Genomic DNA, 72089 nt, shown 5'->3' on the forward strand with positions numbered 1-72089 from the left:
CTTCATTTTCCACAATAAATTTTTGTAGTTTGTGACCTTGTATTACACTCCAACTTACTGTTTCCAGAGAAGAAAATTGTTATCATCCAATTTGATTGACAAATAGTGTGCAAATACACCCAGAACAAATTTCTCCATGGAAAGAGAGCTCTCCAATGAAGAAGAAAATGAATTTTCTCCAATCATTTAGAATGGATTTGATACAATATCAAAATTGATAAAATGGGTATTTCTTATTGATGAAAAAATAAAGTTCATAACTTAAATAACCTTTTCCATATCTAACTACTTCTAACAATGTGTAACCAATTCCATAATAGTCACTAACAAGTAACAGTGTGTAACTAATTCTATAACCAAATACCAAAACTTGTTATCTCTTCACAATTTCAATATCCTTAGCTACTTCAATGAACCTTATAGGTCTACCCACTCACCCTTCATGTTGATGACACCTAAAGATGGTATCAAAATCACAATACCCATCTACCTTTCTTGAAGCAAAGTGAAAAGACTTTCACTCACCCTTCCTGCGACCCTTTTCTTTATTATTTTAATAGCAACATCCATTCTCCACCATTTTCCATGATAGGTAGTTCCAAATATGCCAGAATCCATGTTGTTGCTTTCATTAGCACCAAAATGATCAACCTCACTATTGGCAAAGTCATCACCATCAGCATTGATAGTAGAGTTCTAAAAAGCCCTCCTCCATTGCAAACCAGAAGTAGAGAAATACAAAATGAAGGAAAAATAGAGACAAAGCAAGAATAAATATGACCAAAAAAAATTAGATATAGTTCCATCTAATGGGCAATCAATGAGCTTAAAAAACTGTGTGGGATGAACAAAATGGATTTTTAAAATGAACCGAAGACATAGTGGCAAGCATCTTATAAAGAAATCAATAAACAGCCAAGCTAACCCCAACAAAACCAAATAAAAATAAAAGTCACAGTAGAACACAATCAAAGCAATTTAGAGATCAATCGGAACAAACTGCAACCCATAATGTCCACTCCTAGTCAATAGGATAATGCCCAAAAATCAAAAAAAAAAAAAAAAAAAAAAAGTAAAATAGTGAAAAGAATGAGAAACAAGAAAATCATAGTGTCCACACCTGGTAGGTCTCCCCTCGAGTAAGATGTGCCCAGTTTCAAACTCTCTTTCTATTGCTCTACTCCTCATTCCTGTACTATTTTCTTTTCTTGTAGCTTAAGCCTCTAACTAACCCCTTAACCAAAAAGAAAATCTTCCTTCTCAAATAGCCCACTCGTAGAAGCTTTTTCTTTTTGCCACTTGTCTCCCTCAAACAAAAAAAAAAAAAGGCTTCCCAAAAAGTTTCCTTAAAAGTGGGGAAAAAAACCCTACAAAAGCCCAAAAAAAAAAAACGGCGTTAAAGACACCAAAAGCTCTAAAATCCTAAAAATACAAACTCAAAAAAACTAATCCTAAAAGGCCTCCAATAATCATGCTCAAATCGAAATAATCCTCCAATGATATACAAAAATATAGCTCAAAAATCAATAATGAGTCGAGTAAACATGAACCAATAAGGAATGATGAAAAATTAAATAAAAGAAAGTCATAAACACGCACTTAAAAAAAAATATATAGGGTGAAAAGAAAAAAATAATAAAAATATGTGTGTTAGGAACAAAATAGAGGGTCTACGTAATATCATTTTTACTTTTTTAAAAATTATTGAACATTGAAATATGATATGCTTTTCATTTCTCTTTCTTTTATTTAATTTTTATATATACATATTTTATTTGATATCTATGATATGTATATCACATTTACGGACCCCTTATTTTTCATGTGTGTCCCCACTTGACGACGATACTCGCTTTTTATTTGGTAAAAATTTGATTTTCTGAAAAATACTTGAAGTCGCCACTTATTTTAGTTTTTTTTTTTAAAAGGGAAAATAAAATAAGAAAGAAAACCTTGTGTGACTCCTTATTTGGAAAAGACGTGTCTGTAAAAACAGAATCTGGATCCAAGGGTCAGGTTACCTATTCAGAAGGTACGGTGGTGAGTCGTAACACCCTTCTAAGCTCGTATATGTATGGTCTCTACTAAACAAATTAAGGAAATTATGATAATTAATTAATTAATCATGGATACCAAGATTAAAGAAACGAAATAATATACACAAAGATAATGACAAAATAAAATTACAAGAATGTACAAAATGAATGACAATAAAATTATACAAATTGATTTATTGAACTAATTAGAAAAAAAAATTGAAAGAATTAGTTTTTGAGAAATTTCAAATGATTTTATTAAAAATAATTTTGAATTAGTGATTTCAATTTATTTATTTACAAAAAAGAAGTTTCAATTTATTTTCATTTAATGATTTGATTCAATTTCATTTGTATTTAATTTTCAAAAAACTTATTTACAGTTTACTTGCTTTTACGATAAAGGAATGAATCTTTACAATATTTTATTTTATCCTATCAATTAAACATAGCCTAAGAAATATTCAATTGGTAGGATATAACGTGAAATATGATAAGAAATAAGATAATATGTCATCTTTTTTATTTGATTAATGATGACATAAGATATAAGATGCATTATCCAATTTCCTTTCTATATTGCTTAATATGAGACATGTTAATCTTAAGTTGAGATATAAGATAAATATACCCTATAATTATAAACTTAATTTTCTCATTAATTTTATTTATTGTTTTCAATTTTTTTTTATTACTCATATTGTAAAACAAAAAAAATATTAAAAAAATAAAATTATAGTTTAAAAAGGAAAAGAGATAAAAAAAAATTACAATATAACAAATAATATTAATATATATTATTTAATATTTATATAATGGTCTATGTACTTACCATAATTTTCTTGTTTATAAATTTTAAATCCTTTAATCATAAATATTATTAATAATTAAATAAAAAAATTATTTATAAGTGTCAAATTAAATATATTTAAAATAATAATAAAATGAAAATAAATTTAATATAAAAAATAGAACTACTTGTATAAAAGGTGTTGGTAGATTGGAGAGTTGGTCGCATTCATCAACTCCCCTTGTGTTCGTCGTGAGCGCTCGGGTGAATGCACTATAAGGTTAGGGTATGCGCCTTTCCTAATAGCAATTGCTTTTAGGAGAGTTGGTAATGTATAAGGTTCTACAAGTGTTATCCGAGCCGAGGTCACGGGTTCGAAGGTGTCGCTGGGGGGGGGGGAGATTGTTGGCAGATTGGAGGGTTGGTTGCGTCCATCAACCCCTTGTGTTCGTCGTGAGCGCTTGGGTGATGCACTATAAGGTTAGGGTATGCGCCTTTCCTAATAGTAATTGCTTTTAGGAGAGTTGGTAGCGCCTGAGGTCCTAGAAAATGAATGAATTTACCATATGTGGCATCAAGCATGGTCAAAGTTGAAGGTCAAATTTGAGAATTGCAAGGCTAGGTTGGAATAGGTTCTATCATGGGATTTTTTTTATTAAAATATAATGTTTTAACAAAATGTTCTTTTAGAAAAATGCACTTTCAAAAATATTGATAGAAATACTATAATTTTTTCCACATAGGTCCCACATGGATACCACATAAGCACCATAAAATTCTAAAAACCCTATACTTTTTTTCTAAAAATCCCATTTTTCCAACACTCTCATTTTCTTTGTTCTCCATAGAAAGGAAACTCAACTCACCTTCATTTCAAACACTCCACCGTCGATCTTTCTAAAAAATTTCACCATTGCTAATTGTTGACAAAGTAAGCTTGAAAATTTTGTTTTTGAATTTTTCCTCATTTTTTTTTCTAGCTAGTTCTGTATTTATCTCTGAAAATTTTCAAATTTAGGGTTTTAAGCATGGTATGTATCTCAACCTTCGTGATTTAAGTTTTCCCCTTATATGCAAGTGGAGGGTTCTAGAAATGTGCAAATGAGAGTGGGGTGGCAAGACAATCTCATCCATTATTAGGTAAAGACTTGGTGAAGGTCTGTCTTCCATGCTTAGTCAACTTTATAATTTTTTTTTTCCATTAAAACCCTTGCATTTCTTTAATTCATTGAATGTTGTGTATTTGTGATGTTTCAATTCTAGGTTTCTTCAAATTTTAAATTTCTTTTCATTTTATCAAATTTATTGAAGCTTGGTATTGGGTGTTGAAAATTAAAAAAATAATTGCCTTCATATTAGCTTAATGAAATTTAAAGATTGTGAAGTAGCAAATATTTTGGATGATTCTAGCCTAGTTGGGTTTTTGGGTAGACATGTTTTGGAAGGAAAAATTTTGGTTTGAAGATGAGATAGCCAATTTGTTGAGTTGAAATTTTGTTTTTCGTTCCAAAAGGGGGGTTTTTGGTTTTGGTTTGAGTAATTATTTGATAGTCAGTTTATCAAGCTTCTACATTTAAAGTTGAATTCACATCATTATTAGTCAAAAATTGAAAGCTTGATTGAGTTAGATGAACTATAGAATCATTGATTTAAAATTCACTAAATTTGGATTAGAATTTGTACAAAAAAATTTGAAAGTTTAAAGATTTTAACTCAAATGTCAAATTCAACTTAATGAAGTTTATTTTTGTTATTTAGTTGAAAAATTGATGAATTCTTTACAAATTTGGTTGAAGGGTAGTGGTGAAATTTATTGGAATGACTGGAAAAAAAAAAGGGGGGAGGAGGGGTTTACAAATGGTACATGGTTTGTAATGTGAACTAATTTGATTGTTAAACCAAGATAGTCGTTTCTATGGAACAACATCAAACTATGTGACAAATACCATTTTCAGATTTCATTTATGATGAAAGAATTACTTTTCTTACTCGTTTTAATCCAAATAGTCCATCAATTTTCCTATTATACTTATGAACACAATACACATGTTTTTTGAAAATTTATTAAGGAATATTTTCATGAAGGATAGCTTTTCTAATTTTTAAATTTGATATGGTATTTTGTAATAATGGGGTTTTGAAAGGTTTGTGTATGTTTTCTTGTCTCAGTATTTACATATCTAATTCCACTAATTTGACATAAAGTTGTGATGGGATTATCTAGTTATGTACTCAACAACATTGGATTTTTTTATTAAAATATAATATTTTTAAAAGAATGCACATTGAAAAATATTGATAGAAATATGGCACATTTTTCCACATGGGTGCTACATAAGCATCATCAAGGTTTTAGAAAATCCTTATTTCTCTTTTGAAAAAACCCCATTTGCATCATTTTGTTCTCTTCTTCCCTTATCCCCTTTCAGAAAATACATATGCACCAACAAGTTTAATTGTTTAGTTTAATTTTTTACTAGAAGTGGACTATTTCTTTGGTTAATTGATGGTTTTTTCATACTCTATTTCCTTATTGAGATGGTAGTTGCTAATATCATTTTGTCTTTATAGGAGATCATAAGAGGTTGATTACATCTCTGTCATTTGTCGTCTAAAGATTACTCACCTAAGGAAACATCCTTTGTCAGGTAAAAACGTTTTCTTTTGTGATTCATTATTATAGGTTTTCTTTAATACTTTACTAGAAATGTTTATTTTATGTTCTTGTTAATAGTAGTAGGTAGAGCCTATCTAAGGCTTCTTATGGCTTATGATAGGTTGAGATACATTTATTGTTTAAGGTTATGCTTGTGTCATTTGAAATGGAATTCTCCTTGGGTTTAAAAGCAATTATTTTTCTACCCATATTTTATTAGCTTTCTAAATTATTGCAAACATCATTGTAAAACCATGATTATGAGTTATGCCTGTGTTGCTAATGTTAAATACTAATTAAAAATAATACCAAGAAGAGAACTAATTGAACCATATTGAATCCAAATAAAATATTGAATTGACAGAGCAAAATTTAATTAAATTCAATCATTTAAATATTCCTCCAAAATAAAAGTTTGATAAATTGGAATTTTAGAAGTTTGTAAATGTTAGAATGAAGGCCAATACATGGACAGACTAAGATTAAGGACAAGAAATCCATGCTTGGACATTGGGGACATACAGGTTGATTACTTCCAACAATTGCTAAAACTTGTTACATAGTTTACTATTACAAAGCTCTGGGATATTAAGGATGTACATGCTGAGTATTTCTAACAATTACTAAAACTTGTTACGTAGTTTATTGTTACAAAGCTTTGGGATATTGGGGACATGTTGCCTTGTTGTTGTTTATACTTGAAATGGTAACAACAAAAATTAAAAATCTAGTTCTAGTACTATTTTTTGGGTTAGACAATTGTTTATTCCATTAAGATTATTAAGGTCGTATTAAAGATTTTCCTTAATTCCTAAGATTTATTTCAATCTAGTATTGCAATGGTTCTCTAATGAATATCCAAAAGTGAATAATATTTGGGATTAAATAATGTTCTAGCCTCAAATGTTCCTATTGATTGTGTATCAGTTGACTGATATTGTTATTGGGAACTATTGTAGGGTTAGTGTGTATTGGATTATTGGTGACATGAGCATGGAATTCTTGTGTTGGTGTTCACTCAACATTGCTCTGAGATGGTTCTAAATTTTATCTTCTAATAATTGGTATTGATATTATGGAAATGAGTTGTAAGGTTTACTGTTGTTTTGTTGGTATTGACATTGTGTTGGAATTCTAAGTTCTATCAAATTTGAATAGGTTGTGTTTTTTGTTTTCAATCGATCACCTATTACTAGCAGCCTTGCTGGAGCTATGACATTTAAAAGTATGGTTATGTTGTGAGTTTCTTTCTTCTCATTTACTTTGTAACTCAACCATTCCAATTTGTTATTTTTTTCTCTTTTGTTTTTCTAATCTGTTTTGAAGTAGCTTTTGCATATTTATATATGTGTAGTTTTTGTATATTTGTTGTGGCCATAATGCTTAGCTGAAAATCCTATTTTTCCACCAGGACAAAGACTTGGGAAGCTCATTGTTCCTCCTTGCAAAAAAATATTATAGTCATTGATCTTGGGAAAGCAAAGAGCTTTGATCATAAGAGGCTATTCAGAAAATTTTGGAAGGTAGCTAGGAATATGGATTCTTTAATGTTTAACTTTTCTGTTTAATTGTCTATTATGTATAATTTTTTTCAAGATATATATATATATATATATATATATATATATATATATATATATATATATATATATATATATATATATATATATATATATATACATACACATAAAGAATGGTTTTATTCAAATATTGTAAACAGGTGATCAACCATAGGGTTTCAGATAATCTAATAGATGATAGCATGTGCATATTCAAGGAGCATTTTTTTGTTAACATTAGCTACTAGTTACAAGTCTAATCTCCCATCTCTTGCCGATATTCCATGATAGCACGAACACTTAAATGAGTTTGGATGAGTCAATTTTAATATTTGGATTGAATTCAAGTTAAGTATTTTCAATTCAAACTCAATTTGGATTGGACTTCAACTAAGATTCAAAAACAAACTTAATTGCATAAATTCCGAAAACAAACTCACGTAACTGTAACACAATATGAACCATATGAAGGCCACATTCTCTATAACTTACAATGAAATCGTCTTTCCAATAGACAAGTTCTAAATTTTACACTAAACTTGTCCGTTAAAAAGACGAGTTCTAATTTTACGTTGAACTTGTCTTTTTAATAGACAAGTTCTAAATTTTACATTGAACTTGTCCGTTGAAAAGACGAGTTCTCATTTTACACTGAACTCTCTTTTCAATAGATGAATTTTGAATTTTAAATTGAACTCGTTTGTTGAAAACAATGTTTTTGGAACTGAATCAATCATTGAATCGAAAAAGTTACTCAAATAATACGATTCAGTGGTTGAACCGATGATCAAATCGCTATCGAACCGGTGATGTCATAAATATATAATTTATATATTATTAAAATTAAAAATAATAACAAAAATTAAAATATATATAAATAATTAAAAATCAATAATATAAATTTTTTATCTTTGATATTATCAAAAATAAGTATAAATATATTAATATTTTTGAATTTTATTAAATAAAATATGTATAATATTTAAATGTCAATATATTCAAAATAAAAATAAAAATAATTATTTAATTTTAACTACATTTTTTTATTTGTCATTCTAAACAACAAAGTGCACATAGCCTAAGTGGTCTTCCATGTGTTTTGCTTAGCTACTCTAGAGTTCAAATCCTCCAAGTGAGTTTTCCTTCTTTTTTTTTTTTTTTTTTCCTTATACTTAAAATCATGAATCCCACATTGGATGTGGATAAGAAAAAAAGGTCTTATATTGATAACTTGGCAAGCCATGTCTACAACATGTGAATTGAGGCATGGCGCATTAAGTGGTGCTTGGGTTGCATTTTTATTAAATGCCAATAAATGGAAGGTTGAGCTTTGTTTAGGCCTCTTTTGAATCAAGAAAAAAAGGAGAGGTTGGGTTTTAAATTGGGCCCATTTAATGAAAAGAAGAGCAAGGGAATTGAACCGTTCGATTCAATAGGAACCGCCAGGTTCAGTGGTTCATCGATCCAACCATCAGTTGGAGTGGCTTGGGGCCAATTCAAATGTCCATTAATTTAATAGAGAGGACTGAATCAAAAAGTCTACTATTGACGGTCAAACCGGTCAAACAAGACAATTAAGTCTGACTTTCAAAATAGTGGTTGAAAAGACAAATTCTCATTTTGCATTGAACTCATCTTTTCAACATACGAGATCTACATGGAATCCCACTTAGAGCAAATTGTCGTAGTTTTACAAATAGTTTGGGACAACGATATTTTAATAAATACTTTTAAAAAATGATGTACTTTTGTAGAAACCCCTCAACAAAAACATACTTCCATTCACTTGGGCAACCATGCCCTCATTACATGTATTAGCCTACATATTATATATATACACTACATTTTCTCCTAAATTGTTATGTATATATAAAAAATAAAACTTTAAAATAAAATTTTAATGAATTAACTAATTTTAATTATTTTATTCTTAAATTCTATTTAATTTTTATTGAAAATAAAAATATAATGGGTTAAATACAAAAATATATATGAATTTATAAATGAAATTACAAATATTTTTTAACAAGAAAATAATCATATATCCCAAATATAATTTTATATTAAATGTATTTTTAAACTTTACATATGAATGTAATAAATTATATCATTTATATATTAATTTTTTCGATAAAATAACTTTACTATATGTATTATTATTTCTTTTATCAGATTTTAATTCCAACATTGTTTATATGAAAGTCGAATTCTTTCATTCAATAGTGTTATGAAATCACATTGCTCTTCATTTTGATATAAAATATAATATGTATAAATTATTGACATGACAATTGATGAAATCAAATACTTGATATAAATTAATATTGAGTGTAACTCTCAAAAAATTTACGTGTCTTATCAAACCATCACAAATTATATAATACATATACAAATTTCTTTAATAAACAATTTTAACATTTGTATTATTATTATTATTATTATTTTGAGAAATTTTCTATTATTTCTATTAGTTTTGATTAATTTCTATCTTATTGATATTTTTGTTAATATTTTAATCAATATTTCTGAAGATATATATATATCAATATATTTATAAATTTTAACTATAGATATATCTATGAAAATCAATCATCATCATCACTTATGTCTTTAAAAATTCTTTATTTTTTATATGAATAGTATAATATAATATATTTTATTGGATATACCATCCAGGGATGTAATTTAGCATATCCATATCAAATGTAGCCTTAAATCTTTGAAAATATTGCACTCTTAGAAGGATTTACAAAATAGAATGACCACATTTAAATATCAAAATTTTGCTAAACCATTATACCAATTACCTCCATGTCACATCTTATACCATTTTTTGAAGGGATATTTGATCACAAAAATTAAAATTTTTCAAAACTAAAAAAATGATTTTTTTTTTCTTCCTGTTAAAAATACTTTTCATTAAATTTTTATATCCATCCATGTTAAAAATATTGTTTTTATAAATAATATAAGGGATATTTTGCTTTCTTTATATTTACCATTTCCAACTTACTTTCTTTTTGTTTTTTTTTTTTTTTTGAGTGAAAAGTATTTTAATTTTTTGGCACAAATATTATTTTTTTATATGAATTGAAGTCCCATCATTAAACTAAAAAGGAAACCTATACTACTAATAAAAGTGTGAGCTGCTTTTCTATTTTTTCAATCCAAAAATGTCTGATAACTTATTTTTTTTCTAATTCCAAAAATACCTTTCATCAATTTATTTATTATAGCCTTTGCATGTTCTAAAACTTACCTTTTAATTCCAAAAATACCCCCCATCAATTTATTTATTACAACCTATTAATATTTAACATTACAAAATTTATTATATTTTCATAACCTATTAATATCTATTAATATTATACATGTTAATCTCTTTAAAACCCATAATACTCTTTGACTCTTGAGGATGGGCCTAAGCCCCATTTTTTCAATGTCCACATAACCTTTTTACTATTATTATTATTATTATTATTATTATTATTATTATTATTATTATTATTATTTTGTTTCTCTTTGTGATTTGGTCTTTTCGTTTTGATAGTTGATAAATTTGTAGGGAGACTTGGTCTTTTCGTTTTGATAGTTGATAAATTGTAGGGAGACAAACAAAATGTTTGACTACAATGGCTTATCCTATGTTATTTGAGTAATTTCTCACATTTATGGTATCTATACATATCAATTGTTTGTGTTCTAATTTATCAGGGTTACGTCTCTTGTGTTACTTATCATTTGCTTTATTAGATTTTAGCATTTCCCATGATCCTAATTCATTGCATTTTTATTTATTGTATATGTTGTTTTTCCTTTTTTCATTTTTCATTTTGAGATAACTAGAAATTTCTCATAATCTTTGTTTATTTTAATGTAAATTACAATTGAAAAAGGAATTTTGTTTACAACCTATTTATATTTAATGTTATAAAATTTATTCTATTACCACAATCTATTAATTTCAATTACATTAAAATTTTATTTTATTTTTAAATCACCCTTTAACATTATAAAATATCTATAATTAATATATCATCTAATTAACAATTAAAAACAACACTTTCACTTTTCAAATTTCTTTCGAGGACTATTTTACTTTTCATCTCTAAAAGTTTGAAAACTTTTCAAAATTCCCATAACTTTTTTCTCTTTGAAGAGAATTAAGAGATTTTTATAAATTGATGCTCCCAATTTTAGTGAAGTATTATTTGATGAGTTATTGTTTAGCGTTCGTCATGATTTTGCTTAAATATTTGTGTTACTTATACATTGAGTATAATATGATTACTTTATTAAATTCTATTTCTATGATTTTGACCTTTTTAGAACAATAGTCAAATTGTCCGAGGACTTTGGTGAACGTGAGTTGGGAGAAGATTGAAATTTAAGGTAGTCGATAAATTTGAGAGGTAGCTAAGTTTAGTATTCAAGTATACATTTATTTTTAATGAATTCTAATTCTTTATTTTACAATCCAATGCTTATTGGAATTGAAGTTTGCTATTTATTTTATAAATTTAGTATATTTGTAAATACTTTTAATTTGTCTAATTATGCTTGTAATTTTTATTATTTTTAGAAAAGTATTCACAACTTAAATCTTTTAATAAAAAAAAAAATGAAGCTGGTTGTTTCAATTGAAAATTGGGTAAGTGTTTTTTGAATATGTTTTTTCTTAATTTTTAGTTTAACCAAATATTAATTTTAGAATGATTGGAATTCTTTAAGGAATAAAATCTTCTATATTTTTTTTAAATATTAGAGTTTGTTTGAACGTGTAATTTAAAAACAATTTTCTATTTTAAAAAACACAAAATTGTTTTTAAAAAATTCTAATATTGTTTGGTCATTGTTCTTTATAAAAAAAAAATTAAAAACAAAATAAAATAGAAAACAAGGAAAAGTTGTTTTCACTAATTTTTAAAAACAAAAGGAAAATATAAACCTATTTGACCATGTTTTCTAAAACTTGTTTTTAAAAATGGATTTTAAATTAAAGAATAAAAAACAGTTTTTAAGAACAAGTTTAAAAAAATATGACAAACCACCCTAAATTAGTATTCTAAAATGAAATGCATTTTCTTTATTTTATAGTCCAATGTTCATAGGAATTGGAGATTACAGTTCTTTATTTTATAATCAAATATTTATAATAATTGGAGACTACACTTTTTTATTTTATCATGCAATGACTATAGGAATCAAAGATTCTTACTTATGACATAAATTTAGTATTTCTACACATGCTTTTAATTTGTCTTATTTTGTTTCTTTTAAATTTTATTTTTGATCGATATTCACAACTTTAAATTTTATAATAAGAAAAATAAAGATATTATTTTAATTGAAATTGGGGCAAGTGTTTTTTGGGGTTTTTTTTTTTTGTTTACTTTTAGTTTAGCTGAATCCTCGTTTTGGGATTAGTAGAATTTTCTCACAATCTTTGTTTATTTTATTTTTTTAAATACCAACCAATATTCTTAAAGAAATTTTAATCGACTATATTTAACAATTTGAAAATGGAATACCAAGCATTTTTGGGAGATCAAAAAATAATTTTTGATTCTTAATAAGATATTTCTCTTTTTATTTGCCCATGATTTCTTTGTATTATGGCTTGATATTATATTCCAAAAGGACAGTTTTTTCTTGTGTAAGTATATTGATAAAAATAAAGAAAATTGACAAGGAAAGTGTGGAAGTATTGATGACAATGTGATTTTTTTTTAGTACCCACCTCGTTTCACCTTTAATAGAAATGGTTTTGGATAAAGATAAATAAGTTCAAATGAGTTTGGAAAGTTTTTAAAAACTTCAGACATATTTAAGATGTGTTCGAGTATGACTTTGTCTACCCCGTCCCTGTATATAATTTAAATAAAAAAACGTTTTAGTTGACTTTTTTTCTTTTTCAACTTCTTTTCATAAAAATAAATTATAAATATTTATAATATTTTTATTTATAAATTATATTTATTTTTAATAATTTTTTTTTAAAAAAAAAACTTATCCTCACCTCATCCTATTTAATTTTTTTTTCTATGTGGATGAATATATATATAAATAAACGGGATAAAGTTGGGATGCGAAGGTGATCCATCCTAACTTGTTCAATTGTCATTTCTATATATGCAAATGAAAAGTATGTTTGGATAAGTAATCTAGTTTGTATTGATTTTTTTTTTTTTTAAATTCATCTACTTTTCATAAAATTGGTAAAGTGAAAGTTATATCATGTTGCAATGAATTTGAATCAAACCCATACTTAAGAATGAGTGTCAACAAGTTGATTATGTTAATTGTTGACTTGACAAGAGAATTTCGAAGATAATAATAAAGAATTCCTAAGTATTATAGATGTTAAGAAAAAAATTATTTAAATTATATATAGAATGATTAACTCAAAAATTATCATAAATTTAATGTGAAAGAAACCGATAATGTGTTTAAATAAAATTTGGTACATACCTTTAAGATAATATTTATTTTATTTTATTTAGAAAAATTGGTTTTAAAAAGAATTTTACTATCTAAAATTTTGGTATGGAAAAGTGTAACCTTATTTATTTTCCATCATAACCATTTTTTTTTTTGTTCTAATTCAATTATTCGATTCTATATCTCTTCTTAATTTTATAGAAGGATTTAAAATAAATAAATTTATATATTGATTTTTTTATTAGACTTTTCTTTCATATTACCTCACGTGCATTGCACGTGAACACTTGCTACTATATAAAAGTAAACAAGCCAAGCGAGGGGAGGGTTTAGTTTGTGGCTAAACTAGTCTTGTGAGACCCTAGGAGGCTAGTCTTGTAAGAACTTGCGACTCTCCCACCAAAACCTCCTTTTTGGAACCACTCCAGTCTCCACGCTCTCTCTCACTCTTCCAAAACCCTAAAAACCCCCAAAACCCCAAAACCCTAGCCAGTTCCACCCCAACACCACCCAAATCCAAGAAAGATGTCGATGTCTAAAAGTTCAAAGATGCTTCAATACATCAACTACAGAATGCGAGTGACCATCCAGGATGGCCGTCAACTCGTCGGAAAGTTCATGGCATTCGACCGCCACATGAACCTCGTCCTGGGCGACTGCGAAGAGTTCAGAAAATTGCCTCCAGCTAAGGGTAAAAAGAACGAAGAACGCGAAGAACGACGAACCCTAGGCCTTGTTCTCCTCAGAGGAGAAGAGGTCATTTCCATGACCGTAGAGGGTCCGCCCCCTCCCGAAGAGTCCCGCGCCAAAGCCGTCGGCGCCGCTGCCATGGCCGGTCCTGGCATCGGCCGTGCTGCCGGTCGTGGAATCCCCACCGCTCCCCTCATTCAGGCTCAGCCTGGCCTCGCTGGACCCGTTCGCGGAGTTGGTGGCCCTGCGCCAGGCATGATGCAGCCTCAGATCTCGCGCCCGCCGGTGCCCCAGCTATCTGCACCGCCCATGACTTACCCGGCCGCGCCGGTAATTCGGCCTCCCGGACAGATGCCTGGATACCCCGGGCAGGCACCTCCCCAGATTGCACGTGGCCCACCGCCTCCCGTGCCTGCTCAGTTCGCTGCTAGGCCCGGAGGAGCACCGCAGCCTCCCTTCCAGGTTCCCCCACCGCAGTATGGGGGCCGGCCAATGGTGCCGCCCCCTCAGATGATGAGAGGTCCGCCACCTCCACCTCGGCCTGGAATGCAGGCCCCACCACCGCCTCGTCCTGGAATGCCACCTCCACCAGGCAGTGGTGTCCCTGTTTTTGGACCACCTCGTCCCGGCATGCCACCTCCGCCAAATCCTCCGCAACAGCAGTAGAAGTTTAGGTATGTGGTTTATTTGTTTATTGTCTGGTTAATGTATTGATCACCTGATTTCTGTGTTTAGTGTTCACTTTTCTACTGTGATACTTGCAATATGAATTGTTTGCTTATTGATAAGTTTTTGGTTACATATTTGGTTTTTCTTTAGGAGACCTAGTAATTTAGATGTTACATCCAATAGGCATGATGATAATTTTACCTGACATCTTAGAGATGTTCCATCAGTTATACATGAGCCAATGCTTGCTTGCCACTTGCAACCTCCAAGCTATTAGATGCAAAATGTGTACTTCATTTGCCTAGAAAAGATACTCTGATAAAAGGATGTATCTAGTATGGTTCCTTTCTCCTTTCTCCTTTCTCCTTTCTCAGCTCCGTGGTGGTGAACTAACTAGTGTTCCCTTGTTGTTTTTGGGTGAAACACTTTGTTCTTTTCTGATTGTTTATTTGTTTGTTGGGCCTAGAACCCACAGATAATAAACTCTACATCATGAATGGGTTTCCTTTTAGTTCCCTGAAGTATGCTTCAGCATTGTTATTATTTCTTCTAAGATCTTTGGACAAGTGGATTCTAGACCTTTATTGTTTGTTATTATTATTATAAGCCTTTATTATTATTATTGATGATGATAGCCAGCTTATTAGATACAAAAAAGATGCCCCCAAGTACAAGTAAGGTATACAGAGATTGACTTTCTCAATATTCGGAGCTCATAATGCTAATACATATTCCCAGTTTGGGTGGCCACTGTATACTCCCTGTATACTTCGGGATGCTGTTTGGGTGTTTCCTTTTAATACATACTCCTTTGTTGTATCTATCAAAAAAAAAAAAAAAAAAATGAATAATGCTAATACACTTGCTTTGGGGAAAAATAGAAAACGCCTACTAACTCTTTAGCTCCAAAGCCCAAAATGAATATCATACTTTTGGATGTTAACTTTCAAAATAGGTGTGGCATATCATCAAGAACTTGTTGTGGGCTATCATTGAAATCCTATCCTCTATCTTACCTTGGTTTCTAATATATAATCTCCATCCGGGTAGGGGGTAGATAAAAGGGGAAGATGGGAGGGGCATTCCGTGATTAGTCTCATTATTAAATGAGAAAATTAATTTGATGAAAAAATTGTAAATAGATTTTTAAAAACATGTTCTAATATTGAAAATTAATTTGATGAAAAAATTATAGATAAATTTTTAAAAACATTTTCTAATAAAAATATTTGATGTAAAATCTTATTAAAATTATAATAAAATTAATAATTTCTTTCAAAGGTTTTTAGATTTTTTTTCAAATAAATGAATGTAAGTATATTGAGAGAAATTTAAGATAGTTTTAGTGGAAAGTTACATGAATATTAGGTGATCGTTTTTATAGGAAAAAATCAAATATATTAAAAATATCTAACCAAAGGGCATGCAAAAGCATATATGGCATGTACAAAGGTGCTAAAAGGCTAAAAAAAACAAGGAGGGACACAAAAAACAACTCCCTCACCCTACTTAGAGCTTAGTCAATCAATGAAGTCCAGTATTGTATAATCTTTTATATACACTCTAAGCAACTCCAAAATCATATATTTCTTGATCCATTTTATTTCAGTATTTTCAATCATTCTCTCATTCCTCTCTTTTCAAATGGCCTGAATTAAGTACAAGGAGTTGCCTTCCAAACTTTTTTCCTCTTCTTCCTAACAAAGGATTCATGCCAACTCACAAGGACATTTCTTATTGACCAATGTCTTCAATTTTATTGTACATATATTATTTTCTTATAAAAGAAAAAGACTTATTTAGTATGTACATTATTAATTGTTTTATGATCTCTAGAGTTCCATCCAAAATTTCATTTTTTTTTAATTTTTATAATTTTATCGAAATTTACATTTGTATTGATATGTCCATTGAGATTTTTATACATTTGGTCCACAAATATGTCCATGGATATCAATATTTTTTACCTTGGTAATGAGGTAATAGGATGCTTTGAGGCTATTTGGCAAGATAGGAGAGTGGGGTGATTGGGCATCCTTAATAAAGCTCTTTTGGGAAAATAGTCCTAGAGATTTGTGTGTGAAAGGAAACTCTCTTTGGAAACGGGTTATTGTAGGAAAGTAAAAGTAGGAAGAAGGGGGGTGATGCACTAAAGAAGTGAGAGAAGGGTATGACGTGGGGGTGTGGAAAACAATTTGAGGTGGATGAGAGGTACTTACGAATAAAACAAGTCTCAGTGTTGGCTTCAACAACAAGATGAAGTTCTGGATAGACAAGTGGTGTGGAGATACACCTTTGAGGGAATCATTTCTAGATCTTTATTCTATAGCCTCTTTAAAAGATGCTTAAGTGGTTGATGTCAGGGTGGTGGTAGCTAGGGGCCCTAGGTTTGTTAGATAGTTACATGGTTGGGAGCTCGAGGAGATGTATTTTTTGGGAGATTGTATGACCACTCCACTAGTTTGGGCTTTGAGGTTATTATAGTGTGGTTGGGCTCAAAGAATGGAAGCTTCTTAGTTAAGTCTTTCTACTTCTCCTTGGCAAATAGGAGAGGGGAACCATTCTCTTATGACATAATATGGAACTCTTGGGTCTCAACTTGGGTCAGGATTTTGAATATGGATCAACTCAGAAGGAAGGGTTGGGGGATTCCTAATAGATGCTACATGTGCAAAGAAGAAGAAGGAACAGGTGATCATATTCTCTTTCATTGCACGAACGAACACAATTTGTGGTAGTTGATTTTTGCTTTGTTTGATGTACAATGAGTGATGTGTTCTTCAGTTAGGGGGTTTCTCTTGAGTTGATATGGTTCTTTTATTGGAAAAAAGAGAATAAAGGTGTTTAGAAAGTTGCTTGATTTTGCGTTTTTTGGACCATCTAAAGAGAGAGAAATAGGAGAACCTCCATAATTGTGAAAGCTTGGGCCAAACAATTAAAAATTTCTTTCTTGAACCTTTTTTGGGATTGAGTTATTCTATATATTGGGAATGGTTCTTTGTCATTGTTAGAATTTGTGGACTGGTTAAGCTCTTTGTAGGGCATTGTTGCTGGTTTTTGTGTCTTCGTGTCTCACTTTTTGGTCTTTTGGTTGCAAACACTAGGAGGTGTGGTCCCAATAAGGGGCACATGGTCCTAGTTCGAATCCTACCATTGATGATACCTTGAATTTACCTGGTGCTGGTTGTTGTAGGGCGGTCAACACCTTGAGGTTTGGGTCCCTATGGAGAGTCCTAAGAGCTTCACCATAACTTTTTGGTCTTTTGGTTGCTTTGTATGCATTATATATACTTTCTTTTGTCCTAATAAGTGGTACATGGTCCTGGTTCGAATCCTACCACTGATAATACCTTGAATTTACCTGGTGTTGGTTGTTGCGGGGCGATCAGCACCCTAAGGTTTGGGTCCCCTATGGAGAGTCCTAAGAGCTTGACCATGGAAGGTTCCTCAGTTATAAAAATAATAAAAAAAACTTTTTGGTCTTTTGGTTGCTTTGTATGCATTATATATACTTTCTTTTGTCTTTAATACATGGTTCACTTATCTATCAACAAACAAACAAACAAACAAACAAAAAAGAAAAGAAAAGAAAAGAATAAATTCTGAGAACTTTCTTTCATGTTTTTGGTTTCCTAGGTTTGAGGTTTTGAGAATAGTTCTTTATTATTTTTCAGTTCTTAGAAAATTATTACCTTCAGATTATTTTTTAGACTTTGATTTAAGATATCCTTGGAAGTAAACTCTATGATGTTTAGTAAGATCTTCATTTTTCTCTCAGTGCCTCTATAAGAAATTACTAGATGACTTATTATCCTTTGGCCAAAAGTTTACTAGAAATGTCCTTCCCTCGGGGGTTGAGAAAGAATGTGTCCAAAATTCCTTGGATGGCTATTGGCCAACCATCAAGCACTCAACATGTATTAAAGGTTGTTCAAGTCTAATATTGGATGTGTTGCAATTTGATTTGTTCGTGGATTTACCTCAAATTAGACTAAAAGATTAAAAATTGAACTTAAAAAGGAGAAATAGGTAAAATAATCTTACATGAAAAGTTGTATTCTTGTTGTTAGATTCTATAATAGAGGTCAAGGAAGTTTATTTTTACAATGAATATTGAAGAATTTTCATTTGAATGGTTTGAATCTTGATAATGAAAATTATGGTAATTATTGAATATTTTTTTTTGCTTAATATATTAGTTTTTTTTTTATTTCATTTTTGGTGGTAAGGGAATGATGATGAACCTAAAAATTTGGAACTTTGAAGATGACATATAAAGACATGCACAGGAACTTAAAAAGAAGTTTTGGTGGTAAGGGAAGGACAATACGATCAGATTTTGGACAGATGTGTGGTGTTCTGATTCAGCGCTGTCCCACTGTTTTCCTCATCTCTTTGGCATGGCTGCTCAAAGGAACTTAACGGTTGAGGAAATGTGGGATCAAAGTTTGGGTCAAGGAAATTGGAACTTAAATTTTTTGAGGGATTTCAATGATTGGGAGTTGGATACGGTTGGGGAATTTCTCTATATGCTGAGGGGTCATAAGCCCTCTTTGGAGGAAGATTCAGTCCTGTGGAGGCAAGGAAGAAGTGGTCAGTTTAGGGTCAAGGAAGCTTATAGATTGTTGACTAAGTCTAATGACACAGATTTTCCTTCAAGAAGCATTTGGGTGGCAAGGGTGCCAACTAAAGTTGCATTCTTCGCGTGGGAGGCGACGTGGGGGAAGGTGCTTACGTTGGATAGACTTCAAAGAAGAGGGGTGCAACTTCCAAATTGTTGCTTCCTGTGTGGATGTGAAGAAGAAAGTGTAAATCATATCCTTATACATTGTACAGTGGTTAGAGCTTTGTGGGATATTGTTTTTGGTTTAGTTGATGTGAAATGGGTTTTTCCAGAAACTGTAAAGGAGGTCTTAGCTAGCTGGAGGGGCTTGTTTGTGGGGAAGAAAAGGAAAAAGATTTGAGACGCCATTCCGTTGTGTATTTTTTGGACGGTATGGAAGGAAAGAAATAGATTAGCCTTTAGGGGGGGTGTGTTGAACATTCAGAAGTTAAAGAATTTTTTTGTCTGTAATTTGTGGAGTTGGGCCAAATTGTATGTAGGTGAGGAGGCGTTCTCCCTTATAGGCTTCCTGGAGTGGATAACATCCACCTAAAGGGAGGTGATTCTTTTTGTCTTTGTTTTTTGAGGCCTTAGCCGCCTTGTATACTCCCTGTATGCTTTGTGGCGTTTTGCCTTTTTAATGCATATCCTTTACTTATCAAAAAAAAAAAAACTAAGCAAGAAGTATCTTTGCTTATGTTGTAATATTTATGATTGCCTAAAAAGAGTAGTTTTGCACTTTGTTTCTCCTCTCCCTCTTAGCCACTAGATGTAGGATGGATATTTTTTTTTTAGTAGGTAAATTAAAAATAAATAGTTTATAGACATATATGCACTCTATTTGTTTCCTCTCCTTCTTAGCAACAAAATTCCTCTCTATCTTTAAGAAATCTCAAGAATTGTAGGATCTATTGATGAAGAACGTGTTGAAACAGCTTGACAGTTGGAAGGAAACCATTTTTTTTTTTGTATGGGAGTTGGATCACTCTTAATCTTGTCTACCTTATTTTGTTTCTCATTCAAAAACTAAAAGAAAGAAAATTGTCTATCCTACATCTTTGTTGTTTTTTTTTCTATCTTTTTAAGTATTAATCATAGCATGACTTTTAGGGTTCAGAAGTTGTGGAGGAGCTTCCTTTGGTACATTGTGTGTGAGCCCAATATTAAGGCAACCATGGAAAGATCTGCCTTTTATTGGTACATTATGTGTAAGCCTAAGATCATGGGGTATAGGTTTTGTTGGGTTTATATATGAATTAAAGCTCCTATAGTAATTGTCTTTGGGGTTCTTCAGGAGAAAGTTCTCTATGGTGCTATGATGTAAATATGTTTTGTTGTGAGGGCTTCTCATCCGTACTTGAAAAGTCATGTCTTAATGCTAGCTTCACTTTTCTCCCCTAGTTAGGTTCATTACATGACTAAAAAATTTGTTCTTAGGAGGATCTTTGGTGTGGAAGCAACCTCTTGGTATGTCTTTTCTTTAATTTTATAAATTTCAATTAGGCGATTTCACTCTTTTCTTATCCTTTTCATCTCCTTTGATCAACCTCACCATAAATATCAAAAACAAAAAAAAATTAAGGAATCTATCTTCTCTTGCTCATTCGTTGGAGAATGTCCACTATCTCTAATTTCCAATAGATGTTGTTAGACTCTAGAGAAGGTTTTTCTTTTGTTTTCCCCTCTTCTTCTAATTCCTTTCTTTGAGTTTGCTTGAAACAATAACATTACCATTTTCCATCTAACTAAATTTATTAGAAAGAAAGGCCCTTAAAAAGTCAAAACTTTAGCATGGGCAATTGCATAAAGGAAGGTTGTTGCCAACTGTATGCTTCAAGTTTGAAGAACTTACATAGTCATCAAGCAATGTGTCCTATGCATGGCCAGTGAACAACTAGTTTTTTTTTTATGAGTAAAGCAATTGTATTAAAAGTGCCTAAAGTATACACAATATATACAAGGCCAAAAAAAAGGAGGGATAGTAAAAAAACAACACCCTCACTTCACTTACAACCCAACCAATCTATGAAATGTAAAAGGGACAAAGAAGTAAACTCTACATGTACCCTAACCCACTCTAAAAACATGTACATGAAGGAGCGTAAAATCACGTGGTCTTTTAGTTTAGAATCTTCAAAAGCTCTTCAATTTCTCTCCTTCCATAAGGTCTAAAATAGACACAAAGGCTTAGCTTTCCAAGCCTTCTTCCTCTTCTTCCCCATAAAGGCACCACACCAACTAATGAGGGTACCCTTGATCGAGAACGACATCACCTACTGAACATTAAATATAGCCAAAATAAGGTGCTACAACATGCTTGCCTTAGGACAATGAAGGAGAATATGGTTTGCTGACTTCTCTTTACCCTTACACAAATAACATCTATTTGGAAGACTCCAACCCCTCCTTTTTAGTTGATCCAGAGTTAGAATTTTTTCCCAAATTGCTTCCCAAGCAAAGAAGTTGACTTTCATTGACACCCAAGGATTTCACACCAAGCTAGTGGGGAAACTTTTCGGATAACAACCTGCTAAGGAGGAGTAGAAAGATTTGACAGAAAAGGTGCCCCCCTTCGACAACCACCAAACTGTAACATCCTCCACTCCATTGATCACATGCCCTTTCAATCTTCTAAGTAACCCTTCCACCTCACCTAACTCCCAATCTTTTGTCTATAGTGAACAATAGTTGATATCTTTTCCTCTACTTGCCTCAAAAAGAAAAAAAAAAAAAAGATCTTTCCTCCATTGCCCATTACTTGTGAGTTGTGGTAGGGCCTTTTTTTGTTTTGGTTTTTCCCCCTTGGTTGAAATCCTTAGTCTGGCTAAAGACATTAGTTTAAAAACTAGAATTTTTTGTTAGTACAATGTTTTGGCCAAGGAAGGTGCTAAATTCTAGAATTTTTATTAGTTCATACAATGTTTTAGAAACATATTGAGTTTCATGTTGTGAGGCTCACCTCATTGAGGATGTTATAAATTAACATTAAGGCTAGGGCCTTAGTATAAGGTAACTAATGGTAAACTACACTCTATTGAGGCATACAACCTCAAGGTTGTTGAGGCTTAAGCCTCATGTATTCAATGGCTTCTAATGGAGTTTGGGCCTTTCTAGATTTTTGGCATATATTTATAAAAGGCTTAAACCTCAATCTTAAATGTGTTTTGATGGGTTCTATGCTTTTGATGTGTATGTGTTGTATAAGTCTTGGGTCTTAGGTTAGTGTTTGGGTGGAACCTTTTATAATGTAAGAACCTAGTTCATTTTTATATAGGATACAATGCAAGAAAGGATGGGGTGGGTGGGATGAGTTGGTTGTTTAGGAGGATGATAGAGCGATTATACATGATAATGACAGAGAGGGGGAGGGGAGAGCGGGAGAAGTTGTTGGCTATTGTAGGAGGATGATAGAGCAATTAGATATGATGACGATTCCTTAGTGGTGAGCCTTGCCAAGTGAAGGGGTCGACCTTGTAAGGGCTCTTTGTTTGAGAGGGCTTAATGCCCTTGTGGAGCTATCCGTCCCCCCTCAACACCCCTTCAGGTGTTTTAGTCTTTGATGGGTGCTCAGTTCTTTCTCTTGTGCAGTGTGAGTGGGTTGTCTTCTCGCTGGACAATTAAGCTTTGGTGGTAGAAGTGGCTCGTTTCTCAGGTACAACAAACCTCCCTTCTTCCTTCTTGGGATGTAGACCTCTTTCTTTTCTTTCTTCTCCTTTCGTGGGTTCAAGCCATGATGAAAGACTAATTAAGGGTTTGATCTGTTGAGGTAATGAGGAGGAGAGTGTCAGAGAGCCTTTATTCATGGAAGAGGATGTTAGGGGCAGGCCTCTTAGAATGATTTTGAAGGATGGCTCAATGGATGTTTTGGCAAATTGCAAGAATAATGAAAGTGGAGATAGTGCAAGGTGGGGTGATGAGAGGCTTGATTCGGTTGAAGGGTGTGCTTCATAGAGTGTAATATAGGATTTCATTCTTTTTAGGGGTTGCTTCAACTAGTTGGCCTCTTTCAATTAATATGTTAGGTTACCAATGGATGGTTTTGAAGAGGAAATTTTGGTGCTTTTGAATGACTGGAGCTCAAAAAGAAAGGAAAGACTCCAAGTCCAACTTAAAAGGAGGTTTAGAGTATTTTGAATAGGTGCTAAATGTAAAAAGGACAAGGAGTCAACTAATCATTTGCTCCTTCATTGCCTTATAGCTAGTATGCTATGACAATTGGTTTTTTCTAGTTTGGTGTGGTTTAGGTAATGCATTCCTTGGTGAGGGGAACTTTCTTAAGCTAATATGGCTCTTCGTGGGCAAGAAGCAAAAAAAAGATTGGAGGGCAGGTCTAATGTGCGTGTGTTGGATGGAAAGAAATAAAAGGGCCTTTGAAGACTAAAAAAAAATAGAACAAGCAATTAAACTATTATTTATGAATACTGTTGCGGAATGGGTTAAGTTGTATGTTGATGTTAGTTCTTGATAGACTTTGTAGATTGGATTTGTTTTGAGTAAGGAGTGGGGGTGGGGTTTTTGTTTCTTCCTCTATTTTCTTCTTGTTTGTCCTTCAGTGCCATTTTTGTGTGTACTTTCTTGTGCCTCTAGTGTAGGTGTTGTACTTATTTTTTTTATATATATTTTAGTCTTTCTTATTGCTTGTAAAAACCAAAAAAAAAAAAAAAGAAAGAAAGAAAAAGAAAGAAAGAAAACTTCTATTGAGTCCAAGTTTGAGAGGGAACTTTGTAAGCTGGGTTGTTCTGTTAATTACAAGTTTGACTTTGTCATTGGGAAGAGAGGTGGGAAAAGTAAGTGGGAATTTACTAAAGTGTGTTAATGAAGCTTTGCATCCTATTGTGGAATGTTAAGGGGATTAATGAGTGTGATAAGTGTAAAGTTATTAAGTCCCTGATTAGATTGCATTTGGTGAACCCGTTTGCCTTCAAGAAACGAAGGTTCAGCATATATCAATCCAATTGATGAGGAATTTAGGTGTGGGTAGGTGCTTGGAATAGGAAGCAGTGGAAGCTAGGGGTGAAGCAGGGGGGATGTTGGTTTTTTGGGATAATTGGGTGCTAAAGCTTATTGAAATGGAAGTAAGAGCTTATTTGATTTCTTGTCGGTTTAAAAACTGGGAGGATAACTTTGTTTGAATGTTTTCAAGGTCTACGGTCTAGTCCTAAATGAGTAGAGGAGAAATTTTAGATAGAATTTAGTGATATTGGAGGCCTTTGGAATGACCCTTGGTTTGTAGGAGGGGATTTTAGTGTTGTGAGATTCCTGGGGGAAGGAGTAATTGCCAAAGAAGATCGACAACAATGAGGCACTTTCAAAGGTTATATAAGACTTGGAGGTAAAAGATCTCCCTTTAACTAGTGGTTTTGTTATGTGACATGGTGGTTTAAATAGTAGGCTAGCCTCTAGGTTGGATCATTATCTTGTTTTTGAAGATTGGAAAAATCATTTCAGTGGCTTGTTGCAAAGCATTTTGCCAAAACCAGTTTTAGGCCATGCGCCTATCTTGTTAAATGATGGAGGGGTAAGGAAGAGAAAAACACCTTTCAAATTTGAAAACGTGTGGTTGAAAGTAGAAGTTTTCAAAGAGTTGATTAGAAATTAGTGGGAGGGATATAGTGTCTGGGGTTTGTTTAATTGCATTTTGGCTATTAAGCTTAAAGCTTGGAAGCAGGATCTCAAAGTTTGGAATAAGGAGGTCTTTGGAAATGTCCCTACTAAGAAGTTATCTAACTTGTTTTTGGGATGCCAAAGAGGGGAGATATTCTCCTATTAGAGGAAAGAGAGGTTAGAAGGGGGGTGGTGAAGGATTCCAAAAATTAGGCAGTCTCCAAAAGATAAAAATGTTGGTTTTTACAAAAATATCACTACAATTGCTACTACAATCTAGTCTATCATGTGAACAATGAGTTTCTAACCAACTGGGCAACTTGGCCCCTTAAGACATATATGAACATATTATACTCCTAAGCTTTAGCTTTAATATATATATCTTGATTGAATGTTAAGAATATAAAACTACAGATCATAATAATTTTTTAACAAATCTTTTTTTATATCTTCTGAATATCAATTAAATATAAAAGAATACAAATAAATTGAATATAAATAAATTAAATAGCTCACTATTTTAGTATTAAATGTATTTTCAAATTCAACATATTATTGTTGAATGTTACAAATTTTATCATATATATATATATATATATATATATTATTTTCTTCAATAAAATAATTTTAATATTTATATTATTGCTTATTTTATCATTTCTTAAATTTTTTTCAACATTTCTATAAATTTTAATTAATTTTCATCCAATTGAAATTTTTTATCAAAATTTTTATTAATATTTTCCAATATACCTTGAGTCATCGGTAAAATCCTACTAGGATGCATGGTGGGCAATCTCCCAACTACCTATGTGGGTCTTCCTTCATGAGCCCCTTTTAGGTCATCTAGGGTTTGGGACGGGTGGAGGAAAGATTCTAGAAAAGGTTTGCTTTGTGTAAAAGACAATACTTATCAAAAGGATGAAAACAAACTCTGATAAGAAACACTTTTTCCAGCTTACCTATTTGTTTCATGTATTTTTTTGTCATCCCGAAGAGGGTAGTTGTTAAACTGGAAAAGATTCAGAGAGACTTTCTTTCAGGAAAAGGGGCTTTAGAGCATAAGTCGCATCTAGTGAATTGGTCTATTATTTGTATGGACAAGTCGGAAGTGGGTTTGGGCATTAGAAATTTATCATTCCTTAATAAGGCTCTTCTTGGAAAATGGTGTTAGAGACATGTAAGTAAAAGGAATTCTCTTTGGAAATGGTTGGGAGGTTTTTAAGGGTAGAACGGGTTTTAAGGTAGGTTTTAAGAGTAGCATAAAGTTTTGGAAGGACAGATGGCGTGGGGATACTCCTTGAGGAGGTATTGTTTGCACTTATTGAGAAGGATGGGGACAAAGCGCGCCATTGTTAGATGGTTTCTTTATGATCAACCTTTAGTAAAATTTGTTGGCCTATACTGGGTAGGGAGGTGATGCCCTTTTTTTGAAGATTTTCATGTGAAAGGGGTTTTTAGGTGTAGTCTTAATGCACTTTCTTAGCTCTTATTCCTAAGAAGGGAGGGGTGGATGCCATTAAGGATTTTAGGCCAATCAACCTAGTGAGTAGTATCTAGAGATGTCAAATGGGTTGTGTTGGGCCGACATGACCTAATTTTTAGCAAGCCTTTATAGGCCAATGTGTCGAGCTAACATGGCCTAGTTAAAAATCATGTCTTGCCATGTTGGCCAATGCAAGCCAAATGGGTGGCCCAACACGACGGGCCAATCGTGCCAATGGACCATGCTAGTGGGCACTCCCTTTGTTAATATTTAATTTAATTTTTCCAGTAATTTTGTCTTAGAATTATTATTTTATAATTATTAAGTGAAATTTCTTTTTGTTACTTCAACCATCTTAAATAATTATACTTTTTATTTTTTTATATCTATCAAGTTTGTAATTGTAATTTGTAGAAATTTAAAATTTTTGTTTTTAAAAATAAGAAAAAAAAATCATATTTGAATTTATTTATTTTTTATCAAAATAACAATAAATTTAAAATATTAGAATATAAAAGAAAATGAAATATAGAAAATACAATTCTTTTATTCAATATTTCAATAGATTACATGAGAAAAAAAGGAGGAAAAAAAAGATGAGAAATAGAAAGGAAAAAAGCAAAAAGTAATATTTGAACAGGCTACGTGGGTTAGCATGATGGCATGACAGGCCATCTCCTTAAGCCTAGCATGACCCAAAGGACTCGGTTGTGTCATCATAGTCAGTTACAATAATTGGGCCATGTCGGCCCGACCTTTTGGTGTGCTGGGCCATTGGCCAAATTGGGCAACCCAACACATTTGATGCCTCTTGTAGTATCTATAAGCTTCTTGTTAAAGTGCTGCCAAATAGGCTGAAGTTGGTGGTTGGGAAGGTGGTTCTAGTTTTCTAAATGCCTTTATGGGAGGCATATAGATCCTCGAGGTAGCTTTGATTGCTAATAAGGCAATTGATTTGAGGAAGAGAAGCTCTAGGGCTAGGTTAGTGTGTAAATTGGATATAGAAAATGCCCTTATGGCCATGTGGATTGAAATTTCTCCTTGTTGATGGAAAAAAATGGCTTTTGGTGGTACAAGGAGAAATTGGATTAAGTTGTGTCTTTTCTATAAGGATGGTAGTTTTAGTTAATGGCTCCCTTTTAGAGTTCTTCCATGCAAGAGGTTTGTGATAGGGTGACCTCCTCTCACCTTATCTTTTTGTGTTAGTTATGAAAGCTCTGAGTTGTCTAATCTTGAGGGCTAAGCAAGGAGGTTATACATCACTTCAAGGTTGGGGCTAGATGGGGAGAGAGTTTCTAAATCTCCCATCTCTTGCTTACGAATGATACTATTCTTTTTTGTGAGACACGTGTAGACCGATTAAGATGTTGGAGGTGGATTGTTATTGGCTTTGACATTGTGTCAAGCTTGAAAATTAATCTTCAGAAGAGTGAGCTCATTTAATGGGGGATGTGGAGGAAGTGGATGGTTTGGCGTCTTTGCTAGGATGCAAGGTCGGGCGGTTTCCTACTTATCATCTCAATCTCCCTTTGGGAGCTCCTTACAAGTCTTCCATTGTTTGGGATGTTGTTGAGGAAAGGCACAATAGAAGATTGGCCTCTTGGAAGAAGTAGCATTTGTGTAAGGTGGTAAATTAGTTCTTATTAGAAGGGCCTTATCAAGCTTTCCAATTTACTTTATGTCCTTTGCTATTCCTAAGAAGGTGGAAACAAATTAGAAAAGATTCGAAGGAATTTAGGGAGTTGTCTAAGGTTTGTAAGGAGAAAAATCTAGTTTTGCTTAGCAAATGGTTGTGGAGGTTTTCTCTTGAGTGAGAAAGCTTATGGAGGAAGATAATTAATGGGAAATTCAAGGAAATGGAAAAAAGAGGCGAGGGGCGGGATTTCTTGTGAGGTGAGGGAGTCTTTTGGTATGAGTATGTGAAAAGTCATTAGAAAAGGTTGGGAGGATTTCACCTAAAGGATGGTCAGACGGGTTAAAAATGGCAGAAGAACAAAATTTTGTAGGGTCAATTGGGTGGGGGAAATCTGTCTGAAAAGCTTTTCTCTGTTGTTTAGTTCAGCTTCTCATAAGAATGCCACAATTGGAGACCTGTTGGAAGGGGGAGGTAATGGAGGTCAGTTGTTGGTGCAGTTTAGAAAGCCCTTCCAGGATTAGGAAGTGGAGGGGTTTCCTGATTTATGGAGGTTATTTATACAGCAAAAGTGCAAAACATAGGAGACGAGTAGAGGCAATTTGGGATTTATTTTATTCTCTCTTCTGTAGGCTTTGACTATTGAAGCCTTTATTGGGACTCTTTTGATGCTTCTTTCGCTTGATTGGAACCTGGTTTGCGGGTCTGAGAGTATGATAGACGAAATATTTCCTGTTAGGTTACCACCTCATGACACTTGCATACAGCTAAATTTTGATGGATGTGGTTAGGGCAACATAGGGCAGTTGGGGATTGGTGGGCTGTAATCAATCATCATGGTACAATGCTAAAATCTCTCTAATCTTGCAGAAGAAGGTTTTTCTATGTAGGCTTTTAGATTTTGGCTACTCTTGAGGGCTTAATACTGGACAAACTGGTCTTTCCAAACTTGTAATGGAGGGATATTAAGCTGCTGTCATTTCATGGGCGACTAGGAAGGGAGTTGTACATTTTCTTGGGGGGGTGTCTAATCAAGTGATGAATTTTTTATCCAAATGAAGGGCAAGGGTTTTAGTGTCTTTTGTGGGAGATTTTGTGTCCTTGCTTTGTGATTCTTTTAGGTGGTTTTTTATTTTTTATTTTTTGTGCAGATTGGTTGGTTCTCTTCTTAGGAGGTGTTCATCTTGGGCGGCGTGTACATTGCTGAAGGATGTCTTATCCTTGCCTTTTCCTTTAATAGAAATGAAATAGTTGTTCCTGATCCTCCTGCTATGTACAAGATATAGGAGGTTTGATTTTCTCGTTAGGAAGTGTTCTTCTTGGATGGATGGTACATAGTGGGAGTTTGTCTTATCTGTCTTGCTTTTTCCTTTTAATAGTAAGTAAATAGTTGTTTGTGATCCAAAAAGGGAAAAAAGCTGACTACTACTGACCATAGTGGCCAACCGAGCTTCATATTGATTGTAATTGTAAATTTAATTAAAAGAGTTAGGTAATCTCTGCATCCTGATTCTGAATGCTTGAAGTATGTAAATCTTCATGAAATCCAAAAGTCAAATGTAAGATAAGGAAAATAGAAGCATAAATGGAGCAGTTTTGAAGCAAGCTTTGTAGAAGCTTCAGAAATTGACTGGCTTTCTATTTCAGAAGAGCACACCCCAAACATATAGGAGCTCCTGGTTGATAACATAAATGCTAAGAGGCCTCCTTTGGGTTCAACTTTTGGAATGCCTCTAATAGGTTTTCTTATTTTTAAAGAAATTTACTGCATTTGTGTTGCATTTGAAAGTGCTCTAAAATTTAAGAGGTTTAAAGGTTGTTCTTTGATAGGCAAGCAATGAAATATATTAAAAACACACCAAAAGGCAAAAAAAAAACAAGAAGGGGAAACAAAAAACCACTCCTCCCCTCAAACCTGGTCCAAAAGATTGCACATTGAAGAGGTTTAAGGTTTTAAGAAATGCATTAGCAGAAGAACCAAACAGGAAGAGTTTCAAAATTTAAAATTTTTTCCAGAAAAGAACACTTTACTGGAAACTACATGCTGTCCCAAATGACTAACTTAGGCATGTTTGGATGGGGATTTCTTCATGACTCAAAAGATGTAGAGAATTTGTATGTCTTCGATTCTCTTTTCCTTTGGCATCATTTCTCTGTTACTCACAAACCAAAGAAAGGAGCTGAGAGGGCCAGAGATAGAGAAAGAGGGAGAGGGAGAGACAATGAGTGATTGAGGGAGAGTGTCTGTTGTTGGGTTCAATGGAGTTTCGGGAGTAGTCTCTCTTTTCTTCACATTTGAAGATTGGTGTTCTGGCGAGAGGAGATGGGCAAAAGGGGGATTTTTCCGGAATTTTGAGTTGTGGGATTGAGATCTAGGAAGGAACTTTTGTGGATCCTCGATTTAATTGGATTATAATCAGAGCTCCTCCTTACCCTTGTGCAGTAAACAAAAGAGCCCTGTCTAAAAAAAAATGCAGTCTGTGATAAAGACCCACCAATCCCTATGCATTGACCCATTACTAGGAAGTTTGCTGCACAAATGGCCGAAACAAGAAGCAGCAAGCACCTATACCTGAGGATCAAAGAAATCGGTACTGCAGTCCTCTGGACCAATTGAATCAGAGGATTGTGCCATCATTGGTGTGGAAGCCTACAAGACAAACAGTGACTTACCTGTGCCAGTGTTTGTCTAACACACCAAAGCAATGCTGGAGGAATAGATCAGATGGAGGAGATTGAGATGGAAGATTTGGTGGACAAGCAAGTTGCAGACATAAATAGCTCTGATAAAAAGGAATCCACTTGCAGTTGTCAAGTACATTGGCTGAACATATGCATACTGCAGGAAGACAGTTCTAGCTGTGTCTCACCAAATTATGTGTCACAGCAATTTCGCAGGATGAGAGGCATCCTCATTGGCTGGCTGATTGAGGTGTGCTACAAGTTTGAACCGATGGATGAGACATTATATCTTATGGTCAATCTTATTGATAGATTTCTAGCGCTCAAACCAGTGGTGAGAAAGAAACTCTAGCTGGTTGGTGTTAGGTCATGCTGTGGAGGATATCTCATCTTGGTCTCAAAGTGCTTGAAATGGAGAAATTAATGGTCAATGCATTACACGTTGATGTCTGGCATCATTCCGTATGTGTTTATGAAGAGGTTTCTCAAAGCTGCTCAATCTGACAAGAAGCTTGAGCTTCTGTCATTCTTCATAGTTGAGCTTTGCCTTTTTGAAAACGTTAGTAGGCTGGTTATCCAGATCGTTGAGTACTGAAAATCTGAATGGTGCTTTACATGTAACTCTTGTCAGTTCCTAACAAGGGTCCATACTAAATGTTACTTTGATATTTAGCTTTTTTATTGGTGGGTCTGGGTGATGGGTAGGATTTGCTTGTGTTTTAAAGATTACAGCATGGTGATTAAGGTTTGTAATTAAAGAGAAATGCACTATTTTTGTTTATTTTGCTTTGTGTATTTGCCATGAGGAATTTTAATGTTGGATTGTTTGTTTGAATGGCAGGGTTTTTGTGAAGAGTTTTAGTGGGCAGTGATGAAGGTCTTCATAGGAGCATCTTGGAATTTGCTTCGGCATGTGTTGAATTTGGTAGTGGTTTGGACTAAAACAAAGTGTAGCCTATCTGTTATTTTAGCAACAATATGACTGATCAATTGAAATAGTTTTTATGGAAGACAGTTTTAACTGTGAGCTTTACTTTGTTAGGGCTTCGGTGCACCAATCTTGTATGCTACAAAATTCACCAGGGTATGAGCTATTTATTGAGATTCAATGACTGAGTCAAATATAATTAAAAATAATTAGAATTTTATATGTTTTCAAATTATTTAATCCTCATATGGAAAAAGGAAAATGAGTGAAATAAGTATGAAAAATATGCAAAAATGATTTATTAACTTTAAATTGCTATAACATATAAGATTCTGTCTAGTGAAAACTTGTAGATGATGCATAAAAGGGAGACATGTTAATAAAATAATGACACAATTTTAAGCCTGAGGGATAACTCAATTGGTCCGACCTTAGGTTTGTTCCCCAATGGTTATCAGTTTGAGTCCCCTCAGGGCCATTGAAGGTTTATCCGGTCTTTAACTTCAAGGTCTTGTGGGATTAGTTGAGGTGCGCGTAAGCTTGTCCGGACATCCACGGTTATCAAAAAATAAAATAATGACACAATTTTCTCATGAGCATTCCAATTTCTTCTTCCTTTAATAATCTATAACAATGTTATGCAAGGATTAAAGCCCACCAAAGACGTTTGAAACATCATTCATTTATTTTGAAGGCTTTGACATCAATCTTTATGATAAAGTACATCACAACATAATTTTTGTTTTAAGTTTTTTTTTGTACATGTTGCAATTGTTGATTGTTTTATGTTAGTAGATGATATTGCCTTGTGTATATGATGTGTGATAATACTAGTGGCAATTGTATTGTTTTATGCAACCCATATTTATGTGCTTTTGCATTTTGTCATGCATTTATTTATTTAATTCTTATTTCTAGAAAGAAAGTGCCTCAGTCCAAGAACTTGGGATGCTAGTAAGGTTTTGACTTGCTTGTTTGAGTTAAACTTCAGCTTGTTATTTTTGTAAAATAACCTATGGAGTGCGTGGAACCATGCTCATAGAATTGATGAAGGGAAACAAAGATAGTATTAATTCGGAAAGAGAATAATCTCAATTGGATTGTGTTGTTTTTAAACTTTGTTATATTACCACCTTATGATTCAATTTTAACACTTTGTTTGATCGATTGGATAGGATGTGATATGATATGTATATCTCATTGGATAGAATATATATATTTTAGGATATTATTTCTTATGGATATGATATTCTTAAGTATTATATTTCATGTGATATGTTATGTTGTATTTATATTTAGTTTATCCATAAAAAATAAAAAATATTATATTTTAATATTTAACGTTTGTTTAAAAATTATGTTACATTCTAACATTTGATATTAAAAAAAAAAAATCTAAACCTCTTTTGTATTATTTATTTACTTGTTATTAATATTCATGATTAAAATATTTATTTTTTAAAATTTTATATTATTTTATTCAATATATAAAAATAATTTGTATATATTAAGTAATACATATATATATATATATATATATATATATATATTATAATACATTAAACATATGTTTAGTTCTTTTTCTTTTGAACTACAAATTTATAATCATTTTAATCATTTTTTTTTTTTTTTTTGCAAAATAAGAAAATAAACAAATGAAAAAAAAATGAAAAGAATAATTTATGATACATGAGATATATAAATCCCATATTTTAATTTAGGATTAATATATTTTATGTATAAGGGATATTAAAAAGAAATTGGATAATATATGTCACCACTTTGTCGTATTATCAAATATAAGATAAGATAAAATGCATCACTTGCTATATACATTTTTTTGTATATTATGTTTGGTTGAACATAAAATATGATAAGTAATTGGATAACATATCTTATCCTATTTCAATATGGAATGAGATGAGTGATGGGGTAACATATTCCATTTCATGGACAATATAATGTATCTTTCCCATTATTAGGATCACTTATCTCATTCCATTGCCAACTAAATATGAGATATGATATATCATCTTAAGTTTTTATCTTATCCCATGTATAATTTGCTAACCAAATATGATCCTATATAATATTTTCATGTCTATTATTTGTAAATAATAGAAGATTAGTAGTCCATGGAAGGAGAATTGAATATGATAAAAATTATTTAAAAACTTATTGATCTTCAAATTCTTTATTAATAAGCATATATGGAGCGAAAGATTTTCTTCAAATATTATCAACATATTATAAATCAAATATATCATGAGATGATTATTTTAAGTAATTGTAAATTTTAATTATGTTGTTATTATGCTAGAAACTTCAAGCATGATTGAGGCTTTTATTGAGAAAGTGGTATTCCACTCTTGTAGAACCAATAGAATGTAACCCCTAAAATTGAGTACTCTTGATCTTAGGTAATAACCTTGTGTTCATTACACTATGTGCGATCTGTTCACTTTTGTAAAGTAATGTTTGTTAGGTCTCATGAGGCTATTTCTAATAGTGAGACTGAAAAAAAGAATGAGCATTGACTTTGATCAATGGAAAACTGATCAATTCCTTTATAACTTCTCCATTAAATAGCATGGAAGTATTATCTTTCTTCATGTCTGTTTCAAAAAAGAGAAAAATTAAATTAAAAAAATTGGTATCATTATCTTTTCTGATAACAACATACTTTGGCATCATTAAGTATTACTTCTTTAGATTTCCCAACTTCTCTATCTTTATTTCCATTGTTTGTCACATATGTTAGTGTAGTAGAACAATTGGCCATTTGTGTAGGAGTCCTTGGTGTAAAATCTGTTTCTGTCATGGTCATTGTCCCTTCTTGCACATAAGACCTTAAATAATTTTGAGCAAAAAGAAAAAAAAAAATTGTCGTAGATGTAATTATTTGCTAATGAGATGAGGTTTATACATCTCATTAATAATAGTATTTTCTTTCCTTGCAAATCATCCATATAGTCGAGGATATGACCTTCGATAAAACTCATTCTCATATATATATATATATATATATAATTTTAATGAAAATGCATTTTTTTTAAATCAAAAAATTGTATGTATATATGTATGTATGTATGTATGCAATGGTTGTAATATCATTAATTCTAAATATTATCGACATTCTTGTTTAACAAACTACAATAAGACATTGATTCTATATTTACATTGCTATATATGTTAAAATATAATAATGATGTGAAATAATTTTTATGGAAAGTCTTTAAAATGTAGATTTTCATAGCTTGTCATATACACATAAAAGAAATGGATACAATTTGGATTTGCATTGAATTTGGCATGTGGCAAAAACTCATTTTCTCATGTTAGTTTTATAAGCTTCGAGTTTTGGTGTAATATGAATTGTGAAAGGTGTTTGAATTTTTACACATGTATTAGATATTTTAATATGCATTGAACACATTATATACTATATAAGAGAAATCGTGGATTGCTTATATTCCATCCCATGTGTATTCTAGAGCAATTTTGTATGTGCATTATGCTTTGGGAACATTAAAGCCAAAGCAAGATTAGTTCTTTTATGGTAGGAAAATTTTGGCATTTGTACAAGGGTTTTTTTTACTAGTTTCATGAAAGGGTATAGAAAGGCCAATCCATGCATCTCCCTTATCGTAGATTGTTTTCTTTCACAAATACTATGCACTACATTAATATGTTAGTGCATTAGGTTGATTCGTTTAAGTAGGTAATTTTCTTCCATTCATCTTAATTGAATTTTTTTTATATTTTTCTTGTGAAAGGACAATCCATGCATGTCCCTTATTCTAGAATGTTTTTCTTTTGTAGATACTATCCACTATATTAATGTGTTGGTGCATTAGGTTGATTAGCTTAAATTTGTTTCACTTATCTTAGTTTAGAATCTTTTATATTCTTTTATGACTTTTACTCTATTGAAAATTTAAAGTTACTGCATAATCAATAGAAGACCACACTGTAGGGAATCTCAGATCACTTCGTTCCCTATCCTATGACAAGGTTAGGTGCATGATTTTCTTCTCAGGCCTTTAGATCTTAGCAACAAAAGCAAAAGATGTACTTTTAAACAAAAAAAAAATCTAGATTTTATGGTCTTGAAAACATTACCTCTAATTTAGACATTCCCAAATCAATTCTTTTTGTTGAAGATGAAGCCTGAAGTCTCCAAAGGTCTCAAACGCCTAAGATCTTCCGCCTAATGACTCACTTGTTCCTTAGCACCCTAATGACTCACCATATTTCTTCTCTCTATGTGGTGGAAGATGATTAATTAGAAACCCTAACCCCTAAGGGAGTATTTATAGTCTTAAGTGACTTAACCTCACAAGGGCTTACATCACTTAATATGGCTTAATAGGTCGTAATTGATTAATTAACGCCATAAGACCATCTAGTTAATCAATTAGCCTAATCCAAAGATTTTGTTCACTAATGCGCAACCTTACATACTTATCAAAATGCTCTTATGCACATAAATGAACTAAGAGTCGATCCAACCCTCATAGATTGTGCTAACAAGGTATATTAGCTTAAGCGAGGAACATTGAGACCCATAAGATAATATCGGCTACCGTAGAATTCAATTCTAAAGTTGATTCAATAAAAAATTATAAAGAATCAACTACACTCTAGTATCCTATTTAAATTATAACAAGACATTAAGTGCTTGGTTCCATGACCTGTTATCCATTGTGTACACTCTCCTCATGAATTGGAGTTCGTAGTCTAATAAAGTGAAAACTATTAATCTTTCAAGACTATTTCTACTATCCTCAAATTGCAAATCCTCCTATTATGTAATTAATTGACATATCTTAGCTCTCTAAGAGCTTATGTCAAGTTTCACTTAAGGAATTAACATGACTATAGTTTACATGAGTACACATCCTTAGGATCACCCAAATGGACACTTTGTCTCAATCTCATGAGATATCATGATGTCTTTATTGAGAATACCTATTGTTAATAGCTTCCATCAATAGTGACCCAATCCAAAAGGAATATATGATCACTTTAGGATCTCACCCGTAAGTCAAAGCCACTATAACTTGGACATAAACTCAATATTCTCTTAAGGTTGAGAGACAACACAATGAAGTAGCTTGGTGAAGTCATGACTACTTGATCACCTTATTCATGGCTCACCATAGGTCTTGTTTAATTTGTAATTATACACACTAGTGCACTCTATTGGGAACCTTGGATTGCTCTGTTCTCATGCCCTGGATCTTATAGGGTGCATGCATCTATCTCTAGGCATCTCTAAATAGGAGCGAAATAAAATGACAATAAAAGCTATTATTAACTATAAATCTCAAGATATGAACCCCCCATACTTGGATTTGGATGTTCCCAAAATCAACTCGTTACAATGAAGAACATGTCTGAATAGTTTGAAGGTCTTATACACTCAAGATCTTCCACTCAAACCATGATTTTAGCACTCTAAAATGTGGGCTTTGGAAGGGTGAAACTTTGGCTCTCTCTCTATGGAGGTGGACAGTGACTAACTAAAGTCATTAGGAAACCCTAACCCATAAGAGGGTATTTATAGGGTTGCCCATTAGGCTTAAGTAACTTGAGCCCATCAAGGTTTGGGTCACTTAATCTAATTCAAAACGGATCTTAATTGATTAATTAACCGTATAAGGCTATCTAATTAATCAATAAACTCATTCCAGAGACTTTTTTTCATTATTCCTTATGCAACCTTACGTAATTACCAAAACACCTTTATACACAAGAATGAACCTAAAGCCAATCCAATTCTCATAAACCATGTCATCATGATATATGAGCTCATAGTGGGGACCACTGAGACCCATAAGAGTACTGGCTCCCTCAAAATGTAATTCTAAATTTGATTCAACATTCCACTAAAAAAAAATCAATTGCACTTCAGTACCCTATGTAAATAACAATGAGATGAAGCTTGAGTTTGTGACCTACTATCCACTGCATGCAAACCCCCCATAAGCTAGTGTCTGTAATCTAACAAAGTAGTGCTATCACCTATCAAGATTACCTTTCCAATCATTGAGTTATAGATCCTACTTTTTATGTGATCAACTGACATACTCTAACTCCAAGGAGTATATGTTAAATTCTACTAAATTAAGGGATTACTATGACTATAAATTTCATGATCACATGCCTTTTGGATCACCCAAGGAAACACATTGTTTCAATCCAATAAGATTTCATGGTGTCTTTATTGAGAATACCTATTGTCACTAGCCTTCATCAATATTGACCCAATGCATAGGGATATATGATCACTTTAAGGTCTCACCCATAAGTCAAAGTTGCTTGTTGATTTTGACATAGGCTTAGTATCCTCTCAAGGTTGAGAGTCCAACAACTTAGTGAATCATGACAATTAATAACCTTGCGTCATGATTCACCGTATGTCTTGTCCAGTGTGCATCACATACACTAATGCACTCATCATGTGAAACTCATCTTAACAACTAAGACAAGTCATCCCTTCAATTAAGAGGTAGTGCACTACATTCTTTATTGGATCACCCAAATCCATGAATCAACTATGGATAATTTATCTACTTGTACTTTCTATATAACTTCTAATGCACTCAAATCATGTTCAATGTAAGAAACGTGAATTGAATGCTCAAATCAATGTCAATACACCAAAAGGATAGCAAGTAGATAGTTTAATCTAATTTTGTTACATCATGTCTTGCTTTTAGTTACTCAATCTTAACACACTCACCATAGAAAACACATCTCGATGGTTAAGACCAATCATTCCTCCAATTAGGAGGTGATGCACTACAACCTCTAATGGATTGCCTAGACCCATGAGCCAGTTGTGAACAAGTCATCATTATGCAAAGAACCCATGATTTGGATATTTCGTGTAACTCTTAATGCACCTAAGTCAAGTACAATTCAAGAGGTGCATGTGAAAATGCTTATAAAGTATAATACATGGAATGACGATAGATAAAAGAAAAATATGAACTTTATTAATAAATAATAAATTCCAAAATTTATTACATCATCTCATGCTTTTAAGAGGTCTATCCAAACATTCTCTCACTAGCCTTTAAAGCATATTTTAGGATAGAGCCCTTAAAAGCGTGACATGATATAATAAACTTTTGGATTTTATTATTTATTAATAAATTTCTAGGTCACTTTTATCTATCCTCATTCTATGCAATATACTTTGTAAGCATTTTGACCAATATCTCTTGTATTGTACATGACTTAGATACATTAAGAGTTGTATGAAAGATTCAAGTTATAGGTTCTTTACAGGTAAATGACTTGGTCACAACCAGTTCATGGGCATAGGCAATCCATTAGAAGTTGTAGTGCATTATCTTCTAATTAAAGGGATAGTTAGTCTTATTTACTCATTTGATAACTTTTACAAAATTTGATAATTGAGAAAAAAAATGAAATTGCATAAAATTCGAACAAACAAACAAAAAATAAAATAAAATAAATAAACTAGATAAAAACTCTTTGACTTTTTTCATGGTATTAAGTATCCATCCAAATCATAAGATATAGAAACTATACATAAATTGAGAATGAAGAAAAAATAACCAAAATAACATAAAATACATAAGTATCAATCCAATATTCATAAACCAACATATAGAACTGAGAAAATTTGAAAATAAACGTAAAGGGGAAAATATACCCTATATACAAATGAGTCCAACAACAACAATAACTCTTCATGGCTCTTTACAGCTTCTAGGTGAAGCTAAAAATAAAATACAAACACTCCATCTCAACATCTTTAAATAAAAAATAAGAAAACTAGAAAATACAAAAAAAAAAAAAAAAAAGTGAGTAGTTGTCTGCCTTCTTAAAAGCCCCCCTCAATCTTGTCTTCCTTGTTGCTATATAATATTGTTTCTATCAAAGCAATCATAGCTCTCAAAAAATAATCATCAAACTAGAGATAGGGTGGCATAGCCATTTTTCTCTTCCCTAGAGAGTCTTTTTCTTGTCAATTTTGTCGTTTCAACCAATCAAACCATGCAAAAATAAAAACCCAAAAGAGAACAAATAAGAGGCCCAAAGCAAATAATAGTAAGCCCAATCCAATAAAAAACAAGTCCAAGTGAAATACAGCCCAATAACAAATATGCAAATAAACCCAAAATAACAATTGAATTACATGGCCTAGAAGGCCCACATGAACATAAGCCAAAATCAACAAATAGTTACTATAGAGATCAAAGGGAAGACTTACGCATGTCTTTGAAGCCTAAGGAAGATGAAAGTGCGGCAGCCATGGATGATGGAAATGGGTGTTATGCCAACGAAAGCTTTGATACCAACAATGTTAGTTCAAGAACACAAAGATAAAACAATCACACATACGGTACACGAGGTTTTAACGTGGTTTGGCCAATCATGCCTACATCCACGGATGAGAGATAATGATTCCACTATACAATAGAGAATATTACAGAGGACAGAACCAGATATAATTATTGGGTTCCCGAAACATCCCATGTTTCCCCACTCATTGTATCCATAACTTACTATGAGCCCTCTAGCTCCACCGGGTACCTCCCATTCTTCCTCACATCTCTATCCACCTTGTATAGTCTCTATAGGCCCATCTCCATCTCATAACTTTTTCCCCTCATGACCTAGAATATTTATAGAGATATTTCCAACAACCTTCCTTATTCTATAAAGAAGTTTAATATTACAATAATATATCAACCTACAAATATTCTATATAATATTCTTTACACAAAAGGAATCTTGAGTGGGTATGAGTGTGGAAAAAAGAGAGAAAGAGTGGTGAGATATGGGGGAAAGAGAGAGAGAGAGAGAGAGAGAGAGAGAGAGAGAGAGAGAGAGAGAGAGAGAGAGAGAGAACGAGAGGTGAGGTGTGGGGCCTCGTCAATTGCAAGCCAGGATCGTGGCCAATGTTTAGTAAGTGGAGATGAGGGGTTGGTGTCGCGGGTTATGGTGGTGTGTGGCTAAAAGATGAGAGAAAGAGAGAAGTGAGTAAAATAGAGAAGAGTGGAGAGAGGGGAGCCCCGTCGACTACAACTAGCAAGTGAGATCGATGGTGGTGTCACCGGGTTTATGGAGTGGAGGTGTGGTGGAGCCATGAGATAGGTATGGTGGAAGGAAAGAAAAAAGAAAAAAAAAATGGCGGATGATGGTAAAAAAGAAAGACGAGGAGAAACAAAAGAAAAAAATTGAGAGAACAAAAAGAGAAGAAAGGAAGTGGGGCACCTTAGAGGAGCAAGAAAGATGAAGTCTTTAGGGAAATGGACCAAAATTTACTCAAACTAAAATGAGTAAGAAATGAGTCAACACTAGTGTCTAAAATTAAAGCAAAAGCTAAAAATGGGCACAACACAATTTTTGGGGTTTATGTTACTCTTACTTGATATGACATCCCAACAAAATTCTTAAGCCTTTTACTCAAAGAGAATTGAAATTAAGCTTTTTCATGAAGGACAATTTATATAGCCAAGCAACCAAATAATAAAGAATTAATTGATTAAAAAAATTAAAATAATTCCTTAAATGATAATCTAACCCCTTTCAAGTTCCCATATTTTTTATTTATAATAACCAATTTTTAACATAAATACTTTTAAAAAAAATAAGAATATATTTTAGAAAAACAAAAAATATAAAAAATGTGAATTTCCTAATTAGATTTTCAATAACCCTTTCAATTAATTAATTAAACAACCCAATGATAAACAAGAAATAAATGAGGAAGAAACTTGAACACGCCATAGAACGCACACATCTTTCGAATTCTTTACACGTGGCTTCTCACACGCTCATGGACATGTCTAATGCATTCAATGGCCAAAACAACCAATATTAGACTAGTGAGATTTGGATGTGTAAAAGACCTAAACGAATAAACAACAAAATCAACATAATAATAGGTTTCTCAAATTGCTTTAAAAGGCTTAAAAATAGTGTATTCTCTCACACAAACAAATGCATCCAAATCCAGACAGCACCTACAATTGAAAACCATTGTCTATTGTCTTGTTGCTAGTCAACAAAATTCTCTTCCCCAATTCAGGTTTACCTAGCATTAATAGTGAGGCCCATTGCACCCTTAGACATCCCCCCTCCCCTTCAACCGCCAGCTTTGTTCACCATTTATTGCTGGGCACACTGCACCCTCTGAGCACCACCATGAATATCCTCATCCTCTTCATATGCCTCCTGGGCAGCCTGCTTCCTCCGCATCTCCTCCTCAATGTTGACATCATGCAAGGTAGTCTCCTCACACTCATCAATCTCCATATCAGTCAACTGTGTTGAAGTCCTCGGAGGCAGCACTGCTTCAAGAGCTTTGCACTGATCCGTGTTCAGGGAGTCAGGGAAATCCACTGCAAAGTGAATGTACAATTTCCCCTTCATGAATGGCTTCTGGTAAATGGGCATTCCTTCGTCATTTATAGCCTTGAATTGGTCTGTATTGCAACATAGACAAGGGTCACAACCAAGAAAACAGAAAGTCAAAGCCCAGAGCTGAAATTTCAGGAGAATATTTTTATTCTCTTACAATATCGCAGACAGCATTGCAATAGTCCTCCAAAATGGAAACTCATAAAAAAAATGCAACCAAAACCACATTTATGAATAGACGGCATATCTAAACTTCAGAAGAGAATTTCCATGTCATGCAGAAAGCTCAAATACCACTGAAACTTACCAGGCTTGACCACTTCTCCTGGATGGGATTTAATGAGAAGCTGTCTACCATCCAAATGAGTCAGTATAAATTGAAATCCACAGAGTGCCTCGGTCAGGGATAAGGTGTGCTCAACAAACAAGTCATCACCCTTGCGCTTGAACTTAGGATGCTCTTTCTGTTGTAGGACGAAAACTATGTCACCTGTGACTGTGTCAGGCTGCAAGGAGCTCAAACCATATTCACAAATCAATAACAACACATGAGGAATATGTTTATAGACACCAAAAAGTATGCAAGATGCTTTGTTTATCAATGAAGAAACAGATTGATAACAAATATAGAATTAGACACTTTGACTCAGCCGCTTCATCAGCTTCTCCAGGGAATGTTATCCTCTGTCCATTTTGCATCCCCTTCTCTACAATGACCTCCAACACTTTCTTCTCTTGTACAACCTTCTCACCCTTACACTGTGGGCATCGATCCTTGTCATTAATGGTCTCACCTGTACCTTTACACTCATTGCAAGGATGTTGCATTTGCTGGATCATAGAGGGGCCAAGGTGTCTAATAGAAACTTTCATCCCAGATCCTTGACACCCAGAACACTTCATTGATGCACCTGACTTGGACCCTTTCCCCTTGCAAATTATCACCCCAATCAAGATATAATATAAGTCACAAACAAAGTCATAAGATGCAGACACGAAACTGCAGAAAACTGAGAATACTGCAAAGTTTGTACCCACCCCTTGCACTTAGAGCAGATTACATTGCGAGAAAGGGACAGTTTCTTGGATGTCCCATTGTAGAGATCTTCCAGAGAAACCTTAAGGGGGTGGATGACGTCCTCCCCCCTTCTTTGCCTCCGGCCTCTGCTGCTTCCACCACCTAAGCACATAAAATTTCATCCAACAGTTAACAATGTTCACTCATGCCGGTAGCTCAAGCTTTGATTTCAAAATGAACAAAGACTCAAGTCTCTTACCACCAAATGGGTTGCCACCAAAGAAGGATTGGAATATGTCAAAGGGGTCATGGCCGCCACCGCCACCACCCATTCCTTCTTTCAGAGCATCTTCTCCGTATTGATCATATATCTCCCGCTTCTCCGGGTCGCTCAATACCTCATAAGCTTGTGCCAACTCTTTAAACTAAAAGACAAAAGCAAAATTTCACAAGCAAATTACCATTTATTATCACAAACCAAAGCCAAAATGGAACAGTCTGATCATCACAAATACACAAACTAACATCATGATGATTCCAAGCATCCAACCTCACATCTTCCGTAACAAAAAAATCTTTAGCATTTGGAAAGCTCATCATATTAAAAATACTCATATTCATGAACTATTTCATAAAATCTATCAATGCATCAAGTACATTAAATCCAAATGAAAACATAGCAAAATCATTCCTGTCCCCGCTGATGATAAAGAAAGACACTTAGACACATCGAGCAAAGAGATCCCAACAATTCAATTTTTATTTTTGGCTATAATTTCAGGAAGCTAACACGATACATCCAATCATTTTGTTTCATCATTCAGTTTTCCAGCAACCAAAGAAACTGAATCATAAAACCAGTACCTTCTCCGGGTCACCACCCTTGTCAGGGTGGTTCTTGATCGCCGCCTTCCTATACGCCTTCTTCAGATCTTCCTGCGAAGCGTTCTTGGAAACTCCAAGAACATCATAGTACTTAGTGTTATCGCTTTTCTTGGGAGCCCTACCAAACATTTTATCGGATTCCAAGCAACCCCACCGAAAAATCTACCCCTCGATCCTGCAAATAAAATCAACAATCAAAACCGCCATATAAATATATTTTAAAAAAAAATCCTGCAATTTCTGAACAAGCAAACAGGAAATTAACAGAATTCTAGGGAAAATTAGATACAAAACGAACCGATCCTGAAAAGAAAACCTAGATTGAGTAGGGAGATAGGAATCGCAGAGGATCTGCTTAGCGGAGAGAGCAGAGCACGCTCGACGGCAAAAGAGGGTTGCGTTGGTCTACCAAGTCTTTTATTTATTGAAAATTTTGGACGGTCCAGATCGATTCTTTTATACCAGTGTTAGGAGAGAAGCCTCTAGAATAGTCTATACTTTTCCATCCGTCCTCTCATATGCCCACCACCGTTACAGCTAAATAATCCTTTCCTTTTTTTTTTCTCTCTCTTCTTTTCGAATTTTCCCATCCTCCACATGTGATAAAAATAAATAAATAAATAAATAATAAAAAACTGGGTTTTGACTCACTTAATTAAAAATATATATATTTATTATAAATAAATTATCAAATTAAGACATCAAAATTTATGATTTTACTTTTATAATTTATTAAAAAGTAATGTATTTCAAATATCTTTTAAAATAATTAATAAATTATGTCTCTATCCTTTGTGCTCGTGGTGTTAATGATTTTGTACTTAATAATTTAAAATAAATTAAAATTAAAAAATTAAATACATTTTACCCTTTATTTTCAATGATGTTTATATTTTACCCTTTTATATTTAAATTTTAATAATTTTTTTTCAAATTTATTAAAATACAATATTTTGTCCCTTAGATTTATTAAAAAGTCAATAAATAGTTTGTTCAAGGAAGAAACAATGTTCAAATATAAAAAAAAAATATTTATTACTAAAGTTCGAAGTTGCAACACTTTGCATTCACATGCAAAAATAGTCATGTAAATATCTTTCTAAATAAAAAAAAATAGAATTAATAGTTAAACTAATAACTACTATATTTTAAAAACATTCAATAAATTTTACTCAATTTCATAGTAGTCTTTGAAAAAAAGTACAAAAAGGATCTATTTCTTTTATAATTTTATAAAAGGGTTTGTAATTAAGGTAAATTATTGGTATTTAATAAATTTAGGGGGCAAATTGTCGGGTTTTAAATATGAGGGGTAAAGTGTAAAACAAGCCCAAAGTTGAGGGGATAAAATGTATTTATCCCTAAATTAAATTACATTTAAATTATTAATTTATATTAAATCCTCAAATTGATTTTTTTTATATTATCTTATTAAGTTATTTTATTTAATATAATTAACATATTTAATAACCTAAATTAAATAATTAAGTGATACTACATCATTGAATAATTTATCAAAGAATCTTCTAATTAAAAGCCATTTAATGGTAACAACATCTTGTTTTTAAATTTACATTTTTGACCAATTATTCTTTTAATTAAATGTCACTTTCCTCTTATTAATTCATGGAGGAGCAATCAGAACAGGAGTAGAAACAACATGTTTTTAATGTACATATAGAATGATATATGGACTAACCATGACCAAGAACAAACAGCAGTGATTGAAATTCAGTTATTAAATCTTAACCTTACAAAGAAATTATTTTATGAAAATAGAGAATTAGTTCGTACGGACCATTTGTTAAACAATGAAAGTGCTGCTTAGAGTATTAAAAAAATCATTACATATGTTGAGAGTAGTCATTAGAAATTCAATGTATTAAGTTTCACTTTTTTAAAGTCAATGTGGATATTCCATTTTGCCCTAATAGTATATGTTATTTCATCATATTGGTCCTTCTTGTCTTGTGTTTTTGTGTAGTATGTAAGGTCCTCGTTTTGCTTAGTTGTTCTTGTACTCTTTGATGGTTCATCCATTACTCGATTTTAGCACTGACTCTTAAACTACTTTTAGAGACCTTTTAGTAGCACCATATGTTTTCCCAAAGTTTTGGCACGTTTAGAGCTTTTACGGGCTCTTTTGGCACATCTAAACCATTTTTTTTGCCTCAATTGATGTAGGAAACCGATTCAATGGATTCAATCGGTCTGGACAACTAGTTCAATCGGTTGAAGTGACAATGTGACCAATTCATTATGTTTTCAACTTTTCTCCCCCGTTTTAGCCGCTTTTTGAGTCATTTCTTTTTTGTCTTTTTTTTTTTGGGTTTCCTAGGTTGGTTTTGGAGGGTTTTTAAGGGCCTTAACCTGGGTTAAAGGTCTTTTTAATTTTGGTTTTGTTTAAGAGAGTTTTAAAGTAAATTTAAGCTTTGATAGAAATGATGACATGTGTCAAAATCTTCACCCTTCCTTGACCTATAAATAAGGGTCTTGGAGCTCATTTTTAAGGGACTTCTCTCTTGGTTTTTTAAGGAAAACTCTGCTAATTTTTCCGAAGGATGATAGGTTCTTGGGACTTCTCACTTGTGAGGTGATTTTAAGTTCATCTTCATTTTTGCTTTCTTCTATTTATTTTCAATTTGTTTATATATTTCTTTTATTCTTGAGATGATGAATATAATAGATGTGGATATTATATTAGGATAGAGCCTTACAAAGTATGACATGATGTAACAAATTTGCAATACGTTATTCATTTAATAGTATTCCAGGTTCACTTTTATCTATCCTTATTCCATGCATTATACTCTATAAGCATTCTGACCTAGAATCTCTTGTATTGTATATGACTTGAGTACATTAAGAGTTACATAGAAAATCCAAGTCATGAGTTCCTTGTAAGTAGATGATTTTTTCATAACTAGTTCATGAACTTAGGCAATCCATTTGAGGTTGTAGTGTATCACCTCTTAATTGGAGGGATAACTAGGCTTGGTTGTCAGGATAGGGTTCCTATGATGAGTGCACTAGTGTGTATGATTACACACTAGACATTACCTACAGTGAGTCATGATATAAGGCTATCGAGTAGTCATGACCTTACCAAATTGCTATACTATATAGTCTTTCAACCTTAAGAGAATAGTGAACTTGTGTACAAGTTAGAGGTGGCTTTAACTTACGGGTGAGATAATAATTTAATTATATATTCCTTATGGATTGGGTCATTATTGATGGAAGTTGGTGGTAACAAGTATTCTTAATAGAGGCACCATGATATCTTATGTACTTTGAGATAGTTTGTTCTCTTGGGTGATCCTAAGGAGTGTCATAATGAAATTTGTGGGCTCATAATAATTTCTTTAGTGGAATTTGACATATGTTCTTAATGAGCTAGAGTATGTTGTTTGATCACATAATAAGAGGATCTATAACTCAAGGATTGTAGAGGTAGTTTTGAAAGGTTGATAGCTTTCACCTTGTTAAACTATGAATGACTAGTTCATGGGGAGATTGTACACAATGGATAGCAGGTCACAGACCCGAGCAGTTGGTGTCTCGTTATGATATACATAGGGTATTGATGTGCAATTGACTCTCTATTATGGGATGTTAAGTCAACTTCAGAATTGGATTTTGAGGAAGCTAGTACTATCCTAGAGGTTCTAATTGTCCCTGCTCAATTTTATATTCTTTGATGACACAGTTTATGAGGGTTGAATGAGTTTTTAGTTCACTTTTGTGCATAAAGAGAGTTTTGGTAATTATGTAAGGTTGCACAAAGATAAATGAATGATATCTCTGGATTGGGCTAATTAATTAATTAGAACCTTATTGGGTTAATTAAATAGTTAGCTACCTTCTTGGGCTAAATTAAGTGACTGAAGCCCATAGTAGGCTCAAGTTACTTAAACCTAGTAAGAAACCTATAAATCTTCAAGAGTTAGGGTTTTTGACTTTTTTTCATTATCTCCCTACAATTTAAAGTGAGAACCCTAGTCTCTAGCCTTGAGACCATCTTAGTGCCTAGACTCAAGAAAGAGTCATCGGGTGGAAGATCATGGTGTTTGACAAGATCTATTACAACTTTGGAGTATTCTATATCAACTAGAATAAATTCGGGAACATTTGGATCAAAGGTATGTGACATTATTCTCTAGATCTATATTTTTTGTGGTATCAATATTATTTTTTAAATTTAGAGAGTGTATGATAGATTTTCATGCATATTAATGATTCAAGGCACGAGAATAGAAAATTTTGGGGTTTCCCAACAACTAGTATCAGGGCCCTATGTTAGGATTTTGCATGTTGGATTTGTTCTATGGTGTGCTCATATTTTTTTTGTAGGGTTGGTTATTCATCCTATGACCTAATGGGATGAATGAATGTGATTGGTTTATTATATATTGAATCTACTAATAATTGTTGGTTTAAATGTTCTACATTCTAGTTTAGGTTGTAAACTCTGTGGTAAGGAGCATAGGATCTTTTCCTTGGTTGTAAAAATCTAGTTTTTATTTTCTAGATTGATTGTAAACTCTATTTCGAGGAGTATAGGATCTTTTTGTTGTAAACATTCACTTTTTCTTTTTTTTCTTTTTTTAATTTTTTTGTCAATCATGTAACTCAAAGAGATCATGGAAGAATTCCAACACATCATAGCAGATCCATGGTGAAGATTCCCAACCAGAAAAAAGGTAAGTTTTCTAATGAGGTGTCTACACAGTGATGTCAACTTTGACTCAAAATTAGGACAAGCTCCTATGAGTTTTTTGAGGCAAGCCACATATGGTTTGGAAGTTTAGGAAGTTAGAAATCAAACGCCTTAAACGGTTCATAAATCGAAGTTGAAATAAGGGAGATATGGTCAATTGAAGTAAGTTTCACAAAAAACATGTTGTTTCAGGATTGAGTTCAGACCAAATTGTTTTTGGTTGTTTGGGCTTGTTTTATGGCTTCTTTCTAGGCTAATTTTTTTTTTTTGGCAAAAATTGGGCATTTTAGGGTTTTCCAATTTTTACTAATCCTAATATTTGGTTGTTGGGCAATTTTGTTAAATTAAATTTTACCTATTTTTTAATTACCAAATATGCAACAGGGTCCCTAAAGGTTATAAAGAAATATTTGTTTAATTATTTCTTTATTTATTCTTTTTATTTTTTATTAATTGTATATGTGGCCTAAAATATGATATTTTGGTATTCTTAATTTGATATAAATTTTTATGGATTTTTCAAAGTTGGAAAACTTATTTCAATTAGAATATGCATGGTTATAAATTTTTATTTTAAGAAAAGATAAGTTGAAAAATAATTAAGAATTTTCTTTCCTTTGTTAAAATTAATTCTTAGAGATTTTAATTTTATTTGAAATCTTTTCAAATCATTGAGATCTTTAAGAATACAATATTTCTTTTTTGGGAAGAGCTCTTGTTTTTCCAAATTTTTATAAAATAATATTTTTCTTATTTTGTATAAGATTCTAATTTACCTTTTCTTGGTAAAATAAAAAACAACATGCCATATATAACTGGGATGAAACATGGATGAAACAAGTCAGAGACTTTGGTGGTTTTTGTTTTTCTATCCGAAGTTTGAATAGGTTCAAAGTTGTTTGAAATTTGTATAATAATCAATGCAAAAATTTCATTCATATTTTTTAATGTAACTTTTTAATTGACATTTGATTTACTCATTTTCATTGATATTGAATTGAAAAATTAAAATATTGATTATGATTTGTATAGGTGATAAAACTTAGAGCCCGTTTAACAATGATTTTAGAAAATGTTTTTAATATTTCTAATGCTTGAAAATTTTTATTATTTTAGTGTTAGAAATGTTAGAAACGCTTTATAAAATCACACCCAAATGGGATCTTAGACGTTAATTCAATAAAAACTAAATAAAAGATCTTAATTTTTTTTTTTTTGTTGAAGTTGTTTCTTGAAGAAACAACTTTAAATAAATTTTGTTGTTGTAAATTCAACATTTTTTTAATGCACAAATTTTGGATTTTTTTTTTCTTTTAACTCAAGTAACAACTTCTATTATATTTAAAAATTTTAATACAAAAATTTTATCTTCATAAAACAAATAAATTAAAATTAATTTTTTTTTAGTATTTTTGAATAATTTAAAATAATAAATAATGTGTTTAATTTTATTAAACAAATAAAATCAATGTTTCACATGACTAACTTTTATAAACAAATAAAACAAATTTCTTAACTTCATTAACTTCAACAATATAAATATAATTTTTTATGAATAGTAATTACATTTTATATTAAAAATATTTCTTGAAAATACACTTTCAAAATAAATTTAATTTTTTTTTAAATATATGATCGATATTTAAATGCAAAGTATTTTTTCTAAAGATATCTTTAACATAAATTTAATTTTTTTTTATTATTTTAATATATGATATGAAATGTGGAATGTTATGAAAATACAACTTCCAACCCGACCAACCAATTCCTCAATACTTTTAATATGGAAGGTATTTAATATAAATTCAATTTTTTAATATGAGGTTGATATGAAAATTGTAAAAGATGTCGATACATATTTAGTATAAATTTAATTTTTTTCGATGTATGATTGATATGAAAATTATGGAAGATCTATTATAAATTCAATTTTATGGAATTGTGGAATTGTTGTAAAATTATAAAGTGAAAGGATAATAAAACAAGAAAAGAGAAATTAGAATGTAGAAAGAGAATAGAATAGATTTTCATTAGAAGTATCTACCTTTTATAGGGGGTCACAAAGAGATATACATTAATGTGGATGATCATCCACAAGCTCCCATAATCCAATAAATTCTCATATTTTCTAACACTCCCCCTTGGATGATCATAAGAATATGGTAACTGCCTCATTAAAAACCTTGCCAATAAAACCCAGTGGGACAAAACCTGGACGAAGGAAAAAAGAGTGCAATATATCCATATTAGCATTCTCCCCCTTCATGTAAACATGATTATGATTTCTTTAACATTTCAAATGGTAGATCTCTCAATCTTCGCATTCCAATGTCATACCTTAATTTTTTCAATGTGGTCAAAGGTAATGCATTTGTGAATAGATCTGCTAGATTATCGCATGGCCAAATTTGTTGAACATAAATCTCACATTTCTTTTAGAGCTCATGAGTATAGAAGAATTTAGGGGAGATATGTTCAGTTCTGTCACCTTTTATGAATCCTCCTTTAATTTGTTCAATATAAACAACATTATCTTCATGTAACATGGTTGCATTACCTCTGATGGAAGGTAGTTGATTCGTTCCCAATTGAATTTATAACCTATATCACCATGCATTAGGATAGCTTTAGCTAATATAGCATAGTGGCTCTAGGTTCGTTCTCTGGGAAGGGTTTTCAACTCATAACTGATACCAATTCAAAGTTAAATTGGTGCTTTTTCATTTCAAGGTTAGCTTAAGAAATAAAACATAAACTTTGGTTAAATGAAGTTTTGTTTCAAGCTAACTAAAAAGAAAATAATAGAAATTATTTATGAAGAAAAACATTCCTTGGAGGTTTGGGTTTACAAGGGAGGTTCCTTATGCAAAAACAGAGCTCCGGTCATTTGGTTCATTTCCTCGCATTAGAGACTGAACATATAGTCAATTCTCTAACCGTTGTTGTACAGATGTAACCTTTAAATGGATTTCAGCTCTAATTCTCTCTCACTGATGCAACTGGCAATGGCTCGTGCCTCTCACCTAGCATTTGCCATTCAAGGTGATCTTTAACTTTGGACTTCCCTTCTCTAGCTCGCAAAAGATAACTAATGAATGTCTCCTTGGAGTCCAAAAGCTTACCAAGTGTTGGCAATTCTAGAAAATCCTACCTCCAAGTCACTTCCCAAAAGCTTGCAAGAGGTAAACTAGAGCATCTCCATGGACGGAGATCCCTTGCCTTACCAAAAGTTGGCTCAAGTGAATTGAAAGTGTTTTAAGTTAACTAAAAACATAGAAATCATTAAAGGATCACACTTTCTCCTCTTTAATGGCTGAAACCACAAAGCTATAAACTCTTGCACTTGGAACCTTTCCCGGCAACCTTAGCTCCAAGGAACTAAAAGTCTAGCCACTCATTCTCTGAGCAAACTTCCTCAGAGCTTGTTTGACTAGTAAGAAAAAGAATGAGAAAACAAAAATATATATGAAAAACAGAGCAAGTGCTCTGCAAAATATATTTCTTGTAAAATTGTACAAAGGATGCGTCTGAGAACAAGCTCCGACTCTCTACATCCTACCATATGTAAAGGAAATTACAAACTATATATAAGAGGTTATTCACCCTTTGTTCTTACTTAAAGACTAAGGAATCCTATGATAGGTGGATTACAAGGAGAGTTTGGGGATTTAGACATCAAATATCTAAAGCAAAATATCTCAAAATGTCGGTCGGATATATCAGGAAGCTTCAGGAGAACACCGCGGCACTGTGCAAAATCCGGGTAATCTGAATTGTCGGTCGCTGATGCTCTCCGGCTAAGCGCTATCAGAGGATCCGGATATGTCTGACCGGGGAATTTGAAACGCCCTGCTCTCCCATCTGGCGTCAGGCACCGTATGTGAATTATTCAGAGAAGATGGAACATCGGCCGGACAGAATTCCTCCCCGGGTGGAATGAGCTATGCCATGCGCCGCAAAGGGGGACCGTCTACGTGTGCAAGGTGTAGGGACCTCTCCCCCTGATGACACGGAGCACGCATTGCTATTTGGCGCAACTCCATCAGGATTTCCTCAGGGGACACGCGCCGCCATGCTATCCGGAGTAACTCCATCCAGATTCCCCAAGAAGACATGCGCCGCCATGCTATCCGGACTCCCTTAGGGAGAAGCACACGACACTCGTGAACATCACACTCCGGACAATAGCATATCCTATCTGGATATGTTGTCCAGATGGAAAACATTGACTAAAGTGAGCAAGCCTTGCTACAGCCCACGTTCCGCCGCCCTCCGATGGTGTGTTCGAACTCCCTATCCGGACATCTTTGCCATGGATTCCAAAGAACTCTCCTCAATCTCGAATTGCTTTGGTGATCAAAAAGCTATCAAAACACCAAAACTTAACACAATTTGATTAGAATTGATTGCAAGTGTCCTTAATATGTTAATTGGGTTAAAAGGTAATAACTACTACTCAAAGTATTTAAAAGAGTTAATTATAAGCTATCAAAATAGCACTTTTTGAGTAGTAATCAGTAGTTCACATGTTTCTTGTATATGTTGGATCATTGACCTTAGTCATACACATTCACGACTTGCTTCATGAATTGCAATAATTTTTGAATGATTTGAAAATGTGGCTACTATTGTTTATTTAACTGATCACCAAGATATTGTCATTCCACCATAAGTAAAGACATATCCCGTTTGAGATCGAGTTTATAAGGATCTAAAAGATATCCTGCATCTGCATACCCAATCAATTGTGATTTTGATCATTTTGAATAATATAAACACATGTCACTTGTTCCATAAAGGTATCGCAATATATGTTTAATCCCATTCCAATGCCTTTTAGTTGGGTCAGAATTGTATCTTGCTAGTAAGTTGATAGAGAATGCTATGTCTGATCTAGTACAATTTGCAAGATACATTAGTGCACCGATTGCACTGAGATATGGTACTTTTAAACCAAACAATTCTTCATTTTCTTTTTTATGATGAAATGAGTCTTTGTTCTTTTCAAGTGAACGAACAATCATAGGGGAATTGATTGGATGTGATTTGTCCATATAAAATCGTTTTAATACTTTTTTTATATATGTTGTTTGATGGACTAATATGCCATTTGAACAATGCTCGATTTGTAGGCCGATGCAATATCTTGTTTTTCCCAAGTCTTTCATTTCAAATGCCTTTTTTAAATAATTGACTGCTTTTGTGAGCTCTTCAGGAGTTCCTATAAGGTTTAAATCATCCACATACACTACAATTATTGTAAGCCCAAATTTTGATTTCTTGATAAAAAACACATGGGCAAATTGAATTATTCACATATCCTTCTTTTAACAAATACTCACTCAAACGATTATACCATATACATCTGGATTGCTTTAATCCGTACAAAGATCTTTGTATTTGATTGAGTACATGTTTCGAGGTTTTGGATTAGTTGTTTCAAGCAATTGGAATCCTTCGGGGATTTTCATATATATGTTAGTATCTATAATCCCATATAAATAGGTTGTAACAACATCCATAAGACACATATATAGTCATTCAGAGACTGTTAAATCTATCAAGTATCGAAGTGTGATTACATCCATTACAAGGGAATAAGTTTCCTCATAGTTTATACCAAGTCTTTGAGAGAAACCTTGAACAATAAGTCGTGTTTTATATCTTATGATTTCATCATTCTCATTTCGTTTTTTCACAAAGACCCATTTATATCCAACAGGCTTTATGTTTCCAGGTGTTTGAACTATAGGTCCAAATACCTCTCGTTTTGTTAACGAGTTTAGCTCTGTTTGGATTGCTTCTTTCCATTTTGGCCAATCATTCATTTTTTACATTCATTCACAATTTGTGGTTCTTGATATTCAACATTTCTCATGATGTCCATAGCCACTTGGAATGCCAATATATTATTTATGATAATGTCGCTACGGTCCTTTGTTTCTCCGGTGTGACTCATTGAGATCTCTTCAGTTCTAGATATTGGTATTTGATCAATTTATGCCTCTTCAAGAGCTAATTGTTTGTTAAGTTGGGTTTCATCATTTGACCCTTTCATATTTGTGAACTCTTCAGGAGTACTAAGTTTTTCATATGTTGTTCCTTTTCTTTTTCTATGAATTAAATCCTTTGCGCCAATAGGTTTACCATGCTTCAAGCGTGTCTTAGATTCATTTGCTATGTCATTCTCCAATTGTCCTTCAAGGACATCAATATGTGTTGGGGCGTTCACAACTGGCATGTGTGACTTTGTTACTTTCTTTATATCTGTGAAAGCATCAAGTAATTGATTTGCAAGTCCTTGCAAATGAACAATCCTTTGAGCTTCTAACTCACATTGTCTTGTGCAAGGATCAAGAAGAGACAAGAAGGGTACATACCATGTAATGTCTCACCATTCTTTTGACTTGTCTCCCCCTAATGAAGGGAAAACATTTTCATCAAAATGGCAATCTGCAAGGTGGGCAGTAAAAACATCATCTATGACTGGTTCAAGATAACGGATAATGGAGGGAGAATTAAAACCAACATATATACCAAGTCAATGTTGAAGTCCTAACTTAGAACGTTGAGGTGAAACTATGGGAACATAGACAACATAACCAAAAATAAGAAAATGTGAAACATTTGGTTAGGAGACTAAAGCAAGTTGTTAAGGTGAGCAATCATGATTAGCTGTAAGGCGAATTCGAATTAAAGTGGCAACATGAAGAATAGCATGCCCCCAAGCAGACAAAGACAGTTTTGTTCTCAAGAGTAATGGTCTTGCAATCAGTTACAAACATTTAATTAGAGATTCAGCTAATCCATTCTGAGTATGGGTATGAGCAACAAGATATTCAACATCAATGCCAACCAACATACAATAATCAAGAAATGTTTGAAATGAAAATTCACTAGCATTATCAAGACAAATTGTCTTAATAGGATGATTAGGGAATTGTGCCTTGAGTCGAATTATTTGAGCAAGTAACCTGGCGAAGGCAATATTTCTAGTTGAAAGAAGACAAACATGAGACCAACGAGTTGATGCATCAATTAAAACCATAAAATAACGAAAAGGTCCACTAAGTGGATGAATAGGTCAACAAATATCACCTTGAATACGTTCTAGAAAGGTTGGTGATTCATATTCAACCTTGGTAAATGATGGTTTAATAATTAATTTGCCTTGTGAGCAAGCAACACAATTGTAATCATTGGGCATCAGAATCTTCTGGTTCTTCAAGGGATGTCCTAAATAATTGTTGATGATAAGACACATCATGGATAATCCTGGATGACCAAGACGTTCATGTCATATCATAAAAGTTTTTAAGTCACAGAACTTCTGGTTCATGACAGCATATGACTCAATGGGTCTAATGATTGTTTGATATAACCCACAAGAATAAGAAGGAAGTTTTTCCAAGATGTGTTTTTTCCCATAAATAATTGAAGTAATGAGAAGGTATTCATTACTATCATCATTCATAGTTTCAATGTGATATCCATTCCGGTGAATATCTTTGAAACTAAGAAGATTTCACTTGGATTTAGCATAATAAAGGGCATCATTAATGTGGATTTTAGTTCCTCTAGGTAAAATAATAGTTGTTCTTCCGAAGCCTTGAATCAAGTCTACAAGACTTGATATTGTATTAACATTAGACTTAACCAACAATATGTTGGAAAAATATTTTTTATCACGAAGGATTGTGTGTGTTGTGACACAATCTGTAAGACATGCATCTACATTGGATGTCGTATGATGTACCAAGGTATGAGAAAGATCCATGTATCTTCAAATATAAATAAAGAGAAGAATTTAAATAAGAAATAATAAAATGTGAAATAAATAATGTGTTTAAAGATGATAACAAAATAAACATATTTGCAAAGAACTAAATAAGAACATAACATTTAATCATAAGAAACATTTCCATCACCAATTAGATGGTCAATTTTCCCATTAGGATTCTCAAAGAAATTTGAAACATCTAAATGGGTTAGATCTATTGGGCCATCACTATCAATGAAGTTCATTTCAACTTCCTTTCCTTTTGCTTTTATTGAGGTTTGATAAAGGTCAACAACATGTCTTAGAGTACGACAAGTACGTGACCAATGTCCTTTCATGCCACATCTATGACACTTATTCTCACGAGCATGTTTACTTTGTGGTTCTATCCCCTTTTCAGGTTGTGCCTCTGAATTATTCCACTTTTGGTGGTTTGAGTTGTTCTTTTTTACTTTGAGAACCACTACGATGAGAAGAATTGTGTTTACCACAACCTCGATCGCGACCACGTTCTCGACTTCATCCATATCCATGTCCAAGGGTTTGAACAGATGTGGCATTGGCTTCAGGCAATGACATAGACCCAGTAGGACGAGATTGATGGTTTTTCAATTGTAACACCTAGTACTAATGAATTAAATAGGCAATAATGATTATCTTGGTACTTCACTTTAAGCATGCTTTATTAGATGTTAAAACTAGTTTAGTGCTAATCTTGTTTAATTATGAATTAAACTTTGATTAAGGTTAAGTGGGATTAATTAATGACTTAAGCATGCTTATTAGGTTCTTAGGGGCTGATTAGGGTTATGAAAACCTAAAGGACTAATGGGCAATTATGGGTTTTATTTTTGATAACTTGAACGACTAAAGTGCAAAATATGGAAATTGGAGTTAGTGGAATGCCACCTCCTACTTGGGTGGATTGGTGGCAGCCATGTGGGCTGCCACCTCATGCTTAGCTGTATGGAAACCCCTTTATAAGAGGGCTACAACTTGTTTTCCACCATTTCGCCTACAGCAACTTGGGTTAGAGAGAGAATCTAGAGAGTGAAAGTGTAGATTTGAGGTAAGCAAGTTGTTTAATTCTTGTAATTTTCGTTTATTTTGGTTCCTAATGATATGCTGAAAAAAATTAACGGTAAAATTTTGTGTAAAAATTTAGTTTAATTAGCTATAAACATGTTTTAGTTAAAAATCACAATTAATTAAGGATTAAAGTATTTTAACTTAAGTATTTTATTAATGGCAAGATAAGCATAAATCTTTGTTTAATTTGGTTTGATTGAAAAATAGATTAGTAAACATGTGATTAATTAGGTTATTTGGACACTTGGGATTTGTTAATGGGTTAGGCTTTAAGAAAATCAAAACAGTTAGTGTTTGGTAATTAATTAGGGAAATTAATATGCATTGTAAATATTATTTAATTCAATTCAAATTTGATTTGAAAACCTAAAGGTATATAGATTAGAGAATATGAGAACTAAAAATTAGCAACAGTAAACTATATAAATTTTCATGGTTAGGAAACCTAAATTATGTTGTTTCATTTTCGTTCCTCGTAATAGGCAAAGATCGCCTACATAGAAGAAACACAAAAAGGAAATTGGTGTAAGGTAGGGAATTTTATGCTATTCTATGGTGTATCTGATTTCTTTCCTTGAATCATTTGTTGGAATTTCATGTTATTTTTAAGATTTCATAAAATGTTTTAATGTGTCATTACATTTCGATTTATTGCATTAAAATGTTACCATGATATTGATACGTATATTGGTATGAAGATTCATGGTTCTGTGTTGTCGAAATGGTTCATGGTGTGGTTGCATTGCAAGAAGGATATGGAATTATCACAAATGATATTCGAAAAATTGGTTGGTAGGAAGTGTTTATGTGGTGCTACAGACATTATCTTTTGATATATTGTTTATGTGGGACTATGAGTCCTTGGGTGAATGTCCCTAAAGCCCTCGAGGAAGACACTCTGATGTGGGTGTATGGGGTTGGTCCTGCCCCTGGATTTTAGTCCCAAAAGACACGAGGTATGACTTGCTCTTGGGTGATATCCTAGATAGTCATTATTATATTGATCGAGTATCTTGTGGAGCATTGATATCTGATGTGTAGATTGGTGGGGGTTAGCAGTTTATCAGTTGTAAAAGGATGGATGAGGAAAAGTAAAGATGAAACCAACAAACACATGCATACATGTTTGACATGATTACACATTTGTTAATGGTTATGAAATGTTTATCATGCATGCTATTAAATTTTTAATTCAAGGTTTTTAAGGGTATGCTTAGGATGGTTATAAACTTTCCTACTGAGCTGTGAACTCACCTTATCCCTTCCACCTTTAGATGCAGGTCAGAAGACCTATACAGGAAATAATGCTTGAGCAATGCTTTACTGTGATTGGATATTGTTTGCTCGCATTGAAAGTCTTTTGAGGCCTTGCCTTTTGTATCAAAGATTGAATCTTTTTGTAGGAATGATGTAATATATATATATATATATATATTTGTCAAGTACACTTGTAGTATGGGCTACCCATAGTGAACAATGGGGTTTTGGTATATGTAAATTAATGTAGTATAAGTTTTTTTTAAGAAACGAACCATATTTTGTTAACTACAAGTTACAAAGTTTAATACAGGATGTACTCCTTGTAACAGGTTTTGCATATCCTCTTTTGCACATAATCAAGCAGGAACTCAACATTTAAATTTTTGAGAGCACTTATACTGTACTTGAGTATCAATTGTTTACTTTTAAGAATAACAAAAAACCGGGGTGCGACATCAATAATAACTCATTATTTTGTTCAGCCACAAGAAGACATGAGATCAATTATGAATATTTAGTGAAACGAAGCTCTCGATATTGCTACTATAGGAGCACATTCAAGGTATGAAATGTCGTGAATGTTTTTTCAAGCATTTCTTCTTCAATGACCTTTTCTCCACACAATTTTAATTGTGAGCTAATTTTGAATAGGGCTGAGTTGTAGTCACTAACAAACTTGAAATCTTGTAATCTCAAGTGCATCCAATCATAGCGTGCCTTTGGAAGGATTACAGTCTTTTGGTGGTTATATCGTTCCCTTAGATTATTCCAAAGGATGAAAGGATCTTTAACCGTAAGGTGTTCACCTTTTAATCCTTTATCAATGTGATGGCGAAGGAATATCAAAGGTTTGACGCGATTTTGCAGGGATGCATCATTTCCTTCTTTAATGGTATTTCCAAGATTCATCGCATCTAGATGAATTTTAGCATCCAGAACCCAAGATAAGTAATTCTTGCTCGAAATATCGAGGCCAACAAATTCAAGCTTTACAAGGTTTGACATTATTTGAAAGCTATATATAATATTAATTAGAGAAATATTTCAATTATTATAATAAACTATTAATAAAATGCTTTAACAATATTTCAAGTAAACAATATCTCAAAATATAATAACATAAAATTTATCAATTATAAATATGGTAAAAATGTATAAATATGAAATAAGAATTAAAATTTAATATATACATAATTTAATATATATTAGACATAAGCATTATTTCATAATGACAAGCATATTCACATAATTCAGAAAGTAGGTGATAGAGGACATACCTGGATAGCATAGATAATTTGTAACGTGCTTCCTCAAGTTGTAAGGGGTTAGATAACAAATAATAAAATATAGAAATCCTAGCATGCTCGTTATCTAATTAGCATAGCAAAAGTGATCAAAGTATACGGAATCATCAATTATCACATACATCTTGTATATAATTCCTAAAAAATAGATAGACGTGATTTCAACAAGTGTCAAATGTGGCAACAAAAATAAATTTTGAAAAGATTTTCTTATGTAGGGGTTTCACCAATTCCCCAATCGATATACACGAATTTAGCTTAGAATTATCCCATTTATTTGTGACCACAAGCTTTGATTCGTGTTTTATTCAAAACTGTAATTTTATTTGAAAGATGTGAACCGATCAAAACATGGTTGCACATTATTTTAAAAAATGAGATTTTGATTCTAAGAAGTCTAAATGAATTTTTGAAATGGGTTGTTAAGGGGATCTTTTGACTCTAAGAAATTCTAAATGAATTTTTGAAATGGATTTTTAAGGAAATGAGATTTTGAGAATGTTGTTATGTTTTAAAAATAAAAGAAATTAATTTGAAAGCAATAAAATGTATGAATCGAAATACCAATCAAAACAAAAGAGAACAAAATCACAAAGTAGAAATTTTGACAACCAAAAAAATTGAAGGTGAGAATGGAGGCTAATCTTCATAAGTTTCCCAAAGCCTCAGAAAGAAAGAAATCAAATTAAATGAAGGATCACTAAAGTAATGGGTAATGCATTCTAAATTAAACAAACTAATAAAGTATCGATTCATGAACTAACCGCTAGGATTTTAAAAAAAGCATATAAATTAAGACAAGGGTGATCAGGAACTAACATTAATGATTTTGAAATAAAAACTAAAAAGGGATCAATTCAGGTAAGGAACTAAAATTATAGAAGTGCCTAAACTAATTAAAACGAGTTTGACTAAATTAAACTAAAAACATGAACTTTCAAATATATAATCAATTTTATTAATGAACTAAAAACTATAAGGGTAACTTAACTAATTAAAATGAACCAAATTAAGTTCAAACAAATTGAGAAACATGAATTTGATTAGACGAGATCAATTAAACTTGTAAACTAGAATTCGTGAAACACCTAAACTATATAGGATGACTCAAAACCAAGATTAACAATTCTAACTTTCAATCTAATGGAATCAAAACAAATATAAAGAAAATTAACTTTCAAACCAAAAATTAAGAATAATAATAATAATAAATAAATAAATAAATAAATAAGCTGACTTACCTTCTCTAAATGGTGTGTGTGGGCTGCCCATGGTAAATCTTGAAGTAGTAGCTTGCTACTTCTTCTCCAATATGTGTGGTTGTATGTGGGGCTGTGGATGAGCCACTAATATTCATGGTAGCAAGTGATCCTCCATGTGCATGTGTATCATCTCTGATCGGCAACGTGTGAAGACCTTTCTCTCTTTAGGATGCAATGTGTGATGTATGGAGAGAATCCTTTCCGTAAGGAACACGAGGTTGTTAACTCTCCTTCAATGGCTGACTGTGCATTCTCCTCTCCATAGAGCCATGTGGTGATTTTATTCTTTTCTCCAAAGACAGACAAAAGCTCGTAGACTTCCATGGATGAAATCTAAAGAAAACCAGAGAGTTTTGATCAGCATGGGCGCTCGTGCCATTGGAGATGCAGTCATGAAGATTCCCCTGAGTGACCGGCTGCTAGTGCGTGTCTTAAATAGAATCTGTGATGCGCGCTTGTCTTCTTGATGGGGAATACGGTTGTACGCTCCCAGCGTGGAGGAAAGTGGCAGCCCACTTTTCAGAGAATTTGTGGCTGCTGGCCCTTAACGAATCAATGATGTCCGGGCCCCCTTCTTCTTATCCCTCAATGTGCATGTCCTCTCCAAAAAATAAATCCCCTACCCGTTCCCTCTGTTATCCTCTCTAAAAAATATCAGAAATACCCATCTACCCCTTGTCCTCTCTTTGAAAAAAATCACGTGTTTTCTCCTTGCCCAGAAAATTCTCTCTTTTTCCTCCTTCACGTGTTCTCTGCCTAAAAAAAAAAATCCTCTTTTCTTGTTTCTTCATCAATTTCAGCTTTTGAAGACAGCTCACTTATCAATGGTCCTTCACCAAATTTCCAACATGTTTCATTGTGGATTTTCAGCCATGAAAAAAGCTCCATTCACAGCCACAATTCTCCTGTGTCCACCACAAAAGTCAAACTTCAAGAATTCACCCATTGCATGAAACTACCTTCAAAGGAACTCTCCATATGCAGCCATATATTCTGCCATTCATCCACAGAGATTTATAAATTCAAGGCCATTGAAACCTTATTGGAATCAAGTAATTAATATTCACAAAGTGGCTGCCCATTCTTCATCAAAATCGAAGTGTTAACACAACTAGAAGTGAATGAAAACCTTTCCATTTAACCAAGGCATCAACACGACTGAATGTGTATAGCATCTCCTCCATTAAATCAAGGCGTCAACATGTGTAAAGGGGATGAAATTCCCGATGGTGCGCGATGGCGATTGCTGATGATGCATTCTGATTCTTCCTACAATGATCCAGACTAATTGTTCTTCAATGGATCAAGTTCCTCTTCTGAATCACAATTTGGTGCATCTCATGATGGTGTGTGTTCCCGTAATCAATGGGAGCGCGTGCTTTTCTCCAATCTCACTGGACCGTCTATGTTGGAGAGGAATTCCTCTTGGAGCGTGTTGTTTCCTTTTTCAAATTTGTAGCATGTTCCTCCTTGGTAAGTAATCAAATCCTTACCATGTTGACTTTTCTTTCTAAAAAACAAAAAAAATCCTCACAGCCCACTATATGCGTATTGTGCACTAATGATGAACTGCATGTCCACTTCTCCTGATGCATGGATTGTGTTCTCTCATGCGGAATGCGTGTTGTGTCCAACTCTCTCAAGGATGCAGCCATTTTGCTTATGGCAGCATGTGGATGAAGAATTAATGTGCAAATTCGAGGTGGACCAATCATGGAGGTTCAGGAATCGGGATGCCAATGTTGCTGTCAGTTTTCCTTTCCTCTCTTCAATGCGCGCTGAAAATGTATCACAAATGGTGCGGCTGGTTGGTGGTCCTCTTCCCAATGGTGCAATTGCACCTTTATCCTGATCAGAATCTGTGACTGCCCCTCTCCAAAATCTGGTGCATCTCCATTCAAAAATCTGGTGCATCCCTCTTCAAAAATCTGGTGCATCCCTCTTTCAAAAATCCCATCATACTCCCTTCCAAAATCTGGTCATCTTTCCTCTCAACAATCTCGTGTATCCTTTCAAAAATCTGATCATCTTTCTCTTCCAAAAAAAGTCTAGCCATCAGAACTCCTCCTCAGTTCCTCAATAATCTGCTAAAAATTCTTCCTTCCATACCTGCTCCCACCTTGCACCCGTAGGGATCCTTCAATATGTGGACTGTCCATATCTTTCACATGCGTGCTGGCCACTTACCATCCTTGCATGGTGATATCTTCCTTCCTTTTTTTTTACAGGATTCTTTCCAAGTCTCTTTATTTGGCCGTGATCTTCTCTCCTTGATGGCTCCCAGTCTCATGTAAAAATTAAAAATAAAATTGAAATAAGAAATGGGAGTTATGATCAAAATGGAATATAATGAAATAAAATAAAATGTCAAATCACATAGCCACAAAATCCAAGATATCAATTTATGGGATTAAAGAATGAATAAATAAGTAGGTAAATAAACAAATAAATTGATAAAAATATAAAAATAAATATTAGACGTATGCAATTAGGAAAAATCAAGAAATTAAATTAATGCAATAGATTATAATAATTTAAATGTCAAACTCAAACCATTAAAAATCAGAAAATTCATTCATGTAATAAAAAGTCAAGCCAACACTCATCTTATCCCGAAAAACAAGTAACCGAAATCAAGATCATGCCTAAGAGAACTATGCCAAAAGAAGTGTCTAAGTGACCTATTCTGAAAGATTGTCTAAGTAACCTAGGGTGAATGTGTGTAAGCTAGAAAGCATCTCAGTGGATCTAAGCGGGTCAAAGTGAATCTCGGGAGGCCTAGGGTGGTGCCTAATGGGCCAAGTGTACCTAAAAGCTATCCTAAAAAAAATGAAAAGCTTAAGTCTACATCAAGGCTGCCAAGGGTCACAATAAGGGGTCAGATAAATCCTCAACCAAAGTCTTCAAAGTGACTCAGAAAAAGGTAAGTGGTGAGTAGTACTGGGCCACCAAGGAACTACTGTGGAGCACTGAAAACGAACTTAAAGACATGTGTTAAAAGGACAAAATTGAGGGTCTACACATATTTTCAATTATTTTTTATATACACAATTTTAAAAATATATATTTTCCAAGATGTTTGATTTTTAAATAATAATAATAATCATTTATTTTTATTTTTTTTTGGAAAATGGTGTATTTTTTTCCAAATCACTAAATTATATTAAATTTTATTGAGGTTTGCAAAAGGAATAAAATTTAAATTAATGTTTTTCTATTCTTTTTTTTTTTTATAGTCAATAAAAGTCATTTTTGGAAAGATAAAAACTTCATATCATTTTTCTCAATTTTCATACTTTCTCTAGGTTTTGGGCTTAAATAGTGAACTTATATGGATCAAAATTTAATTTTTGAGCTCAACTAGGTCCAAAACACAATTGATTTTTTTTTTTCATAGCTTCGGGCTATGATTATTTTATCATAACAAAAATGTGCAAAGTAATATATAGCTTCAAGCTATGAATATGTAAATTTGTGCATAACTTCGAATTGTGAACTTTCATTATGTAAATTTATACATAACTTCAGACTATGAATATTTATTTATTTTATAGCTTTTGACTATATAATATTGTTTGGTATAACATCCAGTTATACCGTATAATTAAAAATAAATAATTAGGGATTATATATATAACTTCTGGTCATGTATCTGTAATTCTGTAATTTTTCCCATAACTTTTGTTTATAGGGATTATATATATATATATTCAAATAAAATAAATGAAAATAGAGATGAAAGGGTAATAAAATAAAAAATTATGATATAAGTTTATCACATACCTTTTTGTGAGAAAGAAAAGAGAAGAGTCTTTTATTTCTCTGAAAAAGAAAACGTCTTTCTATTTATCTGAATAGAGAAAAATCTTTCTATTTCTTTTGTAGAGACTAGTAATTATAATTTATGAAGCGAATAAAATAAATTTTCATTAAAAATATCTCCATTTTATAGAGTCACAAAGTAATATACATCAATATGAATGATTATTCACAAATTCTCATAATCCGATAAATTCTCATATTTTCTAACAGGAATATGTTTTTTTTTTTTTTTAAATTCAATTTTATATAATTGCGAAATGCATTTCTTAATGATATACTTTTTAATATAAAATTTTTTTTAATATGAAAATCGTGAAAGGTGCAACCTTTAAAATAAATTCAATTTTTTTTTAATACGTGATAATATGAAAACCTAGATTCCTCCTTACTCTGACACGTGCCCTTTTTAAGATTTTTTATTTTTATTTTTGTAATTGGCGTAGAAGTTAAAAAAGAAACCCCACAATGGTGTATCACGTTTGGTATCCCAGAAAATGAAGCCGACTGAGCTTAAATCAAACTGAGCCGTATACGGGTTTCAGCTTTTTTCTAACAAGGGTCTGTTTTCTATTCTTTCCCTGCATTTTCTCAGCAACTAACTCGAGCCTTTTTCATTGTTTTTCCTGCATTTTCTCTGAAACCAAACGGGGTGTAGAAAGGGCGTTTAGTCTGATTTCGGGAAATATTAGTCTTAAGTGGAAGAGCACATTGCAGAGCAAAAATGTGTAGAGTATGGGTTCATCTAGTGAGCATTGTGCTGTTATGGTGGTGGATAGCCATAGCAGAAGCAGAGTATATAAAATACAAAGACCCCAAGCAGCCATTGAAAGTCCGAATTACTGATCTTATGAGTCGGATGACTTTGGAAGAGAAGATTGGTCAGATGGTTCAGATCGATAGGATTGTTGCCACACCTGAGATAATGAAGAATTACTCCATTGGTAAATAAACAATTTTCTATTCATTTTTACTTAGAATTCGCGATGAGTCTGTTTTCTGAATTTCTTCGACGAGAATGCTTATGCAGGGTGCTTCAACATTAATCCATTTAGAGTAATAATTTAACGAAACTTTGACGATGATGGTTGAACTCAATACTAATTACTAACCAATGAAGAAAGAAAGAAGAATGCTGAAACAATAGATGGGAACTTACGTTTGAGTTTCATGCAGGGAGTGTATTGAGTGGTGGTGGGAGTACACCGCTGCCAGAGGCTAGTGCTGCAGATTGGGTCAATATGGTGAACATGTTTCAAAAGGGCTCCCTATCTACCCGTCTGGGGATTCCAATGATTTACGGAATTGATGCTGTTCATGGGCACAACAATGTCTATAATGCTACTATATTTCCCCATAATATTGGGCTTCGAGCTACCGGGCAAGTGGAGATTTCTGTGTCTTTGAATGAATGTTATTCTCTACCATTAAAAAGAGAAATGAATGTTATTCTCATATAGAATTTTAACCTTTTATTCTTACAGCATGATAAATTGTCCTAGCCTTCATTTTGTTCCTGTTTCTTTTGAATTTTCAGGATTCTATTGATACTAATTGATTGATTATATCTTTTCATTCCTCAGCTCATGTTGGTTGAGTACTGTGTAAAAATGCCATTGTCAGTAAAAACTTAAAGTTACTGCATCAGTTTTAAGTGGAATTCTGTCACTTTTGTGCCAAAAAAAGTAGAGTAACTCATAAAACTTCATTTTGGAGATTAACTTTATTATTAGCTAAGTGTTTTTTTTTTTTTTTTAATTTTTTTAATTTATTTTTTTTATAAATCTTTTATTATTGAAACCAGACTAAATGTTATTGAAACACAACCAATCTCTTAACATTCTAAGAAAAATACAGGGATCCTGAATTGGTGAGGAGGATTGGTGCTGCAACTGCACTTGAAGTTAGAGCTACAGGGATTCCTTATATCTTTGCTCCCTGCATTGCGGTAAATAATATACTAGTGTACTGCAAGTACCAGGGATTTGGTTTTGAAATTGTCCAATGGATGCCTTGAGCAATTTTGTAATATGATTCACGTTTTCCTTGAAACATTTTGTGTAGGTTTGTAGAGACCCAAGATGGGGTCGCTGTTATGAAAGCTATAGTGAGGACCACAAAATTGTCGAAGAAATGACAGATATCATATTGGGTTTACAAGGAGAAGTTCCAGCTGGATCCCGAAAGGCAGTTCCATATGTTGGTGGAAAGTATGAGCTCTACGACAGTAAAAGTACTTCCTTTATGGGATTAGCCAAGTTATTGGAAGCTTATACGTCAATCCGCTCAGATTTTTTCTTCATTTAGAAACACTAAATATTTTTTCCACATTGATGCACTGGTTCATGCGATCTAATCATGGATGAAATATAATAAGTAGGGTGGCTACTTCAGTGTTGTATGCTTAAACTCAAAATACAGTAAGAAACACCCTCTTTCCTCTGCACCACAACCTACCCCTGCATCTTCAATTTGCACCTCTGTTGATGAAGAATCCATTTTAATAAATGGATAATCTAGTCATCTAATATTCCTTACTGCTAGTCCATTAATGTTGTATTGGGAGATTTACAATGTCTTGGTTTGTCTTCATTCATGAACCATGTTTTGATTATTTGTTAAGAAAACAATAACTCATAGCTGCATGCATGTTCCTCACTCACCTGAACTTGCTTTGCTGTTTTCTTGATACTCCTTTAACTCTTTACATTAACTTATTTCCTGTAGGAACAAGGTTGCAGCTTGTGCAAAGCACTTTGTGGGCGATGGTGGTACAACCAAGGGCATTAATGAGAATAATACAGTGATTGACATGCATGGTTTACTAAGCATCCACATGCCTGCCTATGCTGACTCAATTTTTAAGGGTGTCTCAACAATCATGGTTTCATACTCCAGCTGGAATGGGATAAAGATGCATGCCAACCACTATCTAGTTACTAGATTCCTCAAGGAAACCCTCAAGTTCAAGGTTAAGTCCAAATTTTCATGTGAAGTGAACTTCTCTGTCGGTTCATTCAGAATTGAAACCATGTTGCTTTGACACTGAAACCTGGGGCAGAATACTGTCTTTTATGTATGGACATAGAATAGGACATGAAACACCCAGCCAACTTTCTGGAGGTAGCTATGTACCATTTCCTTAAATGGACTTTGTCTGATTTTATACTGGATTAGCTCAAATTAATAATAACATCTAGGGTTGTCAGAAGTTTGTTTGCGTTTGAGCTTGCTAGTGTAGCCTAGTTGGTCAGGGCGAATGCTGGGAGGTGTGGTCCTAGTAAGAGGCACATGGTCTTAGGTTTGAATCTTGCTACTGATGATACTTTGATTTACCCAATGTTGGTTGTTATTGGCGTGGTCAGCACCTTGAGGTTTCAGTTCCTATGGAGAGTCCTAAGGGCTTGGCCATAGAAGGTTCCTCAGTTATCAAAAAATTAAAAAAAAGAAGTTTGTTTGAGTCTGCATTCAGTCACTTTATGCAAACATGAAGAAATTTAAGTCCATTCTATGCTTGAACACAAGAAATAGGGTGTGCACTGGAGGATTGTTGTCTGTGTTTTATTTATCACATTTTATTTTCTCTCTTACCATTGTATGTGCATAGGGTGAAAATTATTGAGTTCTACCTGAAATGAAAGTGTAATATTCCTCATATCCTTAATTCCTACTTCACAGTGATTTCAGAATCACTTGGTGTCTATGATTCTATCACCTGTAAGTTTTCAACATAAACTGAAGAGTATCTCATTCTAACTCTACTGAGTGTTTTGGATGAACTATCAGGGTTTTGTTATTTCAGATTGGGAGGGCATTGACAGGATTACCTCACCACCTCATTCGAACTACTCATACTCTGTCCAAGCTGGGATTCAAGCTGGTATTGACATGGTTAGTGGCTTTTTTATGGGTATATCTCATATTATATTGCATTGATGACTAGCTCTTTTTTTTTTCCCACCCCAGTATACTAAATTCAAAAGTGAAAAGTCAGGTAGAAGTGAATGGTTTTGAAAAACTAGAATTTTGGTTCTTGGAATGTTTCAGGTCATGGTGCCCTTCAACTATATTGAGTTCATTGATGATCTTACATACATGGTCAAACACAAAATCATACCAATGGAGCGAATTGATGATGCAGTGGGGAGGATTTTACTAGTCAAGTTCACCATGGGTCTTTTTGAGAATCCTTTGGCTGATCTTAGCCTAGTCAACGAACTTGGAAAACAGGTTATTATCAAGAGTTAAAATTACTGACTTCTAAATTGGTAACTCAAATTATAAGTTTGATGTACTATGACATAAACACATCTAGTAACCAAATCTATTTTGAATATTAAATGCCATAATATACATAGCCTTTTTCCTTTTCTTGAAATGCATTATAGAGATGTATTTAGCCAGTAGCTTCCCATGTTCTGTGGGGTTTTGTCTATCTTGTTATGCTGTTTGTAAAAGATCATAAACCTTGTATCATAGAAAATATCAGTGCAAGGAATTATTGAGAGCCTTGTTTCTTAAACAGGAGCATAGAGATTTGGCGAGGGAAGCAGTGAGGAAATCACTTGTGCTGCTAAAGAATGGGAAAAATGCAAATGATCCATTGTTACCCCTTCCTAAGAAGACATCAAAAATCCTAGTTGCTGGTACCCATGCTGATAATTTGGGTTATCAATGTGGTGGGTGGACAATCAATTGGCAGGGATTTAATGGTAACAACTATACAAGTGGTATGTTCCTTTTCTTTTCTTTTTTTGTTTTTGTTTTTGTTATTATTATGCTTAGGCTTATAAGCTTCAAGATTCTATATTATCCACATTCATGGTTATTCAAAATCCCAAATTTTTCGTTCTTTTTCTCCTGCAAAGGACATCTTTATGTGGTGTTGTACCATATTTTGTTTTGCATGAAAAATACCTTATTGTTTTCCTCTTAACTATCTATAAAACTTTTGGGACGATGTTCTGGTTGTAGGAAAAATGGCCTGCAAAATTAAAAAAAAAGAAAAATGAAAGTGAAGAATGTGAAACAAAATCAAAATTGTATGTACCACATTAAAAATCTTTCTTAAGGAGAAGTATTTTCTCACTATGTGAATAGAAGAAATAATGTTCCAAGGAATCTGGCTCTAGATATACGAAACTCAAAGCTTCAAAAGCATTTTATGGAATGCTTTCCATAACTCCAAAAATGCCACAATTCAATTAGAGCAATAAAGAAATAATTAAAGTATTTTTTGGGGAGGACCCCTCATCCTTCTCTTGTACTTCTTTTCATATTAATATATCTTTTTGTAGACATCCAAAATTTTAGTGTATTAAATTACCATTAAATTGATCCTCAAAATTATAACTCCTTAGCTTAACAAAATTTAGGCTTGATAAGTGATAATTCATATACATTGAACATGTGTCATGCAATTCAAAAGGTGACATGTGGGGAAATTTGGAAGGCTGCAAAATTAAGTCAAAAGAGAATTAGAAATAAATATTCTCTTATTGGAAAATTTTCTAAATGAAGAGACAAGTTGCTAAAATCAAGGAAACAAATTCTTTGAATTAAACAATCAAATCTTGGGGATTTCTAATTTAATTGCCTAATTTTAGCTATAAATAATGGTGACTTTCTTCAATGGAGAGGATTAGAAAAACAACTTCACAAGGGAAAAGAGGCTTCACTGGGAGAAAAAGGTTTTTGCAAGGCATCCTTGCAAGTCCAAGAAATCGTAAAAGTACTACGTTCTTTACTAGTTAATAAGATCATTCGAGAACAAGCCACTTTAGGCCCTCGATTGATCTTTGACTCAAAGAAAATACTCTCATTGGGGGGTAAGTAAGAAAAATTGGCGAATTGATTTTCTAGTTCAATGGAAGGGAAGTTTGGAATCAGAGGCGAGTTGGGAAAGAGATGTCACTTGATGGCAATTTGAGGGGTGGTTTAGGCATACTTGCAAAGTAAGTTGACTAGGGCATCGACTTCAGCGGGTGGGGGTAGGTTTGTTACCCCCTTAGCCCCTTGACTCGGATGTTGGCATTAAGGGCCTCATGGGTAGGCCTTGCACCCATGAGGGCCCTAGGAAGGAAGCAAGGAAGACACAAAGGTTTGGTTGGCATCACTTAAGGAGGCAAAGTGTTGAGATAACACTTAGGTTGGTAGTAGCACCCTATGCACAACATGTCCAAGCGGCACGCTCAACACCCTTGTGCACTCCTACGTGCCCGCGTATCCACTCACACCAACAACCTCATGTGCACACTCTCGAGCTCCTGCATGCACCAGGTAGGCTTGGGCTCACACTCCCATGTGTGCACTCATGCACCAGGTGGGCCTGCGCCCACATTCCCATGCATGCACTCACACACGATAAGCAGGTCGTGCGCCCACTTGCAGCCTTAACAATGGTGCAACCCTAGCAATGGTATAGACTCAATGTGAGACTTATGATGGATTTGTGTATTTATTTAATAAATTCATGATTCCTCCTCAAGCAGGTTTAATGTTCCTTTAAAAATTTCTAAAACAACTAAAATTGCTCTTTAAGGGGAGGGGGGGAGGGTGGGGGACTCAAGCTGGGTACTAAGGCAAGGCTTTGGCCACATCAAGGGGGCATTGAGGCATGGCCTTGGCACACGGACAACATGCTAACACGCACACATGGGCTTCATGACGTGTGGCGTGCAACCCATGGTTGCAATGGTATGGGCTTTGGTGCAACCTTTCCCTAGTTAGAGTTGGTACGAGGGCGCTCAACCTCGTGGACTAAGGTGG

At 33.1% G+C, this 72089-nt stretch overlaps 3 protein-coding genes across 4 annotated transcripts in view; 2 read left to right on the top strand and 1 right to left on the bottom strand.

The window, feature by feature from the left end:
• The first annotated feature begins 13823 nt into the window (after nucleotides 1-13823).
• LOC117928561 (small nuclear ribonucleoprotein-associated proteins B and B') lies at nucleotides 13824-31958 on the top strand. Its single transcript, XM_034848467.1, has 2 exons — nucleotides 13824-14846; nucleotides 31691-31958. Exon 1 carries the CDS (start codon nucleotides 14008-14010, stop codon nucleotides 14836-14838), a length of 831 nt encoding a protein of 276 aa, XP_034704358.1. The 5' UTR covers nucleotides 13824-14007; the 3' UTR covers nucleotides 14839-14846; nucleotides 31691-31958.
• Nucleotides 31959-41691: 9733 nt separating this feature from the next.
• Nucleotides 41692-44491, bottom strand: LOC117928553 (dnaJ protein homolog). 2 transcript variants are annotated; one of them, XM_034848449.1, is made up of 7 exons: nucleotides 44391-44491; nucleotides 44067-44262; nucleotides 43462-43627; nucleotides 43223-43364; nucleotides 42836-43112; nucleotides 42492-42690; nucleotides 41692-42249 (listed from the first exon to the last, which is right to left on the bottom strand). In XM_034848449.1, the coding sequence occupies exons 2-7, from the start codon at nucleotides 44214-44216 to the stop codon at nucleotides 41933-41935; spliced, it is 1251 nt and encodes a 416-aa protein (XP_034704340.1). In that variant the 5' UTR covers nucleotides 44217-44262; nucleotides 44391-44491; the 3' UTR covers nucleotides 41692-41932. The 2 variants fall into 2 exon arrangements, with proteins under 2 accessions (XP_034704340.1, XP_034704341.1); XM_034848450.1 differs by having other exon boundaries at nucleotides 44067-44258; nucleotides 44405-44488.
• A 21327-nt stretch (nucleotides 44492-65818) lies between these two features.
• The window catches only part of LOC117927640 (beta-glucosidase BoGH3B), a 19417-nt gene continuing 13146 nt past the window's right edge, over nucleotides 65819-72089 (top strand). Inside the window, exons 1-8 of the mRNA XM_034847266.1 lie at nucleotides 65819-66265; nucleotides 66498-66702; nucleotides 67179-67269; nucleotides 67386-67531; nucleotides 68049-68292; nucleotides 69108-69212; nucleotides 69369-69551; nucleotides 69847-70051. Coding sequence (XP_034703157.1) covers nucleotides 66046-66265; nucleotides 66498-66702; nucleotides 67179-67269; nucleotides 67386-67531; nucleotides 68049-68292; nucleotides 69108-69212; nucleotides 69369-69551; nucleotides 69847-70051 — 1399 coding nt within the window. The 5' untranslated portion in view covers nucleotides 65819-66045. The remainder of the gene's footprint in view (nucleotides 66266-66497; nucleotides 66703-67178; nucleotides 67270-67385; nucleotides 67532-68048; nucleotides 68293-69107; nucleotides 69213-69368; nucleotides 69552-69846; nucleotides 70052-72089) is intronic.

This window comes from Vitis riparia, chromosome 13, assembly GCF_004353265.1.
Source record: "Vitis riparia cultivar Riparia Gloire de Montpellier isolate 1030 chromosome 13, EGFV_Vit.rip_1.0, whole genome shotgun sequence".
NCBI lineage: Eukaryota > Viridiplantae > Streptophyta > Magnoliopsida > Vitales > Vitaceae > Vitis > Vitis riparia.

Bases quoted from the DNA above. Each gene is read 5' to 3' on its own strand.
- LOC117928561 (XM_034848467.1), top strand. From the start codon at position 14,008: ATGTCGATGTCTAAAAGTTCAAAGATGCTTCAATACATCAACTACAGA.
- LOC117928553 (XM_034848449.1), bottom strand. From the start codon at position 44,216: ATGTTTGGTAGGGCTCCCAAGAAAAGCGATAACACTAAGTACTATGAT. The intron at 43,365-43,461 runs GTAAGAGACTTG...TTATGTGCTTAG, and splicing joins TGGTGGCAACCCATTTGGTG to GTGGTGGAAGCAGCAGAGGC. The intron at 42,250-42,491 runs GTAAGTTTCAGT...GTTGCAATACAG, and splicing joins AGGAGAAGTGGTCAAGCCTG to ACCAATTCAAGGCTATAAAT.